The sequence below is a fragment of the Bos indicus genome, chromosome 10 (assembly GCF_029378745.1).
Source record: "Bos indicus isolate NIAB-ARS_2022 breed Sahiwal x Tharparkar chromosome 10, NIAB-ARS_B.indTharparkar_mat_pri_1.0, whole genome shotgun sequence".
NCBI classification, from domain to species: domain Eukaryota; kingdom Metazoa; phylum Chordata; class Mammalia; order Artiodactyla; family Bovidae; genus Bos; species Bos indicus.
The window spans coordinates 46,703,807-46,775,895 of NC_091769.1; the positions used below are offsets into that span (position 1 = coordinate 46,703,807).

Here is a 72,089-nt window from a genome sequence, read left to right on the forward strand (position 1 = left end):
CCCATTGCTTCCTCCTCCCAGATCCTGGCAACCACTAATACATTTTCTATCTCCTTGGATTTGCCTGTCTGGACATTTTATATAAATGGAATTATATAAAACATGGCCTATTATGTCAGGCTTTCATTAACGTAAATACATATCATGGCCATTCATGCATGTACTTCATTCCCTTTTTAACTGAATAATAATATGTAGAATATACATTTTGTTTACCCATTAATCAGTAATGGACATTTATGTTTTTTTCACTTTTTGGCTATGAATAATGCTGCTATGAATTTATGTGTACAAATTTTTGTGTAGCGATATTTTAAATTCTCTCAGACGTATATACCTAGAAGTAGAATTGCTAGATCAGATGGTAATTGTTTAGCTTTTTGAGGAATTGCCTGTTTTCCAAAGTGCCTGCACCATTTTATTCCTACTAGCAACAAAGCACAAAGGTTCCAGTTTCTCTACATCCTTGTCTGTTTTTGTTTGTTTTTTAATTATAGCCATCTCAGTGTTTGTGAAGAGTTACCTCATTAGGGTTTTAATGTGCATTTCCTTTATGACTAATGATGTTGACTATATTTAAATGTCCTTATTGGCTATTTGTATATCTTCTTTGGAAAAATGTCTATTCAGATCCTTTGTCCATTGTTAACTGGGCTGCCTTTTTATTTTTGAGTTGTAAGAGTTCTTACATATTTTAGATACAAATCCCTTATATATGTGGTTTGCAAATACTTTCTCCCATTCTGTAGCTTGTCTCTTCATCTTTTGTCCTTAGAAACACAAACATTTTTAATTTATATGAAGTCTAATTTATCTAAATTTTTTTGTTCTTGTGCTTTTGGTGCTATATCTAAGAAATTATTCCCTATTCCTAGGTCACAGAGATTCATGCCTGTTTTCTTCTAAGAGATTTATAGTCTTCATTCTTACATTTAGGTTTGATCTGCTTTGAATGAATTCTGCATATGGGAAAGGGAAGCAGGGATCCAACTTCATTCTCTAATTCTTTTTAATGACTGCACAACAGTCCATGGTGTGGAAGTACCATAATTTATTCATCATTATCCTATTGGTGGGCAATTTGTTTCTAGTTTTTTCCCACTATAATCAATGCCATAAATATATTTAAGTATTCCTTAATAATAGAGCTTTTATTTCTGTGGGTTAGATTTACAGGAGTAAGACTGCTGGTTAGAAAGATAAATATATTTTTAATCAAGTGATGCCAGACTTCTTTCTATCAGCGATATATGACAGTATTTTCCCCCTTCTCCATCTTCCATAAATAAATGGAACCCCCCCCTTTTTTTTTTTTTGCCACTTTGGTGATTGTAAGGTTATTTATCATTGTTACTCTAATTTGTGGGCTTCCCTGGTAGCTCAGAGATGGTAGAGAATATGCTTGCAATGCAGGAGAGCTGGGTTCAATCCCTGGGTTGAGAAGATTGCCTGGAGAAGGGAATGGCAACCCACTCCAGTATTCTTGCTTGGAGAATTCCATGGACAAAGGAGCCTGGAAGTCTACAGTCTATGGGTTGCAAAAAGTCAGACACGACTGAGTGACTAACATACTCTATAATTTGGATATCTAGATGAGTTTAGAAGTGGAAAGAAGCCAGAATAAGCTACTATCTTCCTAGGGTTCATTTTCTCTCTCTCTCTTTTTTTTTTAACAACAATAACAAATTCTTCATATTAGAATTTTGGTTTAAAATAGTAGGAATATAGTTTCCTACTGATGCTATAACAAACTACAACAAACTTGGTGGCTTAAAAAAAAAAAAAACACATGAATTTATTATCCTACAGTTTTGGAGATGAGAAGTCCACAGTGGATCTCTTGAACCTAAGATCAAGGTGTATGTTTCTTCTGGAGGCTCTAAAGGGAGAATGTTTCCTGGTCTTTTCCAGTTTCTAGAGGCTACCTGTATTTCTTGGTTCCTGGCCCCAGATTACTCCATCCTTTACTTCTATCATCACATCTCTGACTCTAACCTCCCACCTTCCTCTTATAAAGACCTTTGTGATTACACTGCATTCACTTGGATAATCCAGGATAATCTACCTATTTCAAGATCCTTGATGTAATTACACCTGCAAAATTTCTTTTGCTATGTAAGGTAACATTCACATATTCTGGAGATAAGGATGTGGACATTTTAGGGGGCCATTATTCTACCTGTCATAGAATACAAAGTTGAAGAATTCTATCCAGATTTGAAAATTGAGATTCTGTCTATAGTAATAATAATAAAAACTCCCTGCAAAAAAAAAGTCCAGCACCAGATGACTTCACTGAGGAATTCTACCAAACATAAAAAGAACTTAAACCAATCCTTCTCAAACTCTTCCAAAGGATTTAAGAGGAGGGAACATTCCTAAAATCATTCTGTGAAGCCACTACCACGCTGATACCAAAATCAGAATAAAGACAATACCAAAAAAGAAGAACATAGGTCAATAATGTTGATTAATATAGATACAAAAATTCTCAACAAAATATTAGTAAATCGAATCTAACAACACATAAAAAAGATCATAAACCATGACCAAGTTGGATTCATCCTAGGGTCACAAAGATGGTTCAACATACACAACCAATATGATAAACCATATCAACAAAGAAAAGACAAAAACTATATCTCAATAGATGCAGAAAAAGCATCTGATAAGATTCAAAATCCACTTATGATTAAAAACTTACTAAAGTAGGTAAAGAGGGAACATATCGCAACATAATAAAAGCTATTTATGATGAACCCACAGCCAACATAATACTCAATGGTGAAACACTGAAAGTCCTCCCACTAAAGTCTGGAATAAGATAAGGATGCCCACTCTTACCACTTCTATTAACATAATATTGGAAGTCCAAGCCATAGCAATCAGACAAAAAAAATAAAATGTATCAAGTTGGAAGAGATATAATATGCAGATGACATAATACTATATATAGAAAACCCTAGAGATGCCACACAAAAACTATTAGAACTGATAAATGAGGCCATCAAGGTATACCAAGATACAAGATTAATATACAGAAGTCTATTGCATTTCTTTACATGAACAGTGAAATATTAGGGAAAGCTTAAAAAAAATCACCTTTAAAAATGTAGGAATAATCGTGACCAAGGAGATGAAAGACGTATATGCTGAGAACTATATAACAAATTGATAAATAAAACTGAAAATGATTTAAAGAAATGGAAAGAAACCCTATACTTTTGAATTGGAAGAACTAGTATTGTTAAAATGGCAGATTTAATGCAATCCCTATAAAATAACCAATGACATTTTACACAGAACTAGAAGAAAAAATCCTAAAATTTATATGGAACCATAAAAGAGAATTGCCAAAGCAATCCCTGAGGGAAAGAACAAAGTTGAAGGTATACTGCTCCCATCCTTTAGATAATACTACAAAACTACAATAATCAAAGCAGCATGGTATTGGGACCAAAATAGACATGCATCAATGTAACAGAATAAGGCACTCAGAAATAAACCCACACCAATGGCCAATTAATCTTTGACAAAAGGGGCAAAAATATATGATGGAGAAACGACAGTTTCTTCAGCAAGTGGTGTTGTGAAAGCTGGACAACTGCATGTGAATCAATGAAGCTGGAACACACAAAAATAAACTCAAAATAGCCTAAAGACTAGGAATTCCCCTGTGGCCCAGTGGTTAAGACTCTCTTTAGAGTCTCTCTCTTGATAAGAGAACAACATAGGAAAAATTCTCGACTTGAATTTTTCTTAGGGAAGCAGGTTGGTTTTGATTATTCTACAGGAACATAATATTGGAGCTGCCACTGCCATCTGCACCCAGAGCTCAGGAGACACCAGTTTCAGCCCTGCTCACTGTTTTGTGGTTGTGTTCTTCAGTCCATGAGTATCTTTCTCATTTTCTCATTTCACATTTTATATATAATGCTATGTATATAAGAGAGGTGGTGTTTAAAAGTATGACTCTACTGTGCCATTTTTGTCTTTAATTTGCATAATAACAGAAGTTGTGAATATTCTTTATTTGAAGCCAGATTTACTATTTAAAATCCCAATATATTTTTATTCAATTTATATGACAATTTTTTTTTTTACTAAATATTTCACCTATAAAGTTGGATGCTACCGAATGTCCTTTTATTGGGCCTGTAAATTTTTAGAGTTTTCTTTTTTAACGGGAAGACAAGATAATTTTAGAACAGCCTTTTGAGTTAGATAAGCCTGGATTTGATATGAGTTCTAATGGTTAATGGTTATGTGACTTTGGGCAAAATGACTATAATACTTTCTACTTAATGGGGTTGTTTTGAAGATAAAATGAGTTAATAAAGTTCTTAGCACAATGCCTGACACATAGTGAGTGCTCTGCTAATAGTATTCTTTTAAATAAAAAAGGATCCTGTCGATTCAAAATCAAGAACTTTCAAGTTCTATTTTTTTCTTTCAAATTATTTACCCACCTCATTACCACACTTGAGCACAGTTGTGCTAACTACTGCTGCAAACCAAGCCACCCCAAAATTTAGTGGCTTAAAATGATGATGACATTCTTTTTCATGATTCTGTGGGTTGATCTTACCTGGGCTCATCATGTGGCTGCCTTCATCTGGAGGCTCAACCGGACTGGAAGGTCCAAGATGACTTCAGTCACATGTCTGGTGCTGGCTGTCAGCTGAGTATGTAGTAAGCTAGTCTGGTTTTCTTACATGGCAGTCTTGGAGGCGGTGTTCTCAGAGGGTAAAGATGGAAGGTTTGAAGACCTCTTGAAGCCTGAACTCTGGAACTTATGCAACATCATTTCCACAATATTCCACAGGTCAAAGAGAGTCACAAGGCCAGCCCAGGTTCAAGGGAGTGGAGAAACAGACACCACTTTTGGCTGAGAAGAGAGGCAAAATCACATTGCAAAGGAGCATGCAAAATGGAATGGGAGGAATTTGTGGCTATTAAAAATTTTACTACATTTTGGGAGACCTCCAATATTTATCAAGACTATTCATTCTCCAACTCCATGAACATGTACGTCCACAATCAATTTTTAAAGAAATGCTTTATTCATTTCCCCTATTCTGGATGGGCACAAATATAGGTAGGAAATTTAGAGGAAATCCAGGTGGCCAATGAATGTGTGAAAATAGGTTTAACTTCACTAACAATAGGTAAATGCAAGTAAAAATAATCAGATATCATTTTCTATCCATTGTTCAGTCAAAAATTAAAAGTCAGTGGTGGTATACAAACAACAGAATTAGGTTCAGCTACATAAAATTGTCTATGTTCAAGCATCTTTTGATTTGGAAAAATAACAATTTCATATGGTTCAACTCAAAGAAAAGGATGTTCCTTACAGCTCTGTATATACTAGTAAAAAAAAAAAAATCAGTTAAAAAATGGAGAGTATAATGTGATTATGTTGCTGTTACTTAGTCGCTAAATTGTGTCCAACTCTGCGACCCTAATGGATTGTAGCCCACCAGGCTCCTCTGTCCATGGGATTTCCCAGGCAAGAATACTAGAGTGGGTTGCCATTTCCTTCTCCAAGGGATCTTCCTGAACCATGGATTAAACCTGTGTCTCTTACATCTCCGGCATTGGCAGGCAGATTCTTTACTGCTGAGCCACCAGAGAAGCCCATATAATGTGATATAGTCATACAATATCATATTTTATAGCAGTAAACTGGATTTATATTTATCAACTTGAGCAGATCACAAAAATCAATGTTAAAAAGGGAATGTAGAACATGTTTTATTTACATTTATACAAATAGCACCATAGTATACATAGTATACACACAGTGTATATGTATATACTTGGCTGTGAAAGCATTAAACAAGGGAGTGGATGAATATACACCAACTCCTGACAGCTGGTCCCTGTAGGGCAAAAGTAGTGGGGCTTTGGGTGATGGTTCTAGGGGTCTTCAGTTTTATCTATTAAGTTTTACTCATTATTATTTTAAAATGAAGAAAATTTGACTAAATATTAGCATTTTAAATTCTGGGTACTGGGATTACATGGGTATTTGCAATGTGAAGCTTTTATGCTTTCTAGTATTTTTTTAAAAATAAAAGATCAAGGGAACTCCCTGGTGGTCCAGTGGTTAGGACTCTGCTCTCACTGCCAACGGCCCAGGTTCAATCTCTGGTTGGGGAACTGAGATCCAAAAGCCTCATGGCACAGCCAAAGCAAAACAAAATATCAAGTAGCTATTCCAGTATCTCCTAAGAATAGAACTGAGACTATTTGAACCTGAATCAATAGCAAATAACAATATAATTCTTTATGCCTATGGTTGTGATAATGTATCTGTAAAACCCTAAAGGTTACAAGTAACTTCTTTCTTAATAAAATACAATAATAAACTCTAACCCATCTAAATGAAGATTTACATTTTTTCTATAAAAACTACAAAAACATATTTCCAGAACCTCAACTATCAAATCTGCAGCAGAATTTTGAAATTTTTTATTCTACCACAGGAAGGTAAAGCAAATCATTTGTAGCCAATAACCACCTTGACAAGTTGTAAATTTCAGAAAAACAAAAACAAAAATGCAAGCAACTTGTGTCAAATTCTCCTGAGTTCTTTTCCCTAAAGGATCAGCCACACCGCAATTACCATTTTGGGAAATGCGGAAATTTATCAAAGCATTTCTAACACTTCTATTTAGCACTTATCAAAGCATTAAGTAAGAAAATAAGTTGTTATGGTCAATACGAATTCTTAATGTGGGGTCAGTGAACCCCTGACGTTTGTATATTGATTCACTTTGAGAAAATCCCCAGCTTTCTCATGGCTTCAATAAGAATCCTAAAAAGTGAAAAAAACTAGTCTAAAGCAAGTACCCTGTTCATAGTACACATTAACCAACTTCACAGATCTCTTCACACTTTGTGGCTGTAACCCCTTGGACAGTTCAGTCACATCGCACTTCTCCCCAACACTCAGACAATGCGCTTTTCTCCTCTGCTAGTGTAAATGTCACCTCCTGGTAGGTCCAAGCGTTTTGCTCTATGGTATGTGTTAAGGTTCAAAGCTCACATTGGTATCACATGATCAAACTGAAAACATGATTAAAAAAATTTTTGTTTTTGTCTATAGTGCACAGCATGTGTGATCTTAGTTCCCAGACAAGGGATTGAAACCACACACCCTGCATTGAAAAGTGGATTCTTAACTACTGGACCACCAAGGAAGTCCAAAAACATGATATTTTTATCAGAAATATTTTTTTAATTGCTGTTAATTTTATTTCCCTTTTGTCACAATAATTAATGTTTAAAATTTAAAGAATAACATTAAAGGAAGGCATTTTCTATTTATCAAAGAAGTATGGGTTGAAAAATTTGACAAATATGAATAGAAGACCTAGAAGTCAGAAGCCAGAAAGAAACAAGGAGATAAAATGGATCTGTTGTAGGGAGTTGCTCTCTGTATTCTGACCTCTCAGAAATATCCATCTAATTACCTCTATGGATCAAAGCGGAGTGAAGAAACAGGCTGAGAGCTCAGAACTATAGAACAGGCCTCTTTTATTTGAGAATAAAAAAACTTCCATTGCTTTTTGAATTTCCCCAAATTCAGTGTAGTCTCCAATACTGATCATCTATGACTATTACAACAAAATTTCCCAGTATGTCAACACTATAATAAGCCATCCATGGAGCCAGTCTCCCAAGATGGCTCCCAATGAGCCTTACCTTCTGGTATTTATTCAGCTTTTGTGTAGCTCTCTCCTACACTGAATCAGGGTTGGTCTGTGTGATCGGGAGAAATTGGCATAAGTAGTACTGTTACTGTATGGTCTTCAAGGCTAGATTATAAAAAACACTGTGGCTTTTACCTTCTCTCTTTAATCACTCAATCTGAGGGAAGCCATAGGACAGTCAAGCAGACCTATGGAGAAGTCCACGTAGTGAGACGCTGAGACCTCTTCCCAAAAGCCAGCAAGTGACAGAAGCTTCTTGCTGATAGCCACATGGCTAAACTATCTTGGAATTAGATCCTCTAGCCTCATTCTCAGAGAAGGCAATGGCACCCCGCTCCAGTACTCTTGCCTGTAAAATCCCATGGACAGAGGAGCCTGGTAGGCTGCAGTCCATGGGGTCGGTAAGAGTCGGACACGACTGAGCGACTTCCTTTTCTCTTTTCACTTTCATGCATTGGAGAAGGAAATGGCAACTCACTCCAGTGTTCTTGCCTGGAGAATCCCAGGGACAGAGGAGCCTGGTAGGAGGCCGTCTATGGGGTCGCACAGAGTCAGACACAACTGAAGCGACTTAGCAGCAGCCTCATTTTAGCCTTCAGGTGACTGAAAGTCCTGCTGACATCTTGTCTGCAGCCACAGGAGAGACCCCGAGCCAGAACTGCTCAGCTAAAATGCTCCCAAACTTATAAAACAGAGAATTTTGGAGATATACTAGTTTGTTATGCAGCAATAGATAATTAATGCACATTATAGTTAAAGAAGCCAGACACAGAAGGCCACATATTATAATTCCACTTATATGAAATACCCATAATAGGCAAATCCAAAGAGACAGAGACTAGATCGGTGGTTGTCAGGGCCTGGGAGTAGAGAGGAATGCACCGCAAATGTTAATGGGTTTAAGATTCCTTTTTGGGGTGAAGATATTCTGGAATTGAATGGGCACACAATCTTGTGAATATACTAAAAACACTAAATTGTACACTTTAAAAGTTGACTTTTAAGGTATATGAATTGTGAATTATATCTGAAATACTCATTTTTTACATTGTAGATTTTTTACCTGGAAGCAGAGTGCAGCTGTAACAAAAGCCCAAAATGGGGGAGTAAATTTAGAACAGTGAATAGAAGCTGAAAGGATTTTGAAAAGAGTGTCAGTGAATGCCTGAGGAGCCTTGAAGAAACTGTTTAGAAGTATGATGGCCTTTGAGGAGGCTGCAGGTGTGGACTTAAAGGAGAGTAAGAAAATGTTACTGTTAATTGGAAGAAAGAGGACTACTGCTGTGAAGTGGCAGGAAGTTTAGCAATATTATTGCCTGCAAGACCACAGAAAGTAGAAAATGTGCCTAATGAACTAGGTAATCTAGCTGAGATTTCCAGACCCAGTACTGACTCTTGGCTTCTTCTTGTTGCTCACACTACAAAGCTGGAGAGAGACAAGCTAAAGGAAGGGCTACTAAACAAAAAAATGCATCAATAACTGACGGTTTAGAAATTTCCCAGACTCTCCAAATGACAAAAGATGCTAAAATTAAGAAAGGGCTTCAAGGCAAAGATAAAATTTAGGGCACTTCCAGAAAACAAAACAAAAAACAGTCTAAAGATGAAATTGAGGGTATGATATATAAAATCCTTTATGACCGTGGAAAGAAACAAGATGGTATCTTGAGAGCTGTTTTAACAACAGGTCTTAATAAAAGCTGAACAGTGTTTTCCCCAATTGTCTTAGCAGAATCCCAAGTTTGAGAGGGGTCTAGTTTGAAGAGATTTGGGGGCACAGCTTCTGTTTATTAGCATGATCCCCAGTGAGATTTTTAAGGGACTCACAGAGTTTTAAAAAATTACATTAACAGGAAAACTGTTAAGTTAGACTGAAAGGAGAATATAAAAGAGGCCTTTGGACCCTCAAACTTGTACAAGTAGGAAAGCAGGTTGTAGGACTTCCCTGGTGGTCCAGTAGTTAAGAATCTCTGCTTCCTCTGAGGGAGCATGGGTTGGATCCCTGGTCAGGAGCTAAGATTCCACATGTGACTTGGTGTGGCCAAAAATGAAAGCAGGCTGAGAAAGCCACTTGGATGCAAACACATGTTGCCTTTCATGAAAAGAGTAATTCAGAGGGCAGAGCCAAGAGTTTAGAGAACACAGCCAAGAGCCAAGAACTATTCTTAGGCCTTGAGCACTAATCAAGCAGCTACCAACCTGTGTCTGGCTGGGGAGCAAATAATATCTTTAGTTCACAAATCTTAAAATCTGTGAGTGAATGAGCATTTGCGAAACATTTCCTCTAGGACCAGAAAAGCCTTTAGATAACTACAACATATTGTCTGCACCCTCATTAGAGACTCTGGTGTCAGATCCATCCAGTCAAGCTACTCCTGAATTCTTGACCTTCAGAAACCATGGGATAATAAATGTATGTTGTTTTAAGCTGCAATAGAGAACTAATATACCATTTCTCACAGTCTTGTTTCTGCCGTCATTTTTTTTTTCTTTTTAAAACATATTTATTTATTGGTTGTGGCAGGTCTTGGTTGTGGCATGCAGGATCTTAAGTTGCAGCATGTGGGATCTATTTCCCTGACCAGGGAGTGAACCTGGATCTCCTGCATTGGGAGCATGGAATCTTAGCCACTGGACCACAAGGGAAGTACCATCTGCTGTCATATTAAAAGAACAATATTTTGAGTCTGCTGTTGAATGAAATTTCCTCTATATTACACATTCAGAAAGTACACTTTTATCAGAATATTTTATTTCAAGAGTTAACACTTTTTTCAAAAAGTAAAAATATAGTTACTTCCCTGAGTATAAAGAACTCATCCTCCAATAAAAGACAATTACAAAAGTAAGCAATTAGAGGTACATAATTCTCTGCATTCAGTTATACTCTATTACAAATTTATTCTTTAAAATTGCATGTATTTTGGGACTTCAATGTTTCAAAACAAAACAAAAACCAACAAACAAAAACAAAACCATAACAGCTTGTTTTGCACCTGTGATGTTAAGGTATGTCTGATCTGTCTTTATCAAATTCCAGAGCAATCTTTAAAGCAGTGCTGTTGAGGCCAACAGACTGCATGTTACATATGATAGAAACAACTATTCCTCTTGGGGGGACCTTGTTATTTAGCGCTTCTGCATCCAGTTCTTCAGGAAGGACCAGCAGGACACTACTGGCACCCACTGCGCCTCCAGTGTGTGAGGCATAATGCCGCTGCTTCCTGCAAGAACCGTATGTCTGCTTCTTTTCCACCACGCCCCAGGCCATTGCATATTTACCCTCTTTATCCCAAGACATCTCTGTGTTAGGGACTGGTGTCCAAATCATCAGCATTGTTTCCGGTTTAAGATATCCAGGTAAAAGATTTTCATTTGCGTTCTTAAACAGCCCGACTTGGTAACCATATAGCATCGCATTCCCAAATTTCAGAAGGTCACCCACTGTAGACAGAAATCCACCACCAGCCCATTTATAGGAGTTATCCACGTAAGGTGTGTTGACAAGGCGTTTCTTTTTATTGTAAACATAAAATCTAAAATGAAATAAGAATAGTCATTAAAAATGTGATAGTCTAGTATTGACTCCATACATGAAGATGAATAGAAAAATGTATACATGAGACAGACTGTATTTCATTGTAGTGAATATATTTTCTCAGAAAGTAACCACTACTTTTCAGTATGATTCAAATAAAATGAAACACAAGCTACTGAGTAAAGTATAGAAAGCTGATTGTTTTTTCTATTGCAAGCCTTGCCCATGCTGAGTGTATGAAACTTCTAATACTGTTAAAAGATGTACTGATTAGTACACATGATATATATTTGCCCTGTGCATATGCAGAAACACCTAATGTTTGGTAGATATTTTCAGTTCCTGGGTTCAGTGAACCATGTTACATGTAAATTTTATAACTAAAAACATATCATTGGGATGTTCAGGAATAAGGTTAATATTTATCAGAAGACTACATCTCCTGATTAAAAATAACATAGAAATACTATGTATAATGATGGGACGGGGTACTTTCTTGGTGTAGTGGAACAGCTGCTGCTAAGTCACTTCAGTAGTATCCGACTCTGTGCGACCCCATAGACATCCGGCAGCCCACCAGGCTCCCCCGTCCCTGGGATTCTCCAGGCAAGAACACTGGAGTGGGTTGCCATTTCCTTCTCCAGGGCATGAAAGTGAAAAGTGAAAGTGAAGTCGCTCAGTCGTGTTCGACTCTCAGCGACCCCATGGACTGCAGCCTTCCAGGTTCCTCCATCCATGGGATTTTCCAGGCAAGAGTACTGGAGTCGGGTGCCATTGCCTCAGCAGGAGTTAGCAAATCTCAGCCTGAATCCCAACTCTCACCCTTAATAACTATGTTTATTTTATTTGATTAATAAACATGTATATACTTCTTACTATGTTCCAGGTATTGTTCTAAGAACTATATACATATGAACTAATTTATTCCTGTAACAATGTTAGGAGATAGATACTACTACAATTCCTAAGGCACAGAGAACATATATAACTTGTCCAAAGCCACACAGTTTATAAGTGGCAGAATTGGATTAAAATCTAGGCAATCTGTTGCCTCTCTGCTTCCATCTTAATTTGTAAAATGGGGACAAAAACATCTACTTTGCAGAGTTAGAAATAAATGTATAAAGCACTCTGCATATTTCTAATAGGTACTTAATAAAGGTTTACTCGCTTAAGTATTCAACAGTTATTGATGGAACATGTACTACATGCCAGGTACTGTTTGGATGCTGGGATAAAGTGTAAAACAAAAGAGACTGACCTCATGAAGTTTCCATTCTAATATGAGGAGACTGTACCATACATTAGGTACATAAAATGAAATCACAAAATAAATAATAAAGGACACAACTCTTGAGGCTTCTGCCTTTCAAGATTCATAATAAAATGGTACTCTTGGGTTTTCAGTTTGCTGACAGTCTCACCTGTAATGACTCTCATCTTCATCTATCCTTGGCTATTCATAAGCACAGTTAGACCTGAATCTTACCATCACTTTTTTATCTGTTTTAACACTAGGGTCTCAAACTCAGAAATTTCTTCCTATGACTATGACTTCCAATCCTTCCAGCTCTCCAAAAATGAACCTGCTCTCTGTCCTCAATGGAACCTTCATCCATGCCCATTGAGTCTTCTCAATTTTCCCAGGTCTTTTAGTTTCTAGTGGTTTCCTCTGATTTTCTCTTCTGCTGTTGCTGCTGCTATTCTAGGCTGAACTATATCATCAGTCGTTTCACCTATTTTGGTTGTGGTCTTTAGTGAGACCACATCTTTTGGTTCCTTACTGTTCTGAACTTATACTATACCAATCCATTAATTCTGAATAAACCTAGGTATCCCGTATATACCAAGAAAGGCTGCAGGAATTCATATAACAAAGCTGACTGCTATAAATTCATACTCTTGCTAAGGGTCTTTGCTGTTGTTCTCAAATCCTTTTATTCTTCTCCTGGGTACTCCCTGATATGTTGTTGCTGTTGTAGTCACTAAGTTGTGTCCGACTCTTTGCAACCCCATGGGCTATAGGCTACCAGGCTCCTCTGTCCATGAAATTTCCCAGGCAAGAATATTGGAGTGGGTTGCCATTTCCTTCTCCAGGGCATCTTCCCAACCCAGGGATCGAACTTATGTCTCTTGCATTGGCAGGCAGATTCTTTACCACTGAGCCAGCAGGGACGCCCCACTCCCTGGTGTACTCTTCACAGTTGTGATTCCTGATCTCACCCTCAGCCCCCTATCCTACTTTAGGCTTAGTCAGCAGATAACTATATTCTTTGTTTTACTGAGAAGATTGAGACCATCCAAAGTGAGCTAGAAACTCCCATCTTCATCTTAAAATGCATTTACATCATCATGCAATCTATACAAAAAATTTCCTATTGTTTTCAAGAGTAATTCTACTACCTGCATCTTCGACCACCTCCTATCACCTCTACAACCTTGTTTCACCAGTTATACTTCCTAGACTGTAGTACCTCCTTGCAGTTTGCCCTGCAAGCAGAAGCCACAGATTGTGCCTCCTCCTTTTCTAGCCATAAAAAACCCTCCAATGGTTATGAATGTAATGAGAATAAAACCCAAATTTCTCACAATGGTCTATGATACAGTCAATGGCCTTCAGTACAGGCAGGACTAACTCCCCAAGGGAAATTGTGAGAGGCATTTTTTTTTAGCTGTCACAATTATTGGAGGGCTATTACTGAGACTTAAGGGGTAGGGGCCTAAGGGTCCTAAATGTCCTGTAGTGTATAGGAAAGCCCCACACCATGGTGCATTCTCCTATATCTATATCCTGTGAGGTCAACCATCCTACCAGATGTTCATGTAAGCAAAAATAAAATCTGTTTGTAACTAGTTGAGCCTAGAACCTCCTCCATTTTATATGTAAATACAAACTACTTTTTGGCACATTTTTACTCTAAGATGAATTCTTGAGTGCAGCCTTAGTGAAAATTGAAGACCACACTGTATTTTGCTTAAAACTTTAGCCAGAGTTTTAAGGACATGGGTTGAAGCACCAAATGCAATAAACCTGTACTGGTCTGCATTTACTTGTCACATTTAAAATAATTTTACATATTAAGTTGCAGTTAACTTTGTCACATCTTCACATGTTGTGGTAAGTAAATTTTATCATATTGAGACATCTATTATATACCATATTTTTCTATTATATAATATTCCTTTTATTTCTTTTTTTTTACATTTTAGTTAAGAGTATTGAATATAGGTTATATGATTTCCTATTTTCATTTCACATAACAAGGGAAGTGTTAAAACATATTGTTAAAGTAAGGAGCAGTGCGTCTAATGGCACTGATCCTCACTGTCCAATATAATTTAGCCCTTGCTCACCTCTGGGACCTCATCAATTACAACCTCTGTCTTCCTTCATAGCTTTCCTTATTATTCATATTTCAATTCAACTGACATGGCCTAAAACCAATATATTTTAAATAGACCTTCCCTTAACAACCTCTTCCTGTATATCCCACTGCTCTGTTCTATTTTCTTCACGTCAATATAGGAGATTCTTCGTTTACACTCCCATAGAATGTAAGTTTCATAAGGGCAGAAATCTTATCTACCTGGTTCATTGGTATTTCCCCCATCTAGAACAGTACTGGACACCCACTGAGTACTGTGAAATATGTTGAACATGTGAAAGCATCATTTGTTGGCCAAGCATGTAATGGAGACTCCTTGCAAGGCATGGACAGAAAAGAAAAACCATACACTGTGGCTGCTCTCAAGGGCAAACAGTCTTGTTGGACAGTTCTTAAATTTTAGAACACCATATGAATTGCCTGGAGATTTTGTTAAAATGCAGATTCTGCTTCAGCAGGTCTGGGGGGGCCTCAAATCTTGCACTTCTAACAAGCTCCCAAGTGATGCCAACATTGCTTTGAGTAACAGGTTATGGGATGACTAGAAAGATGGATGTGAGGAATCCTGAGCACTAGTGAGAGCAAGACTTGTTGAAATGGTTCCTCACTCTGCTGGGGAGCAAAAGAGTTCAGTCTGACTGAAGCAGAGAGTGCTTCACAAGGTGATGACAGAGGAGTAGACATGGGACAGGGTACACGTCATAAGGCTTTCCTTGCCGTGATAGGAATTTTGACGCCTTCACCTTTAGTTCACAAAATGCTCTAGTTTTCTATATGCTAAGGGAAAACACACACACACACACTTTTTTTTTTTTTCTTATCCTCGTTACAGCTTCCAGTTTCCAGTCTTTTCACTCTCGGTTCAGTTCAGTCACTCAGTCGTGCCCGATTCTTTGCGACCCCATGAATCGCAGCATGCCAGGCCTCCCTGTCCATCACCAACTCCTGGAGTTCACCATGTCCATCGAGTTGGTGATGCCATCCAGCCATCTCATCCTCTGTTGTCCCCTTCTCCTCCTGCCCCAATCCCTCCCAGCATCAGGGTCTTTTCCAATGAGTCAACTCTTCACATGAGGTGGCCTAAGTATTGGAGTTTCAGCTTCAACATCAGTCCTTCCAATGAATATTCAGGACTGATCTTTAGGATGGACTGGTTGGATCTCCTTGCAGTCCAAGGGACTCTCAAGAGTCTTCTCCAACACCACAGTTCAAAAGCATCAATTCTTCAGCGCTCAGCTTTCTTTATAGTCCAACTCTCACATCCATACATGACTACTGGAAAAATCATAGCCTTGACTAGATGGACCTTTGTTGGCAAAGTAATGTCTCTGCTTTTGAATATGCTGTCTAGGTTGTTTATGACTTTCCTTCCAAGGAGTAAGCGTCTTTTAATTTCATGGCTGCAATCAACATCTGCAGTAATTTTGGAGCCCAGAAAAATAAAGTCTGACACTGTTTCCCCATCTATTTCCCATGAAGTGATGGGACCGGAGGCCATGATCTTAGTTTTCTGAATGTTGAGCTTTAAAGCCAACTTTTTCACTCTCCGCTTTCACTTTCATCAAGAGGCTTTTTAGTTCCTCTTCACTTTCTGCCATAAGGGTGGTGTCATCTGCATATCTGAGGTTATTGATATTTCTCCTGGTAATCTTGATTCCAGCTTGTGCTTCTTCCAGCCCAGCATTTCTCATGCATAGATGTTAAATAAACAGGGTGACAATATACAGCCTTGACGTACTCCTTTTCCTATTTGGAACCAGTCTGTTGTTTCCTGTCCAGTTCTAACTGTTGCTTCCTGACTTGCATACAGGTTTCTCAAGAGGCAGGTCAGGTGTTCTGGTATTCCCATCTCTTTCAGAATTTTCCACAGTTTATTGTGATCCACACAGTCAAAGGCTTTGGCATAGTCGATAAAGCAGAAATTGATGTTTTTCTGGAACTCCATTGCTTTTTCGATGATCCAGCAGATCTTGGCAATTTGATCTCTGGCTCCTCTGCCTTTTCAAAACCAGCTTGAATATCTGGAAGTTCATGGTTCATGTATTGCTGAAGCCTGGCTTGGAGAATTTTGAGCATTACTTTCCTAACGTGTGAGAGGAGTGCAATTGTGCGGTAGTTTGAGCATTCTTTGGCATTGCCTTTCTTTGGGATTGGAATGAAAACTGACCTTTTCCAGTCCTGTGGCCACTGCTGAGTTTTCCAAATTTGCTGGCATATTGAGTGCAGCACTTTCACAGCATCATCTTTCAGTATTTGCAATAGCTCAACTGGAATTCCATCACCTCCACTAGCTTTGTTGGTAGTGATGCTTTCCTAAGGCCCACTTGACTTCACATTCCAGGATGTCTGGCACTCTCATATATTGCCAAACTACACAAAACAGTCCACACCTGCTGTTTTCATGCACTCACCCTCTCCATTCATTCAGTTCCTTAGAAGGCTTCTGTTCCTTCATCTCTACTAAACAGCTCTCTTGCGTGTTATCAAGGATCTTCTAATTCCCCTCATTCTAGCTTCCCCTGTAGCTCTGTGACCCAACACATCACTGACACTCCCCACAGGCCACTTTGCTCTGTTCTCTCTCTTCTAGCTCTCAGTCCCGTGATTCCCCAGATCCCTCCCATCACCAGGGGTTCCAGGGTCCCAGGTCTTCTTTTCTATAGGAATTAACTACAAAACTGCAGCTGTACCACAATCCCTGTTCCAAATTTACCACCGGTTTTTCTATTAGCATTAATGAATCTCAAATTTGTTTCTCAATGTTGTTTACCAGATTGAGTAGTGGGCCTCACCCTTTCCTTCAAAATTCATAACACTGAAGGATAGTGGGCACATAATTTGCAAAATGACTCCTCTTTCTTCTGTCATGATTCTTATATGTCTCCCAAAAGTCCAAGTCATAATATTGAGTGAAGCAAGAGTGACCACAGGTATATGCTCTGAAGATTAAAAAAGTCTACAGAGGATCTAAATATGCTCCCCTATGAGCCAATGATTTGATACATTGTCTTCTCATTTTGCAAAATGAACGTGTCCAGAAGTGATCTCGTCTGAACTTTCTCATATTTCTCCTCTCCATTAAGATCTTTCTTGCCTCTCTTGCCCTCAACTCTCTCACATTCAGTAATGACAAATCTCATCATCCAACCTTAGCTTTCTGTCTAATCTTTCTCCCTTCCTTTCATTTCTATAGCCACTCTTGTATTTAAGGTCCTCGTTACTTTTTGCCTGAATGCTGATTACACTTGTATTTCCAGTCAATCAAATTTCAAAAAAATCTCACATGATAGAATAATTAAAAATAGGTTTCTCAATGAAAAATATATTTGTTAGAGTGATCGCCAAGCTTGTAAACTAGGAGAGACCTACAAACCTATTTTGGTTAATAATCAGCTTTGCATTATACAACTTTTAATGAAGTGTTTCAAAGCACTTACATCAAGGCTGGAAATTAGGATGACTCCTCTTTTAAAATAAATTCTAAGCTTTAATCTTTTGATTCCTTTTTACAGAGGACAAATTAATGACTTCTCATGAAAATATTCTTGATCAGCTGAATAACTTCACTATTTCAAATTCTTAAAGGATTTCTGCACTAAAAGAATGGAATTATGGACACAAGTTCTTCAATTACTGGAATATCTTTGTAACTGAATAATTGATGGAATGATGCCAGATGACAAAACAGTCATCCTGAAGAATCTCTATAGTTTCTGCACAACATTATAGTACTATAGAAATCTACATCTAGAAGCTTATAAATGCAAAATAATTTTAAATCCTTTTTAAATGCCTTTACAAATAATTATGCATCACTTTGTATTTTATTGCTTTAAGAAGTTAAAAAACCTATAGAATTTAACATGCATATTATACAAACCAATCTCACTCTAACATTTAGCATTAACATGGGCTGAACCTACTACCAGATAGGCTAAAGGCATAAAAGAAAGCTTCACAAGGAACAATGCTTAATCTTAGAAGATACTTGAAAAAATAAAAATAATTAATAATAAAGACAATAAGAGAAGGAAAAGACCATACTTATACTGTCAAACTACAGCAAACACTTCAGAAAACATTTTATTTGATTTTGGTCTTATCCAATTATGAAAGAGATCTTTGTTGCAAGTATTACGCCAAACACAGAGAAAATATGAATGGTATCTAATAATAAGCTAATGCATTGACTAAGGATTCCCCCATCAACAGTGTCCTTCAGTGGCAAGAACATTCACTCCATTCCCCTGTGGGTTTTTGCTTAAAGGGTTATTTAGTTTACTTGCTTATACAGAGTACACTTGAAATACAGAATAAATGTATCTATTTGCATATACAGAATCAATGTTCCTATTCTTCAAGAAACCCCAGTTTTATTCAGGACAACAATGCACCCAGCTAAAAACGGATTTCTCTGCATTCCTTACAGCTGAATGTGGCCTGACACTAAAATTCTGGCCAAAGAAAAGTAGGTAGTATTTCGGGGTGGGATTCTGGGAAAATATCTCAAACAGGTGACAGATACTGTGAGACACTATTTTAAAGACACACACACATTCACACAGAGAAGTGATAGAGATGATAAATATTTACTTCTGGGACACAGTAACTCTAAAAAGCCTAGGTCAAGATAATACAAACATATGTATGATTATACCAAGGGGTCAGTAGACTAGATAACAAAGCTGCAAATTTTTGCTCAAAATTTTATTTCTTGTAAAATTGTACCATAAAACAAATAGAAACATATGCAATTACTAAGTTTTACTTTAAGGTTTTTTGTTTTTTTTTTTAAAACATACATCTTTGAGAAGATTTCTTTTACTCCCTGCACTTCCACTCGAACCTGATGCCTCTAAGCCCTTTTGAAATAACTGTTACAAAAATAAGAATCAGAGTTGAGCTTTTAGAGGCCCCAGTAGAAATTCTATCAAGTAAAATAAAAACAAAGAAAATGGACAGAACATTTTCCTCTGTAACAACATTTCCTTCTTCTTTTAGTGTCCTACTTTATTTCTGTAGCCCATTTAATCTACCTAAACAGAATCACTTACTCCTTTAGCACCACTGGGCACAAGCAAAATCTAAAGAAAAACCCAGAGCTGATGGAAACCTTTAATGGTAGAAACAGAAACCCACTGCCTTTTCTCAAAGAATGGGCGATAAGATGAAACTAACTCACTGTCACATGCCATGTTTTGGTATTTGTGCATTACTTACTAAGAAAACAACAAACAACAGCTGACTTGCAGTCTGCACATTCATGGAGACTTAATTTTCAGTTGAGAAAAGAGGCTCAGTGATTCCCCCTTTTATAGAAGAGCAGGTATTTGTTATCAAATGCCTAGATTTAACTCAAAATAAGGTTATGCATCTATTCCAACACTACTAGAGAATCTTTTCTAGATTCAACTGACAACTTCAGGTGTTATTTTTTCCTATGTTTCCAGTAGAATATAATGTGGACCTAGACATAATAAGCATTGTCTGAAAACTAAGGTCATTTCCATCATTAAACTGTCTACAAATAACAAATGCTGGAGAGGGTATGGAGAAAAGGGAACCCTCCTACACTGTTGGTGGGAATGTAAGTTAGTGTAGCCGCTATGGAGAAGAGTAAGGAGGTTCCTCAAAAGATTAAAAATAGAATTGCCATATGATCCAGTAATACCACTCTTTGGCATATACTTGGACTAAACCGTAATTCAAAAAGATACATGCACCTCTATGTTCACAGAAGCACTGTTTGCAATAGCCAAGACATGGAAACAATCTATATGTCCAGTGACGAATAAATAAATATGTGGTGTGTATACACACACACACACATACACACACACATGATGTATACTCAGCCACAAAAAAAGAAATAATGTCATTTGTAGCAACATGGATGTAACTAGAGATTATCATACTAAGTAAGTCAGGAAGAGAAAGACAAATACCATATGATATCACTCATATATGGAATCTAAAATACTGCACACATGAACCTACCTACAAATCAGAAACAGACTCACAGACATAGAGAATGGGCCGTGGTTGCCAAAGGGGAGGTGAGGAGGCAGAGGGATGAACTGGGAGCCTGGGGTTAGCTGATGCAAACTGTTACATTTAGAACGGATAAACAACAAGGTCCTACTAATACAGCACAGAGAAATATATCCAACCTCCTGGGATACACCATAATAGAAAATAATATTAAATAAAGAATGTGTATATGTGTATAACTGAGCCTCTTTGCTATACAGCAGAAATTAGCACAACATTGTAAATCAACTACACTTCAATTAAAAAAAAAAAAAAGAACAAAACAACAACAAAAAAAACCCTACAGGTCACTTAAACTTATAATTCACTGCTTGCTGCTAACCTAATTTCTTTTAGGTTCAAAAAATCTATTTCAGGCTGATTTGCAATGCATATTTGATCCTTTTAAATAAGCTGATAATTTTAAAATGGTAATTTAACTAAATACAACAGAAAACTGAACAAAGCTAGTATGGGGAGATAAACCTACAAACCTCTACCATTTCATCCAGTCAAGTATCATTAAGTCATTTGTAAAGTGTGTCCTCTAATGGAAACTTAAAAGGTAAAAGTAACAGTTGATTTGTTAAATGTGTTGTTACCTTTCTAACCAACCAAATAATAAGAGTAAAATGGAAAACACTATAACTGTAAAACTCGAATTAGTCTTTAGTCACAAGATTTTCTTTCACTGCCTTTTTTATACATTACTACTAAAAATTATGACAAAATTTTAGCTTGATTATTTCAATAAAATGATTTTCAAAGTTTTACAGGGGAGAAAACTGGTATATACCACTTCAAATTATCACCACCAGTAAAGGAATACAATGAATTCATGTGACTTCTGAGAGACCTGACGATTAAATGTAACGTGCGATCCTAGATTAGATCCTGCACCAGAAAGAAAAATGTTTTTCCTTGTGTTATAAAGGACATTATTGGGGCAACTGATAAAATCTGAATACTGTGTGTAGATTTGATACAAGCATTATGTTGATGTTAATTTCCTGAATGCCCTTAGTTTTAGAAAATACATATTTAAGTATTTATGGGTACCACTTAAGTATAAGGGGTAGCATATTACCAACTGATTTCCAAATGGCTGAGAAAAAAATAACAGAGACAGACAGATAAAGCAAATGTAGTAAAATAACTAACGTGGGGAATCTGGTTGAAGAGTATATGAAAATTCTTTGTACCAGTTTGTGTAACTTTTCTATAAGTGTAAGATAATTTCTAAATTTAAAAAATAATTAAAAATAATAAAAGGTAAATAAAAGATTAACTAAAATATAAGGGATGATGGAAGATCAAATTATAGATAGCCATGATGGGTAAAATTTTAGTTTAATTATTCATGTGCTTAAATTATTATTGCTAACTTTTATCTAAGGAACTTGGACTACTTCATATATATATATATATATATATATACACAAATATATATGAAAAATAAAATACATTTTATTTTACTTACATTTTAGGTGGAAAAAGAGACATGAAGAAAAGCTCCCAAAATGTGGCAGGTTGATTATGGAATGGAGACAAGCAAAGCGTGACTTTAAATTGATAACATAGTATGAAGATGCAATATAGCTAGACATACCAGAAGGTAATCATTTACCTTGCTCTATTGTAAATCACTGGCTCATTTTCCTCCTGCACAGTTGTCAGCATATCCAAGTCATGGAATATTTTCTGCATATAGTCCAAATATTTATATCCTGAAGCTCTTTCTACTATGGCTGCCAGTAGGGTATAGCCAAAAGTTGAATACAAAAACTGACTACCTTGAGACATCATTGCAAAGGGGGAAAAAAAAAAAAGTGCTTCATTATTATTCAAAAACATGCAAAATATTTTTCTACTGAAAACTGGCATATTTTTAAAACTAGAATATTTTACTAACCATTTAGGTGAAGATCATGAATGATATATTAACAAATTTAGTCAACTTTGCAATGGCCCTGCTTATTTCATGTCTCAAACACAAGCATGTTAATAAAATGATCGATATATTTATTAGTTTTTTTGTTTGTTTTTTGTTTTCTTCGCCATGCCCCAGTTGGGATTTGAACCCCTTGCCCCTTGCCATGGAAGGTTGGAGTCCTAACCACTGGATGTCTAGGGAATTTCCACAAACCACTTTTAAAATGAAAATGGAATACAAGGACATAAACCTACAATAAATTTAAAGATAAAGTGGTTTTGGCAGGCATCATACCAAAAAATACACAAAAAATTATTTTTATAGAGCAGCTTTTTGGGAAATAAAATTAAGCTGGGGTATGCTAATTTCTTTAAGAAATGAATGTATAAAACAAATTGAACAATTTAATTAAATACTAACAAAATACAAAAAATCAGCAATGCTTCATCATGCAAACTTTGGTCCAAATTTTATTTGGAGGGCTATTCCAACACCTTATTTTTTCCATGAATATCCTGATACTGAGAATCCATTAAATGTCTAGGTAGCCTCCAGTGAAGTTAAAGCAAACAACTAACTGCTTGAATGCTAGGCTTTGTTAAGAACTATAGACAACAAAGGCAAGCATGTAACAAAACCATACCATCATCAACCACATTGAATGCACTCAGGATGGTATTATTTTGGAGTTTCTGAAAATTAATCATTCAATAATGATGATTTTGTAAAAAGAAGAAATTAACACTCACCAGGTTTGAAGAACAAAGGGTCATTTTTAAATAATCTTAGAGATTCAATTGAATTTTCAAATTTTTCTTTCAAATATAATTCACCTTGTTCAAAATCATTCTTTTTCTTGCAAGGTTTTGAATTTCGGCCTTTGGTTTCATTATCTTGCTCTACCTTAGCTTTCACAAAGTCATTCTTTTCGTTACTTTTGCCTCCTTTTTCTTTTAACTCTTTTTCTTGGTCAGATTCCATCATCTCTTTCATCATCTTTAAGGCTTTATAAGCTTTCTCTTCTTTCACCTTTTTCATGTCCTTTTCATAATGACGAATTCCACTTAAATGGGAAATCAATAATCTTGTTGTGACAGACACCTAACAGTAAAAACATGAAAATTCAACTACGGTATTAAACTGCATAATAAAAAGTCAGTAGCCTTGTAATAATGTTCCAGCAATATTTTCCATTTTAAACTGCTGCTATCATGTACGCATCTTTAGCCTCAAATTTTAGAAAAATATCCAATCAGTTATTACCAGGAGAAAATAAAACTTTAATCCATTAACAAAATTTAAAAACAAATCAAAGAATCTTATGAAAGCTTTTAAAACACTTAGACGTCATTAGAAAAAGGAACTATGAGCTTCATTACCTTTTCACCTTCATATTCTTTTTCTGGGAATTCAGGAACATAATGTTGTACTGGAATATCAAGATCCAGTTTCCCTGCTTCCCACAGTTTGGCAATAGCAACCATAGTGAGGCTTTTGCTGATACTGGCAATTCTCATAACTGTCTCTGGCTTGCATGGTACACGGTTCTCAACGTCAGCATAACCTAAACCTTTGGGAGAAAAAAGCAAAAAGTCATAATAGGTCTCATGGTCAAAGGAGTCTTCAAAAACTGAAATAATACTATCTTAAAACATTCCATGTGCTTATCAAAAGAAAAAGCTATTCCGCTTGCATAACTAATCAAAACTGAACATATAAGGGATGAGTCTTAGCAATACTGACAACTGTAGGCCTAACAATTTAACCTTATAACAAGACTGAAATTGTACCTTGTGCAAAACAGTAATGTTATGATTCAGTTACTAATGCTTAGCTTATCTAAACAATTTGTTTATTCCATATTTTAAATAAATTACATTCTTTAAGGAAAACATCATTGTTCTTCAGATTATATTTATTCTTGATTTTTTAGTGAGTTTATACAAAATCCCTAAAAATGATTAATAAAACAAATGTGAAAAGATGCCCCAGAAAACCAATCAAGCTAATCATCAATTAAATTCAGCTGCAGGTCAGAAGAAAACTAATGTACTCATGGGGTCACAAAGAGTCAGACACGACTGAACATCAACTAGTTTAAATAAAGCTCCTTCTAACCTCTGAGCCACCAGGGAAGCCCAGAAAAGATTTTACGTTTCGTTTCATCTTCTGTAGGATAAAAGTGTGGCAATCTAAGATATATAAAGAACTTAGATCTGAAAAGAATGAAAAGGTATAATTATTTTCACCTGTAAATGTAGATTATGCAGAAAAATACCTGCATAAAAACAAAGCCCTCACCTACAGAGCTGACATTTATATAATTTTTATTATAATATCTTTCATAAATGTTGATTGGGCTATGCTTAAACTTGGATAAAGAATCACTTTTTCTTTAAATTCAAAACCTTACTGCTCCTATCAACTTCTAAAAGTACTCCTTCCTTTAAATGATGTCTGAAACAACACTTCCTAAAAGCTGGGTTTCTAAAAACCTGCTGTGATGAGTTGGACCAATTTGTGCACAATGGAAAAGTAAATCAAATTACAAAATTCTTTGATAAAAGTATCACAGAATGACTAGGAATCTATCTTCCCAAGTCGCTAGCTTTTTTCTGAAAATATAGCTGACACCTCTGTATAGTCAAAAACAAAAACAAATAAAGTAGATTGTAAACTCATTGAAGAAAAAGAATCATGTATATCCCCAGTTCTTAGTACTGTGCATTTTACACAACAGAGGACTCAATAAATCGACTGAATAAAAAAAGAAAACCACTACAGTCTGATGTTTTATTTAATCATAAGGGTTATCTACAAACGTGCAGTTAACAGACTGTTTTATACACAACTTTGAAAGCAATATCACTGATGAACATAGATGCAAAAATCCTTAAAAAAATTCTAGCAATCAGAATCCAACAACACATTAAAAAGATCATACACCATGACCAAGTGGGCTTTATCCCAGGGATGCAAGGATTCTTCAATATCCGCAAATCTATCAATGTTATACACCACATTAACAAATTGAAAAACAAAAACTATATGATTATCTCAATAGATGCAGAGAAAGCCTTTGACAAAATTCAACATCCATTTATGATAAAAACTCTCCAGAAAGCAGGAATAGAAGGAACATACCTCAACATAATAAAAGCTATATATGACAAACCCACAGCAAACATTATCCTCAATGTTGAAAAATTGAAAGCATTTCCTCTAAAGTCAGGAACAAGACAAGGGTGCCCACTTTCACCATTACTATTCAACATGGTTTTGGAAGTTTTGGCCACAGCAATCAGAGCAGAAAAAGAAATAAAAGGAATCCAAATTGGAAAAGAAGTAAAACTCTCACTGTTTACAGATGACATGATCCTTTACATAGAAAACCCTAAAGACTCCACCAGAAAATTACTAGGACTAATCAATGATTATAGTAAAGTTGCAGGATATAAAATCAACACACAGAAATCCCTTGCATTCCTATACACTAATAATGAGAAAACTGAAAGAGAAATTAAGGAAACAATTCCATTCACCATTGCAACGGAAAGAATAAAATACTTAGGAATATATCTACCTAAAGAAACTAAAGACCTATATATAGAAAACTATAAAACACTGGTGAAAGAAATCAAAGAGGACACTAATAGATGGAGAAATATACCATGTTCATGGATTGGAAGAATCAATATAGTGAAAATGAGTATACTACCCAAAGCAATTTATAGATTCAATGCAATCCCTATCAAGCTACCAACAGTATTCTTCACAGAGTTAGAACAAATAATTTCACAATTTGTATGGAAATACAAAAAAACCTCGAACAGCCAAAGCTATCTTGAGAAAGAAGAATGGAACTGGAGGAATCAACCTGCCTGACTTCAGGCTTTATTACAAAGCCACAGTTATCAAGACAGTATGGTACTGGCACAAAGACAGAAATATTGATCAATGGAACAAAATAGAAAGCCCAGAGATAAATCCACACACATATGGACACCTTATCTTTGACAAAGGAGGCAAGAATATACAATGGATTAAAGACAATCTCTTTAACAAGTGGTGCTGGGAAAACTGGTCAACCACTTGTAAAAGAATGAAACTAGAACACTTTCTAACACCATACACAAAAATAAACTCAAAATGGATTAAAGATCTCAACGTAAGACCAGAAACTATAAAACTCCTAGAGGAGAACATAGGCAAAACGCTCTCCGACGTACATCACAGCAGAATCCTCTATGACCCACCTCCCAGAATATTGGAAATAAAAGCAAAAATAAACAAATGGGACCTAATTAAACTTAAAAGCTTCTGCACAACTAAGGAAACTATTAGCAAGGTGAAAAGGCAGCCTTCAGAATGGGAGAAAATAATAGCAAATGAAGCAACTGACAAACAACTAATCTCAAAAATATACAAGCAACTCCTACAGCTCAACTCCAGAAAAATAAATGACCCAATCAAAAAATGGGCCAAAGAACTAAATAGACATTTCTCCAAAGAAGACATACAGATGGCTAACAAACACACACACACACAAAAAGAAAGCAATAAATTCAGTCTTTTAAGAAAGTGGGGGTAGAAACAAGCCATCTTTAAGACTCCAATTTATTCATCAGAGTCATATTTTAAACCTTGCTATTCTATTCCAACACAGAATAAAGTCCAATTCTTTATTCTGTTAGACACTTTTCTCTAAAGTATGTATTCCACTTCATGGGCAAGATTTTATTCACCGACTGGCAGAAAACAAGCCAATAAATAAAGCTCTTCTGAGCCTACCTTCTGACCAGACTTCTTTTCCATCTACAGAGACTCCAACTACGATGCCCGGTGCGCCCACCTCATCCTAAAAGCCAAGGGGAAAACACAGTTCAAGAGCACAGCTCAAAGACAGGCCGAAATCCGCCGCAGGTCCGCCAGCGCCTTACTCGAGGGCTTCTCTCGGCCCCGCCCCACCACGCCCCCTCAGCCCGGGCCCCGCCCACCTCGGCTCCGGCCGGCCGGGCGCTAACGGGGAGGGGGTGTGCCTGCCGGGCACCCTGAGGGGGAAGGGGCGGTCCCCGAGGCGGACCTTGACCTCCGCCCCGACTGGGGCAACCTCCCAACAGCTTCTGACCACGGCCGGGAGAACGGGAAACGGGAAGTCTTTCTCGCCACCAGCCGGCATCCCGCCGCCCGGGATGGGGTCCGCTCGCCCCGAAGGATAACCACCAAGGGGCCTCATTATTCCAGGGTTACGCCGGGGGTGGGGCTCCGCGTTCCCGGCTGTCTACGCCCCCGATCGCTCCACCTTGATCCTGTGCAGGAGGTCGCGGCTACTGTCGATGGCTCTGGCGAAGTGCCTGGCGTGCGGCGGCGCAGGGGTCTGCGGAGACCACGGGGCGATGGGCTGTTCCTGTGCCTGCAGCGGCTCGGCCTGAGGCAGCGCCTCAGGGTCGGGGGCCGCGGCAGGTGGCGCGGGGGATGCGCCCCTCAGCCCGCCGGCCAGCTTAACCCCAAGTGCCAGCCCCAGCCCCAGTCCGAGGCCCCCGACCCACCCGGGGCCGAGTGGCGGCAGCCCGGCGCGCTGATGAGCCGCACGCCGCCCACAGCCCCAGGCGCAGCCCCCGGTGGTCGCTGCTCTGGCCATCACGGCTGACAGAAGCCGGTACATGGTGTCTCTGGTGAGCCGGCGGCTTCAGAGATCCCACAGGCCGGGCTGGCGGCTGAGGCTCAAGGAAGGGATGGGAGGGAGGGGAAGGGAGGGGGGCGGTGACTGCGCTCAGACCTTAGCAGTCAAGGCACGATGGGCAGAGCGCCGAGAGCATCGAGTCCTTCCTCTTTTCCTTTTTTAACTTTGTCCTGTGTCTTTCTCGATGTTTCTTCATCTTTCTCCGTCCCCTCCAGTTTCCCCACGTCTGCCTCCTCTTAGATCCGGTGTCGCCTCCTTAGAGAAGCGTTCTTAGGCCCCGTCCCTAGGAGCTCTCTCCACACCTGGAGCCCCAATGCGCACATCTCTTCAGTTCTGTTCAGTCGCTCAGTCACCGCCAGGCCTCCCTGTCCATCACCAACTCCCTGAGTTCACCCAAATTCATGTCCATCTAGTCGGTGATTCCATCCAGCCATCTCATCCTCTGTCATCCCCTTCTCCTCCTGCCCCCAATCCCTCCCAGCATCAGAGTCTTTTCCAATGAGTCAACTCTTTGCATGAGGTAGCAAAGTACTGGAGTTTCAGCTTTAGCATCATTCCTTCCCAAGAACACCCAGGGCTGATCTCCTTTAGAATGGACTGGTTGGATCTCCTTGCAGTCCAAGGGACTCTCAAGAGTCTTCTCCAACACCACAGTTCAAAAGCATCAATTCTTCGGCGCTCAGCTTTCTTCACAGTCCAACTCTCACATCCATACAGGACTACTGGAAAAACCATAGCCTTGACTAGATGGACCTTTGTTGGCAAAGTAATGTCTCTGCTTTTGAATATGCTATCTAGGTTGGTCATAACTTTCAGTAACACTTAACACTTTGTTTTACTCAACTAATCTGATTTCTTACCAGGCCAACTTACTTTAGATCTTCAGCTCCTGCAACAGCACTGGGCACACAGCAGCAGCTCAGTAGGCAGCTCCTTTCCCCAGGACTCTTTTCCTCTTTTGTCATGTCTATTCTTTATGTCTCATTTCAGCTTCTTCCATTTCTCTGAGGCTCTTTAAAATCTCTTACTTCTGAAAGTCTAGCTTCACACCACATCAAGCATATAACAATATTGTTGTATCTAGGCCTCCACTCCAGTACTCTTGCCTGGAAAATCCCATGGATGGAGGAGCCTGGTGGGCTGCAGTCCGTGGGGTCGCTACGAGTTGGACATGACTGAGCGACTTCACTTTCACTCATTGGAGAAGGAAATGGCAACCCACTCCAGTGTTCTTGCCTGGAGAATCCCAGGTACGGGGGAGCCTGGTGGGCTGCTGTCTACAGGGTCACACAGAGTCGGACACGACTGAAGTGACTTAAAAGCAGCAGCGGGCCTAATATTAAAAAATATATATGCTGTTAAAAATTCTGTGAATAAAATTTGCACTTAAAACTTTTAATCCAAAAGTATCATGTAATTTGTAGTTAGCTATGATCTCTGACAGCTATAGATGATCAGAGGTTCTTGTGAAATAAGAAACCTAACCTCAGGTTACCATAATATGTAAAAGGTGTATAATCCTAACTGAACAGTTAATGAGATGTTAATTTTGAAGATAATTAAGCATTCATTACTTCAGGATATATAATTATCTTTCATATATTACATATTATATATAGTATATTTAAAATATTGTATTTTTAAGATAAAAATATTTAATATTATGTATTAAATCAAATTATTTAAATAATAAATATATTTATATATTTCCCAAGGATTTCTGAACGCTTGTAAACCTTAGCACTGGGGCAGCCTACACAATGTATCAAATGAGCCCGTCTTTCCTTACACGTGGAATTTGTAGAGAGAATTCACAGACTTGACAAGCTATTGTTAAGAGAAAAAGTTGTGAACATCTTGAAAAAGTGAAAGTGTTAGTCGCTCAGTCATGTCTGACTCTGTGACCCCATGAACTGCAGCCTGGTAGGCTCCTTTGTCCATGGAATTCTCCAGTTAAGAATACTGGAGTGGGTTGCCATTTCCTTCTCCATGGAGCTTCCTGACCCAGGGATCAAACCTGGGTCTCCTGCATTGCAGGCAGATTCTTCACCATTTGAGCCACCAGGGAAGCCCAAACATCTAGAACTATTATTTAATTTTAAGGAAAAGGCAATAATGGTAACCACATCTAGTCAGAAGATCCTGGAGCTAAATAATTATACAGTGATGGGCTGTTTATAAAGCCTACAACCCTGAAGAGACCAGGTTATCCTAGGACCCAAAGGTTTTTGCAGTGAAATTCACTGAGGACCCTGGAGCACCACCTGCTGTTAGAGTGGACAGGGTGTACTCTGGCACCATGGTATTGGAGGTTCCTGTTATAGGGGACTCCACTACTCCAAGCACATCTCAGTGAGAGAGAAAAGTATAAAGAATGTAAAAGACAGACAATAGTGGTTACAATAAATTCTCATTTTATCATTCTTTTAAAAACTATACTATATATGTTATGCACTCTTCACCTCTCCTTGAATCAGAAGCACAGAGCCATATAGAGAGCAAAAGCCAAGATCCTCATGGACTTCTACCGTTTTAGAAGTAGGGAGAGGCCACTCAAAGTATGGCTTCTGTGAAGGTAATGAAGAATAGATGTTCTCCATGGAAATCAAGGGCATGGGGTCCTTAAGAGTCGGACACGACTGAGTGACTTCACTTTCACTTTTTACTTTTATGCATTGGAGAAGGAAATGGCAACCCACTCCAGTATTCTTCCCTGGAGAATCCCAGGGACAGAGGAGCCTGTTGGGCTGCCGTCTATGGGGTTGCACAGAGTTGGACACGACTGACACGACTTAGCAGCAGCAGCAGCAGAAGGCAACTTAATCAAGCAGCTGGCAGACATGGTGGCAGGATTTTTACTATCACTGTGAGCCAGGAGCCTAGAGCTCCAATAGTTCAGCTGTCTCTGGATTGGGAGCAGAAAAAACCAAATAGAAGGAAAGTAAACCAGGAGACGGAAAAGGAGTGGGATGACAGGAAAAGGAGAGGACGGCAAAAGAAGAAGGAAATTTTTCCACTAAAAGTAAACCTGCAAACCAAATTTCTGAAACACATAAGGAAAATATTTTTAAGAAAGACTGGCACCAAAATCAGTGATTAAGGAGTGAAATCAGCTCAGGCAAATGAAAGCATTAAAATAATCTACAGGAAAAGAGAAAAAAGGGGAGACCTCTTTGGTGGTCCAGTGGATAAGAATTTGCCTTCCAATGCAGGAGACACAGGTTTGATCCCTAGTCAGGGAACTAAGGAGAAGGCAATGGCAACCCACTCCAGTACTCTTGCCTGGGAAATCCCATGGATGAAGGAGCCTGGTAGGCTGCAGTGCAGGGGGTTGTGAAGAGTCGGACACGACTGAGCGACTTCATTTTCACTTTCATGCACTGGAGAAGGAAATGGCAACCCACTCCAGTGTTCTTGCCTGGAGAATCCCAGGGACAGGAGCCTGGTGGGCTACCGTCTATGGGGTCGCACAGAGTTGGACACGACTGACGTGACTTAGCAGCAGCAGCAGCAGGGAACTAAGATCCCACGTGCTGTGGGGCAACTAACCCACTGACCGCAACTACTGAGCCCACATGCTGAAACTAGAGGGAAGCCCGATGCTACAAGGGAAGCTCCTGCATGCTGCAACTAAGACCTGACACAGCCAAGTAAAGATACTTAAATTGAAAGAAAGAAAAGAAGCCATTCACTGGTTAAACATGGATTAGTAGAAAACAAAAGTTCTTTTCAAAGAATTCTCAGAGAAATGAATTATAATATTCACAAACAAACAAGGAATTATGAAATAAGAAGTGAAACAAGAACATAAGATGAAAAAGAACTTATCAGAAATCATAAAAATAAAAAATCATGAGAGCTTCAGAAAGAGTATCTCTTCCTGAGCTGGAGGTACACATTTGGTGAGCTGTCTCTATCCGAGGTCAATTTTTGTTTTTCCTCTAGTGTTTATTTTTGCAGGCTAATTGTCTCCAGATGCTATTCTTCCTATCTCAAGGTTTCCAGGCCTCAAACTGGCTCTAAGAACTGGATATAGTACTCAAGAATCTACCAGTAAAGTGAGACCATCAGTTCCCATTCTCTGGACATTCTTACCAGTTGTCTCACAGCATTTGTTCATTATGAATTTGTTGTCAGCAATCAAGTCTTTATATAATCCAGGTAGTCAAACCCAGCTTCTCTTCCATAATCAGGTACTTGCAAGATTGACTTAATATGTATCTTTATTGACCTTTATTTTATTGGTTTTGACTTTGTAGTTCTGGGTATTATTTTTCATCTAAATTATGGCAAAATAAACCTTTTGGCTCTCATGTTATCTGCAAACATGGTATAGGCAAACTTTCTAATTCAAAAATACTGAAAAAGGCTCGACCTTAGAATCCACTAGTACACCAATGGAAACTTCTCTCCAGGGGATCAGAGGTCCACTAGCCAGTACTCTTTTGATGTGGCTGTTCAAACAAATGGGAGCTCATCATTGCTATTCTGTGACCCACTATTGTGTGGTATCCTGAAGATAATGCTTCTGTTTCCTCCTCTTTTTTCCCCTCTTCTGAATGTTTCTCATTGTACTCTTGACCTCAGGTTCACTAAAAGCTTTTTTGCAAGCCCTATTTTACTCATGCAACACATATTTATGGGTATCTGCTCTTTGCCAAAGTTGATACTGAGATTACAATGGTGATGAGAAGAGACACAGTCTCAGCCCTCCTGAAACTCACAGGCTGGAGGGTAAGGCAGTCATCAGTCATATAAACACAAAAATAAAGGTAAAATCCCAGCTACATTAAGTGCTGTGTAGGAGAAATGCAGTGTGTTGAAAGTTTATAAGGGTGAAATTTCATCTAGTCTGGGAGATGTGGCTTTCCTGATTAAGTGAAATTAGATCTAAAACGTTAAAGTTAAATAGAAATTAACTTGGTTGAATACGGGCAGAAAGAAAGAGGAAGTGTTCCATGCACAGGAATCAGTAAGTGCGAAGGCCCTGTGGTGGGAGAGAGGACGTTTCATGAAAGGAAGTAAAAGACAACCATGGAAACTGGCATGGAGAACCAAGGAAAGTGAGGTGAGGGATGAGGCTGCAGAATGACCACTCAGGATCTTCTCTCTCTCCCCCTGTCACTTCCTTCGAAAAAGGAATACTCTTCTAGAGCAGCTTCTAGTCCTGCTCTAGCACATACTCTAATAAGTAGTATTATGAGATACTATTTATTTTCTTGGTTTAACATTTCATCATTCATATTCTGTGCTTTGGTCATAAGTTTTGTTATTAATCAACTTCCTGTTTCATCTTCCAATCCCAAGAATTACTGAGTTACTTCCTCCTTCACACTGATACTTTGTTTTTCACATTTGTTCCTGATACTATCTGGTTTAAAATTTTTGTTTCAGTGGCTTTTTCTTTTACCCCTTAAATTTTCTATAAGGATACACTTTGTTTTTTTTTTAAGTGTTTTAAAAAAAATTTATTTATTTATCTATGGCTGTGCTGGGTCTTCGTTGCTGTATGTGGGCCCCCTTCAGTTGCGGCGAGCGGGGCTACTCTCCAGTTGCAGTGTGCAGGCTTCTCATTGCAGTGGTTTCTCTGGTTGCGGAGCATGGGCTCTAAGTGCGTGGGCTCAGTAGTTGTGTCAAATGGGCTCAGTAGTTGTGGTGCACAGACTTAGTTGTCCCTCGGTATGTGGCAATCTTCCCAGACCAGGGATCGAACCTGAGTCCCCTGCATTGGCAGGCAGATTGTTTACCAGTAAGCTACCAGGGACGCCCTGAGCATATATCCACTTTGGATGGATATATGCTCCATCTTGGGAGTATCTATTAGCTATTAATCATGCTTATAATTCATGACCCAGCAACACCATTTTTAGGTTATATATTCTAGAGCAGTGACTTCCCAAGTATGGCCCTATAATTATTAGCATTGCCTGAGAACTTGTTAGAAATGCAAACGCTCAAGTCCCACTCAGATCAGTTTAAAATCCCACCAGCTGATACTGATACAAGCTAAAGTTTGAAAAAAAAAACCTACTCTAAAGAAATATCTGCACACATTGTATCAGATAACTTTCACTGTTAGAGCAAGTATTTATTTAGCTCACAGGTCTCCAGGTTGGCAACGTGCACTGGACTCAGCTAGGCAGGTTCTGATTTCCTCTGGCTCAGTCCGGTGCTGAGATAGCTGGGGGCTGGCTGGTGTAGGATGCTCTAGGCTGACACAGCTCAACTCTGTTCCATGTGGTCTCTCTTTCACCAACATGCTGGTCTGGGTTTGTGCATTCACCTGGTGCTTGGACAAAGCTCCAAGAGATAGAAAGCAGAAGCATTCAAGACCTCTTGAGGTCTAGGCTTACAATTGGCACACTGACATGCCTTCCACTGGCTGAATTAAGTCCAAGGTCATCCTAGTTTCAAGTGGAGGAGAAAAGGACTTTATCTTTTAGGAAGAGCTGCAAAATCACATTGCAAAGTGTGTGGATACAAGGAAGGTGGAGATTGTGACTTTTTTTTTTTTTTTGCCATTTTCTACATGTGTGCATATAGAAACAACATAAGGCTGTTTATTACAGCATTTTTTATGATAACAAAACAATGAAAACAATCTAAGTATCCTTCAGTAAGGAGGTGGGCAAATTGTGGCACATACATACCAAAGCATCCTATGTATTCACTGAAAGGAATGAGCTAGGTCCCTTTCTAGGTCAACAAGAAAAAATAAAAAAACTTTTTTCTTTTTTAATGAAAAAAGGAAACTGAAGAGCAATTTGTAAGACTAATACCATTCATATATTTTTTTTAAACCTATACAATATTACATATTTCTGGTGGGGTACACATGTTTGTGGAAATATTAGCAAGGTATATACATCTAACTTATACCAGTAACTATTCTTGGAGAGTGAAAAAGGAGGCAGTAATTCAAAGTGGTAGTCAGAGAGGATATTAGTTTTATCTGTTAGGTTCTCATGTAAAAAATACATTTATATGTATTCTGTGAAATTAAAAAACTTAAATTTCACTAGAAGCTCATTTCTGGATGAGTCTCTTCTTGACAATGTTCTTTCAGGTCGTTATGAAGATTCTGTTATTCACTCAATCACATTTAGTGAAGCCTGGAAGGCAATGGCACCCCACTCCAGTACTCTTGTCTGGAAAATCCCATGGACGGAGGAGCCTGGAAGGCTGCAGTGCAGGGGGTCACTAAGGATCAGACATGACTGAGCGACTTCACTTTCACTTTTCACTTTCATGCATTGGAGAAGGAAATGGCAACCCACTCCAGTGTTCTTGCCTGGAGAATCCCAGGGACAGGGGAGCCTGGTGGGCTGCCGTCTATGGGGTGGCACAGAGTCGGACACGACTGAAGCGACTTAGCAGCAGCAGCTGTGTTCTATGCACTGTACTAGTTGCTAAGAGTGCTCAATCCTTTACCAAGTTCCCATCATTTTAGTCTCTAAGTCCTACAGTTTCTGACCCATATCTTCAAAGTCTCTAGCAAGAAATTCCAGGCTGTTTTTTCTTACTGCATCATGGAGTTCCTTGTTTACCAGAGAAAAGGGCAGTGGTTGGTGGGACTTAACCAATTTGGATCCCAGAATATGCACACCTCCCAGTGGACCTCCTCATGATCCAACAGGTGGATGCAGGGCCCACATACTGTGTCAGCATTGTCATTCATGTTCATCCCATCCCTATACTCTCTCACAAAACCTGTTCTCAGAGAGCTTGCTTCAGAAACTTACTGAGCAGAAGACAGAAGTCCATGTGCCTGTGTACTTGTTACAAGTGATGGGATGACAGGTAAATCCTTACCCAAGGTAGGCCAGATCAGATTTTTTGTACCAGAACTGTGTAACTGTGGTACAGAAATTCTGGTCAGTCTTTCTTGAGTAGTTGGGCTGGCAGATTCAGGAGGACCAGATAGCTACCTTTTCCCTCATGTACTGAGAAATAGAGAAAACTTGTCTGCAAAGAGGAGTTTCTTTGTTAGTTAGACAATTGAGAATAGGAGCTGCTTTAATTTGATGGCTCAGCTTCCAGCTTACCATGACTCTCAGTGTTTGGGGGGATGTCTACAGGAATTCCTTTAAAATTTCCAATAATCTCCCCAATTCTTTCTTTGATTTTCCTTTTTCCCCAAAATTAGTCTGATGGGTTTCTGTTAACTTTTAATCAAAGAATCCTTTACTACAGCACCAACCATCACAAAGCATGTCTCCTACATGAGGTGGCAACCTATTCCTTCATGCCAGGACCTGCAAATCTATCTTTGGAATCAAGATACATACCATTCTTCTGAATGTCTGGAACAACACCCTGTATGGAGAAAGTCTTATACAAGGGAATTGCTTTGACGGTTTAGAATTTCATATTAGCTTCCTCTGTTTTGATATTTTTCTACTTCTAAATAATATATTGGCCAAAGATGAGCCTCAAAAAAAATTAAAAAAAATACATTCAAGTGAACAAAAGTGAAATACAATATATCAAAATTTTTGGAACAGAGATAAAGTTGTGCTGACTGGGAAATTTACAGAACTACTCCCTATAAATCAGGAGCTGCTATACTTAAAGAGTCAATGTATCAAATCAATAATCTAAGTGCCTACCTAGAAAAAGAAGAGCAAAAGAAGCCCAAATCATCAGAAGAAAGGGAATAATAAAGAATATATATCAATGAGATTGAAAATTAAAAATGAGAGAGAGAAAATAAATTTAAAAAGGCCTGGCTCTTTGAAAACATCAACAAAGTTGACACAATTTACCCAAAGCATAATTTGAATAAAGATCCCTGGAGAAGGGAATGGCTACCCACTCCAGTATTCTTGCCTGGGAAATCCCATGGAAGAGCAGCCTGATGGGCTACAAAGAGTCAGACGCACCTGAATGACTAACGAACTACTGTTAGGATAATAGTTATAGTGTAGTATTTTATAATTTTATAAGGTAGTATTTAACTTATAATTTAAATACTCTACCAAGCAAAATCTCCAAGCCCAGATAGTTTCACTGGAGAGTTCTACTGAGTGTTTAAATAAGAATTAGCCCTAATTCTATAGAATCCTTTTCAGAAAATAGAAGAGAAGGGAATTCATTTTATATAGTAGTACAACCTTGACCAACCTAGACAGCATATTAAAAAGCAGAGACATTACATTGCCAACAAAGGTCCATCTAGTCAAAGCTCTGGTTTTTCCAGTAGTCCTGTATGGATGTGAGAGTTGGACTATAAAGAAAGCTGAGCACAGAAGAATTTATGTTTCTGAACTGTGGCGTTGGAGAAGACTCTTGAGAGTCCCTTGGACTGCAAGGAGATCCAACCAGTCCATCCTAAAGGAAATCAGTCCTGAATATTCACTGGAAGGACTGATGTTGAAGCTGAAACTCCAATACTTCGGCCACCTGATGTGAAGAGCCGACTCGTTGGAAAAGACCCTGATGCTGCGAAAGATTGAAGGTGGGAGGAGAAGGGGACGACAAAGGACGAGATGGTTGGATGGCATCACCGACTCAATGGACATGGGTTTGAGTAAGCTCTGGGAGTTGGTGATGGATACAGAAGCCTGGCATGCTGCAGTTCATGGGGTCGCAAAGAGTCAGACACAACTGAGTGAACTGAACAACCTTGATATCAAAACTAGACAAAAGTACTACGGAAATTATAGCACAATATCCCTTAGGAAAATGGATACAAAAACTTCTAAAACATATCAAATAAAATTCAGCAATATGTAAAAGGACATATACTCCATGACCAAATGAGATTTATTCCAAGGATACAAGGTTATTTAAAAAAACTAAACATGCAACTATCATATGACCTAGTATTTGCAATTTTGAGCATTTAGCTCAGAGAAATAGGACTTATATTCAGACAAAAGCCTGTACATGAATATTTATACCACCTATATTCATAATAGTCCAAATGTCCTTCAAACGGGTGACTAGTTAAAAATATATATACAAACAAAAAAACCTTGGGTACATCCATACCATGGATTACTACTCAGCCAAAAAAGGAACAAACTATTGATACACACAACAATCTGGATGACTCTCCAGAGAATTTTGCAGAGTGATAACAGCAATTCCCTAAGGCACAGGTCTGTATGATTCCATTTATATAACATCCTTGAAATGACGAAAGTAGAGAAATGGAGAACGGATTAGAGTTTGCCAAAGGTTAAGGAGGGGGTAGAAGTGAGAGGGAAGTAGATGTTGCTTTAAAAAGGCAACATGAGAGATCCTTGCAGTGAAGGAGCTTTTCTATTTTTTCAATGCATCCATTGTCAGTATCCTGGTTGTGATTAATGTAGTACAGTTTTGCAAGACTGTTACCAAGCGGAAATTGAGAAAGAAGTACATAAGACCTTTCTGTCTTATTTTTCAGAATTGCATGTGCATCTACAGTTATCTCAAAAGAAAAAAATACAAAATTTTTTCTAAAACAGTAAAAGGTGTGTTAGGAACCAGGATGAATATTTTGAAACTCAATCATATCTATCCCCCATGTGAAATGCTTTAAACCTCCCTTTACCAACAGGAGAAAGTCCAGACTCCTGTGGTTAGGCATGTGGATAACTATGGAGAAAAACTTTTTTTTCCTTGGGGGGAAAAATTCCACAAGAGTACCACATTTTCTCCCCAGCCAAGATGGTGGCCAGACCTCTGGGTCCTGAAGGTCTGGGCTTTCCTTACACCACCAGGAGGTAGTTAACAACTATAACTGGTCCTTTGAGAGGTCTCAAACCAACGCAGTATAAACAGAGAAGGGTTTGTCTTTACTAGCTATCTAATTTGCTCAGCCAAATCCTTTCCTACTGGGTATCAGGGAACTTTAATGACATCTTTTCTTGGTCCAAAACCTTCTAAGCCTTACCTAGCTATAAAAGTAGTGTGTTTCCTAGGGAATATTCAGTTGCATTAGATACTTTTTCCTCTGCCAAGTCCATTTTAATGCCCTCTCTCCTGGAGTTGGACAGGGTACCTCTTGCACGGAGGCCCTGGCAGGGCGTGATAGCAGTTGTGCAGTTTGTTGTTTTTTAACCAAGTTGTCTGCTTGCTTTCTTTCATCTCCGGGTTCCTTTCCTTCTAGTCCTTCAGACCCACACCCAGTGTCAGGAGCAGGTGTGGGGAAAGGGAGTAGACTGGAGAATGCTGGTTGGTACAGGTTCCCAGTTGCTGGGCCATGCAGCTGGCAGAGCCTTGGAGAACCGGCTCTAGAGGGTATGGCTGCCTGTGTACCTTGAGCAGGAACCACCGAAGACTGGCTTTGCAAAGCTCAGCAAGGCCAGGAGAAGCTAAGTGGCTCATGGAAATAAAGTTAAATGGCATAATCAAAATTTTAATTAGGGTTAACTCCATAGCTGGCCCACTTCCTTGCCTAGTCTTCCTGGGAATCTGTGCAAAGTAATTCAGGCAAGGGAGTGTGCATTCATATGAAAATTTGCACAGGAAGGTCATAACCTCCTACAGCTTCCAACCCCCGGTCCAGCACTCTGTGTACTGTCTTTTCAGCCTGTTTCTTTATCTCTATCTTCAAATGGAGACAAAATAGCCAGTGACATTACTGTAGGATTTCAAAGCTGGTAGGCACAGTAGATGTTACCTAGTGTGGTTTTTGTGGGATAGGGCATTTGGAAACGCACCTAATTACTTTTGCATAATGTGGTGGTGGGGATGATTTTTAAAGTCCTCAATCTGTGGGACAGTTGTACTGACAAAGATTCTCTCTTTGACCAAACTCTAGCCAGCCTCCTCTGAGCCCTCTTCTTTATTTATTTACTATTTTTAAAAGCAGCTGTGTGCCTTCTTTTTTATTTATTTGACTACCCTGGGTCTCAGTTGCAACACGTGGGATCTTTGAATTTTGTTTTGGCATATGGGATCTTTAGTGGATCTTTAGCTGGCTTAAAACTCCACATTCAAAAAATGAAGATCATGGCATCTGGTCCCATCACCTCACGGCAAATAAATGGGGAAACAATGAAAATAGTGACAGACTTTATTTTTTTGGGCTCCAAAATCACTGCAGATGGTGACTGCAGTCAAGAAATTAAAAGACACTTGCTCCTTGAAAGAAAAGCTATGACAAACCTAGACTGCCTATTACAAAGCAGAGATATTACTTTGCCAACAAAAGTCCATCTAGTCAAAGCTATAGTTTTTCCAGTAGTTATGTATGGATGTGAGAGTTGGACCATAAAGAAAGCTGAGCGCTGAAGAACTGATGCTTTTGAACTGCAGTGTTGGAGAAGACTCTTGAAGAGTCCCTTGAACTGCAAAGAGATCCAACCAGTCCATCTTAAAGGAAATCAATCCTGAATATTCATTGGAAGGACTGATGCTGAAGCTCCTTTGGCCACCTGATGTGAACTGACTCATTAGAAAAGACCCTGATGCTGGGAAAGATTGAAGGCAGAAGAAGGGGAAGACAGGATGAGACGGTTGAATGGTATCACTGACTTGATGGACATCAGTTTGAGTAAGCTCCGGGAGTTGGTGATGGACAGGGAAGCCTGGAGTGCTGCAGTTCGTGGGGATTCAAAGAGTCAGATATGACTGAGCAACTGAACTATCTTTAGCTGTGGCACATGAACTCTTTCTTAGCTTCGGCATGCGGGATCTGGTTCCAACACCAGGGATTGAACCCAGCCTCCTGCATAGGGAATGTGGAGTCTTAGCTACTGGACCACCAGAGAAATCCCTGAGTCCTTTTCTTGATGCAAGGCCTCAATTTTGACTATGAAGTCTTGAACTAATACTAACAGTTTCCAACAGTTCAAGGGCAACTTAAAGTATCTGCCTGATAAAAACCCAAGGCTGCCAGAATCATTTACTGTTTGCTTCAGCAACACCCGATGATAGGGCCCCTGTCTCTTTGTGGGAGGGTAGGGGCCTAACTTTCAATTAATAATTAATAAGCTTCAGTCAATAAGCCAGTTAGCAAATCTAGATGGCTTTCAAGTGGACTAACGCCTTTGTCCAGTTTTTCATAGTTTTTCCTTGCTCACTGCCTCCTTCCTTCTCCTCCATTCCCTCTGCACAAACAGAACTGGTGCTCAGCTTTCCTTCTACTGTCAGTTTCTGAATAAATCTGTTTTCACAAATTTAACTAATGTCCAGCTGTGTTTATCTATGACAGTTCACAAAAAAATTGTTCTGCCCAAAATACCACCCTTGAGAAACAGGAATCTTTTTTCTAAAACAAGGTCTCATAAGTGTTTTCACTTTGTGAAAATTTGTACACTTATGAACTGTGTACTTCTCTGTCTATATCTTATACTTCTTATATTATAGATCAATGGAACAGAATAGAAAGCCCAGAAATAAACCCATGTGCCTATGGTCAATTAATCTACGATGAAGGAGGAAAGAATACACAACAGAGACATAGTGCTGGGTAAACCGGACAGCTAATGTAAAAGAATGAAACTAGAACATTCTCTAACACCATAGAGAAAAATAAACTTAAAATGGATTAAAGACCTAAATGTATAACTGGACACTATAAAACTCTTAGAGGAGGGAAGAAGACTTCCCCAGTGGCTAAGATTCGGTGCTTCCAATGAAAGGGCCCCAGGTTTGATCCTGGTCAGGGAACTAGATTCCACATGCTGCAACTAAGTCTGCATGCTGTAGTGAAGACTGAAGATTTCAGGTGCACCTGGCACAGAGCTGTGGCACGTATATATAATGGAATATTACTCAGCCATAAGGAGGAACGCATCTGACTCAGTTCTGATGAGGTAGATGAACTTAGAGCCTATCATACAGAGTTAGGTAAGTCAGAAAGAGAAAAACAAATATCATATATTAATGTATACATGTAGAATCTAGAAAGATGGTACTGATGAACCAATTTGCAGGGCAGCAATGGAGATGCAGACATACAGAACAGACTTGTGAACATGGGTTATCAGGAGGAAGCAGACGGTGGGACGAATGGAGAGAGCAGCATGGAAACATACACACTGCCATATGTGAAACAGATAGCCAAGGGAAAGTCGCTGTGTGACTCCGGGAACTCAAACCGGGGCTCTGTGACAACCTAGAAGGGTGGGATAGCGTGGGAGGTGAGAGGGAGGTTCAAGAGGGAGGGGACATATGTGTACCTATGGCTGAATCATGTTGCTATATGTCAGAAACCAACACAATATTGTAAAGCAATTATCCTTCAATTAAAAATAAATAAATAAATAAAAAGACCTGGAGTAGCCAAATAAATAAATATTAGAAAAAAAAAAAAAAAAAAACAACCTCAGAGAAAGAACATGGGCGGAAGACTCTGACATAAATTGCAGCAATATCTTTTTGGATCCATCTCCTATAGTAATGAAAATAAAAACAAAAATAAGCAAATGGAATCTAGTTAAACTTAACAACTTTTGCACAGCAAAGGAAACTATACACAAAACAAAAAACACAATCCACAGAATGGGAGAAAATATTTACAAGTGATGTGACCAACAAGGAATGAATCTCCAAAATATACAAATAGCTCATCAAGTTCAGTATCAAAAACAAAGCAAAAAGACATACAGATGGCCAAAAAGCACATGCAAAGATGCTCAATATCTCTAATTATTAGAGAAATATAAACCAAAACTATAATGCTGTATTACCTCACACTAGTCAGAATGGCCATCATCAAAAAGTCTACAAGCAATAAATGCTAGAGAGGGGTGTGGGGAAAAAGGAACCCTCCTACACTGTTGGTGGGAATATAAACTGGTACACCCACTATGGAGAACAGGATGGAGGTTCTTTAAAAAACTAAAAATAGAGCTGTCATATGATCCAACAATGCCACTCCACTCCTGGGAATGTATCTGGAGAAAACCATAATTTGAAAAGATACCTGCACCTCAGTGTTCACTGCAGCAATATTTACAATAGCCAAGACATAGAAAGCAGCCTAAATGTCCATCAACAGATAAATGAATAAAAAAAATGTATATGTGTACAATAGAATTGTACTCAGACATGACAAAGAATGAAACAATGCCATTTTCAATGACAGGGATGGACCTAGAAATTATACTAAGTACAATAAGCCAGAAACAGAAAGTGCCATATCATATCACTTATATGTGGAATTTAAAAAAATGATTGAAATTAACTTCAATTAACTTTTTTTAAAAATGGACTTACTTACAAAACAGAAACAGACTCACAGACTTAAAAATAAACTTATGGTTACCAAAGAGGAAAGGTGGGGAGGGGAGAAATAAATTAGGATATTGGGATTAACATATACACACTATTATATAAAAATGGATAACCAATAAGGACCTACTGTATAGCACAGAGAACTCTATATTCTGTAATAACCTATATGGGAAAAGAACTTGAAAAAGGATACTGAGTATATGTATATGTCTAACTGAATCACTTTTCTGTACACCTGAAACTAACACAGCATTGTAAATCAATTATATTCCAATAAATAAAAAATAAAAATGTTTAAACGAATAAAGACTGCAGAAATAGACCCACATAATTATAGTCAACTGCACTTTGACAAGGAAAAGGCAGCACAATGGAGTAGAGATAGTCTTTTCAATAAATGGTGCTGTAACAACTGAACATTTACATACATATGTACATACTTAGGCCTTACACTCTTTACAAATATTAACTCAAAATTATCTAAATGCAAAACTATAAACCTATAGAAGAAAACATAGGAGAAAACCTAGATGACCTTGGGTATGGCAATGCCTTTTTAGGAACAACACCAATGATATGATTAAATATGAAAGAGTTTATTGATATGCTGGACTTCCTAAAAATTAAAAGCTGTTCGGTGAAAGACAGCATCAAGATAATGAGGAGACCAACCACAGACTGGGAGAAAATACTTGTATAAGAAATATCTGATAAAGGACTACTATTCAAAATATAATAGAATCGAATCTGCCTGCAATGTGGGAGACCTGGGTTCAATCCCTAGGTTGGGAAGATCCCCTGGAGAAGGCAACAGCTGCCCACCCCAGTATTCCGGCCTGGAGAATTCCATGGACTGTATAGTCCATGGGGTCGCAAAGAGTCAGACACAAATGAGCAACTTTCACTTCCACTTTTCATTCAAAATATATATGGGTGTTTGTTTTTTTTTTCAGGTCCACAAAATAAAGAATGAGCTAACAGACTGCTTTAGGCATCTGTTTTAGTCTCACAGCTCTAAACAATTTCCAGTTGCAGATGTTCAAATATCCAGAATCCACGGAGAACAGAACAGACGACATAACTCATCCAGCCTCTGCTGCTCCGAGGGCCTTCTGCAATTCACAGCATTTGATTACACGTGGGCAGTCAGCTTGGCTGTGTTCATGGGCTGCCTTCAATTCACTGCAGTTCATAAAACCTTTCACAGAGAGTCATTACAGGGCCAGACATCTACGCTGGGGACGTACAAGCATGAACAAGTGCCAGGGCCTTCAGGAGCTCTTTGTTAGCAGAGAGGACAGGTGGAGAGTCTCTGCACACAGTCGACAGGCTCTGTCCTGCACAAGGGAGTCTGTGGAGGGGTGAGGGAGTAGATGCAGCCTGTGCGCCTGTGTCTGGCTCTGAAGGAAGGGTGACTCTTTCTAATATGCACAAATGAGCAAGGTGTGCTCCCTGCAGCTCTGGACTGAGGTGCAGCCTTAGAGCTCATTAATATAAAAAGAAAAGTGGGACTTCCCTGGTGGTCCACTGCTTAGGAATCTGCCTTGCAATGCAGGAGATGTGGGTCTGATCCCTGGTCGAGGAACTAAGATTCCACATGCAGAGAAGCAGCTAAGCCTGCACACAGCGACCACTAAGCCCCTGTGCTCCGGGGCTCATGTGCTGCTACAACTAGATAATCCACGCACCACAACAAAAGATACCCAACTAAGACCCGACACAGCCAAATAAATACATAAATATTAAAAATATATGTAAAATAAGAAAAGTGCTGTCCTAGAGGCAGATATCAATAGCTGTGAGGCAGGAGGAGGGAGCAGGAGAGTCTTCTGGGGGAAGAAGTTAAAGGGAGTGACAGAGATTGAGGGACATTTCACGAGGGCTTTGGAAGAGGAACAGGAATTTGCTCCTTTAGTGAAAGAAAAGCAAACAAGGCAGGGGAAATAGAGTGAGCAAAGATTCAGAGGTTTGACTTTACAAAATCTGTTTCTAGAACAGGGAGCAGTTCAACCTGGCTGATGGAGGTAAGGTCAGAGGGTAGCCACAGCCAGATGGTGCCGGCCTTCTAAGCCACACTGAGCACACTGGGCTGCTGCCCCCAGGCGAGTGGTTCTCAGATTCTGGTGTGGTCTGAAACACATGGAAAGCCTGTTTACAAGTGTGGTTTCTTTGGCTGGAGCCCCAAGGACGAGTTCTGATTCAGGGGGTTTGGGAAAGGGCTCAAGAATGAACATTTAAAATGATTTTCCTATAGGATCTGGGTATAGTGGTCAGCTGGTAAAGAATCTGCCTGCAATGTAGGAGACCTGGGTTCAATCCCTGGGTTAGGAAGACCCGCTGGAGAAGAGAAAGGCTACCCACTCCAGTATTCTGGCCTGGAGAATTCCATGGACTGCATAGTCCACGGGGTCGCAAAGACTTGGACAGGACTGAGCGGCTTTCACTTTCACATGGTGGTCAGAGAAGAAGCAGCGCTGAGACAGAAGGGTGTTCAGAGGAGTTAGGCAGCACAGGGCCTGCGGGCTCACTGGGGCAGAGCTTGCCAGCTACCAAGTGGAAAGAGGTACAGCTGCGGGAATCCACTTTGCCTGTACGTGCTCTTAGAAGCTATCTCAGAGGCCAACTCTCAATTAATTCCCCCTACCCCCAAATGCAAAGGTCTGGCAACAGCTTAAAATGTGAAGGAAGCAGACACTGGGGACAAAGATTTCAGGACTAGCTGTACCACCTGTGGGTTGGGTCACTCCCAGCTAATAATTACTTCCCTTCTGAGTCTCTGTCTGTACACCAGCAGGACCTCAGGGCCCCTCTCAGCCACATGATATACGACGTTTCAGTCCCTCCTAGAGAGAGGTTCTTTGTATAAGGGGATGCTGAATAAGGCCAGGAAAAAAAAAAAAGACTCTAACAGTGGAAGCTGGAACAGACTCAGAGTTGTTTTAGGGAAGGAAAATTCTTTTTTTGCCCAAAACCTTCTCAAGCCGCCCTGAGTGCCTCCCAGCACCCAGCCCAGTGCCTTACACCCTGCAGGCATCTGATACATATCACGTAATGATGCACGGCATCAGGGTGTCAGTGTTGGCTTTTCAGGGCTGAGCACATCTGAAATGCCTCCTCTGTACTTTATTCAGGCAATGATCAGCCTACATTTCATATGGTGACCCTACTAGTATCCAGACTTATTAAATTAGGGTTCTCAATTATCTGGATATTTGAAAATATTCTCAGGTAACGATAACAGTAACCGTGGGAGGCTGTAACCTTTAGGTGATGGAATGGGGGAAAGAAGTAAAGGTTTTAGAGGTGATGAAAAGTTTTTCTTGGGCTTAAAAAACCTTTAATATATGCAGATTTGGGCTTTGAAACTTGCCAAATGGAGGTAGTTTTGTAGAATATTTGAAAGTATAATAGAAAGCCTATGCCAGACAAAGCAGCCTTTGGTTTGCTGGGGAAATGGTATTTCTTCCCAGCACAAATCAAAAGACAAGTATACATTTCCTCCACTGGTATTTTCTGGGACCGTCTCCCAGACAAACCACCACTGCTGGAATCCTTGTCTCAGGTAGCATTTCTGGGGAAACTCCAACTAGACATCAAGTCACAGGGAGGGTGACACTGAGGGCATTGATCTGTAGTTGGGGTGCTAGCAAAAGACAGGGCTATCACTGGGTTTGCAAAGCTGCAGAGAAAGTAGCTGGAGGGACCTACATTAAAAACGCTGAGGACAGCAAAGACTCATGGTAGAGCTGGCACATGTGGGAAGAGAGGGGTAACCTTGAATGGGTGCCTACTCTGGTGCTGACCCTGTGTTTGGTGTTGGACACACATCACCTCTCTCAATCCATACAACCCCAGTATAAATCAGGAAGATGTCATCTCAGGCCTGGAGGAGGGATTTAAACTCGGGCCTCTCTGGTGCCATAGGCTGTGCTTTGTTCCCAGAGCTCACCTAACAGCCCACACAAATGAGTAATTATCCGTGGCCAGCATGGTCTTTACAAAGAAGAGACAGGGGTGCCTTAGGCCAGGTGAGGTAAGGCATCCCAGGGTGGAAGGAAGGACCTTTAGGGAAGTTGAGGTCAGCCATACCGGTTCTCAGCAGATTCAGAAATTTGGTCTATGCCTCTAGCAGGGGTCTGGCCCAGGAGAACTGAAGGAAAACAGTTAAACTCTCCAGAGACTTATGCATGATCGAGGAACTAATCTGTTGGAGAGAGATTCATATCACCGTGTATTAGTTTCCTACTCCTGCTGTAACAAATTGCCACAAGCTTAGTGGCTTCAAGCAACACACACTGGGACCTAGAGATTATCAGACTAAGTGAAGTAAGCCAGAAAAAGAAAGAAGACTATAATATGACATAGCTTATATATGGAATCTAAAAAAGAATAAGATACAAATGAACTTACATACAAAACAGAAATAGAGCCACAGACACAGAAAACAAACTTATGGCAACCAAAGGGGAAAAGAGGCTGGGAGGAGGGATAAATTAGAAGGCTGAGATTAACAAATACATACCACACTATTACATACCAAATAGATAACCAAGGGGACTTTCCTGGTGGTTCAGTGGTTAAGAAACCACCATGCAATGCCGGGCACTGAGTTCGATCCCCTGGTTGGGGAACTAAGCTCCCACATGCCTCAGAGCAACTAAGCCCACATTCCAAAACTAGAGAGTCCGTGTGTCACAACAAAAGAGCCCACAACTTAATGATGCAACGAAGACCCGAGTGCCACAGTTAAGACCCAATACAGACAAATAAATACTTAAAAAAAATTTTAAAAATAGGTAACCAACAAGGACCTACTGTATAGCATCAGTCAGTCAGTTGAGTTCAGTCGCTCAGTCATGTCCGACTCTTTGCGACCCCATGAATCGCAGTGCGCCAGGCCTCCCTGTCCATCACCATCTCCGCATAGGGAACTATAATCGTTATTTTGTAATAACCTATAAGAGGAAAGAATATGAAAAGATGTATATGTAGAGCTAACTCACTTTGTTGTATACCTGAAACTAACAACATTGTGAATCAACTATGTTTCAATACAATAATAACAACAACAAAACCCCCTACAGATGTATTATCTTGCAGTTCTGGAAATAAAAATCTGAAATTTGTTTCACTGGTCTAAAATCAAGGTGTGGGCATGCCTGCGTTTCTTCTGGAAGCTCTAGAAGAGAATATTTGAGTTCTCCAGCTTCTAGAGATGCCCTTTGTTCATTCTTTGGCCCTTTCATCTATCTTCAAAGCCATCAGCACTGCCATCTCCCCATCTCTCTCTGATCCTGCTCCTGCCTCCCCCTCGGGATTATGTCTGGTTTATCTAGATAATGCAGCACAATGTCCCCACCTCAAAATCCTTACTAATCACATCTGCAAAATCCCTTTTACCACATAAGGTAACACAGAGACAGGTTCCAGGGATTAAGATGTGAATATCTTTGGGGGTCAACCAATGATATTCAATCAATCCACCAATCCTTTGGTCATTACTCAACTAACCGCAGTGGGTCTGTTTTTGTCTCCACTGTAGCAGGAAGGCTCCGTATAGTCTATGATCAGGGACTGCTTGGGGAACCTGAGACTAGAGCCTTGCGGTGTGGATGATCTGCATGGTCAGAGTTATCAGTCAAGCATGAGCCAGCTGAGCAACAATCCTCCATCCAACAAACAGGGAGTGGGAACCTCTGCTACTCAGGCCTTTCTCCTTGTTGATGCCGTGCATTTTCATCACACAGACCACATGCCACTGGTCAGTTGCTACTCTCTACTTATAGATCTGGGTGGATCCCAACTCCCCAACATGGCACGTTAACAAATCATTTCTTCTGGTGGTTTGATGGGACCTGACCTGTCTCATCCTCGGTCCCCATTAATTGTGCCTATTAACGTGGTCTGACAGACCATGTTACAAACCAGTCTCCAGAGACTGTGTTTAACCCAGGTCAGCCCAGGACCTCAGTGCTCCCTGCTCTCTCTCTCCCTCTCTCTTATGCATGCGTGCTAAGTTGCTTCATTTGTGTCCTACTCTTTTTGACGCCATGGACTGTAGCTCATCAGGTTCCTCTGTCCATGGGATTCTCCAGGCAAGACTACTGGAGTAGGTTGCCATGCCCTCCTCCAGGGGATCTTACCAACCCAGAGACTGAACCCACGTCTCTTATGTCTCCTGCATTGGCAGGCGGGTTCTTTACCACTAGCACCACCTGACTTTTGATCATATACTCCAGGCAGTCCTCTGTGGTTTTGACAAGCTGTTAGGAATTTTCTCTCTCCTGGATTCTGTGCACAGATAATCTCATCTATTATGTGTTTCAGGTTTAAAAAAAAAAAAATTATTTATTTATTTATTTGGCTATGCCAGGTCTTAGTTGCTGCAACAAAGGATCTTCGAACTTCACTGTAGCATATGAACTCTTAGTTGTGGCATCTGGGATCTAGGTCCTTGACCAGGGACTGAACCTGGGCCCCCTGCATTGGCAGTGTGGAGTCTTAGCCACTGGAAGTCCCTCATTCACTATGTGTCCATTTTTATGAGTAACCTTGTCTCGAAGTTTTGAGAATAATTTACCTTACCTTCAAAAGTACTGACCTTTTAAAACAACAACTCTGACTCAGAGCTGTCTGTTTCCCACTCAGTGTCTACCTCTGAAATGCACCCAAAGAATGTCCCATGGGAATCTGTTTATTTGCCAGGCACTGGGGTAAGGGCCCAGGGATATAACAGTGAGCAGCTGTGCTCCTGGTCTCACAAAGCCTAGAGACCAATAGGGAGATGAATCTTTATCAAATAATCACACTCATGAATGTGTAATTAAAAATGGAGGTAATTACTCCTTTAAAAAATGGAGGTAATTACTCTTAAGAAAAGAAACATGGTTAGTGAAAATTTAAAGAGACCGGCCCTAAATACGGGGTGTCATGGGAAACTTCCCTATGAAGTGCCATTTGAACTGTGATCATTGGGTGAGTGGAGGAGAAAGTGGGGGAAGCCGTGAGGTTAATGTGGCTGCAGGCAGAGAGGGCTGGATAGAAAAAGGGTCAAGATGGGGTGGCAGAGGCAGGGAGAGACCAGGGAAGGGTTCTGGGTTTTAGCCTAAGAGCAAAAGGTTTTTAGCAAGGGGAGGGTGTTGACACACTCAGATTTGGGTTAGAGCATGGCCAACAGATTTTGTTGGGGAGGGGAGTGCAGAACTGGAGCAGAGAGGGTAGTAAGGAGGCTCTCACAGTAATAGAGGAGACATGAAGGTGACTTGGTCAGCGTGATGGCAATGGAGAACAGAAGTGGCTGGTTCATAGGATTCCCTGGTGGTCCAGTGGCTAAGACTCTGCGCTCCCAATGCAGGGGGTCTGGGTTCAATCCCTGGTCAGGGAACTAGATCCCACAGGCTGCAGTTAAGAGTTCACATGCCAAAACTAAAAAGAAAAGATCCCACATGCCATAACTGAGATCTCATGCAGTCAAATAAATAATAAAATAAAATAAAATTAAAAAAAAGAAGAAATGGCTGGTTCCTTGTGGTAATTTGGAGGCAAAACCCATTCAGTTCAGTTTAGTTCAGTTCAGTTGCTCAGTCGTGTCCGACTCTTTGTGACCCCATGAATTGCAGCACGCCAGGCCTCCCTGTCCATCACCAACTCCCGGAGTTCACCCAGACACACGTCCATCGAGTCAGTGATGCCATCCAGCCATCTCATCCTCTGTCGTCCCCTTCTCCTCCTGCCTTCAATCCCTCCCAGCATCAGAGTCTTTCCCAATGAGTCAACTCTTCGCATGAGGTGGCCAAAGTACTGGAGTTTCAGCTTCAGCATCATTCCCTCCAAAGAAATCCCAGGGCTGATCTCCTTCAGAATGGACTGGTTGGATCTCCTTGCTGTCCAAGGAACTCTCAAGAATCTTCTCCAACACCACAGTTCAAAAGCATCAATTCTTCGGTGCTCAGCCTTCTTCACAGTCCAACTCTCATATCCATACATGACCACAGGAAAAACCATAGCCTTGACTAGATGGACTTTTGTTGGCAAAGTAATGTCTCTGCTTTTGAATATGCTATCTAGGTTGCTCGTAACTTTCCTTGCAAGGAGTAAGCTTCTTTTAATCTCATGGCTGCAGTCACCATCTGCAGTGATTTTGGAGCCCAAAAAACCCATTAGGGCATGTTTAACATGCAGGGCAAAAGAATGAAAGGCTTCAAAGACAAAACAAGTTTAATGGCTAACATAAATTCCTATTAACTGAATGTGTGTTTACATTCAATTGCAATCAAACACTTGAATGAAATGCTTGCTCTTGTGTATATTCTGACAGGCCTAATGAGAACAGACGCATTCAGTGTAAGAGAGCTGCCCATCCTTATGAACCTGAGACATGACCACGGTGGTGGCATGACCATGGTGGTGGCTTCTGGAAGAAAATGACATACCCAAGATCAGGTCCTTGCGTGGACAATATGGTTGCTGATTTTACCATCAGAATCTCTCTCACAGTCTTCATAGTAGAGGGAAGGGCTGTCTCTAAAACCAAACCACTAGCAGAGTGGGCTGACCTTAGAAGGAGAGGCTTACAATTAATGGGAGAATTCTGGGAATCCAACCCCAAGAATGCTGGCCTCTTTCCCCATTTGTGACTGCCTTTTGAACTTGAGGATTTGGCAGTCATTCAAACCAAATAACTCTGGGGTGCAAAAGCAACAGAGTCCAGAGCAATCTCTGGCTCATTGTTTCAGATTAGATGTCTTTATTGGGCAGGTCTCTGAATCCTTGCCCTTTTCACTTACAACAGATTCTCTGGTCTAATGAGAATCTGCACGGATATATTTTTCTTGATATGCTTTTCTATAACACGGAATTTGGTTGCTTCACTGGGAGAGAAATTCTAAGACTTTAAACTTGAGTCTCTGGTCCTAAGTATCTTGCTGGCATCACCTGGATGTTTCTCATTAAAATCACTTGTTAAAGTGAGTGGGCCCTTATGGAACATCCTGGAAGATTCTGTTCACCCAAGGGTCAGAGATCTGAGACCTCCGAGCTCAGCAGAGGAGCAGTGGGGAGAGAAGTGGGTATCCTGGAATGAACACTGAAGGCCCCCAAATGGGAAGTAGGGTCAGTGAGCTCCAAACTTGGCCATTACATTCAATTATACATTACGAAAGGGGAAGGGATAATGAGAACAAATTTGCACTTAATAATTATTGCATCCAGGACTTCCCTGGTGGTCCAGTGGTTAAGAATCTGCCTGCCAATACATGGGACGTGGGTTCAATTCCTGGTCCAGGATGATTCCATATGCCTTGGGGAACTAAACTGTTGTACCACTACTGAGCCCACACTCTGGAGCCCATGATCCACAACAAAAAAAAACCACTGTGATAAGCCCAGCACCGCAACTAGATAAAGTCCACATGCGGGAAGAAAAACCCAGCACAGCCAAAAATAAATTAAAAAACCCAACCAAAACAAACCAAAACTATCGCATCCAGTCCAATGCACATGTAAGGCTCTGAAATCTCACAGTTGAGATCCATGCACATCTGAACCCTGACCTTCATCAAACCACTACTTCATTATTAATATCTGTGATTCTCAACCTGCACTCTGAATCATGGGGGTGGAGGTATGGGAGTTGGGGGTTTTAGTAAACAAACATATGCCTTTGTTATGCTGTCAATCATTTCCACATGACAGGTGAGTCACCCAACTCACTCCATTTGTACCTTACCTGATCCTATAAGGCAAGCTATGGCCACTGCAGTTCTGTTCTGTTATCTGTCTACCTGTCCAGCGCATTTGCCCCTGAAACAAGGCATTCACCTGTGTTTCCTGTTTGAGTCCAGCTCGTATTCCCTATCTTAGCATTTGAACCTTGTGTGGTTTAAGAACATGGATACTCACCTCTCTGACACTCTCCTTTCTGGTCTCTGCTAATTCCTGCCTTCAGGAAAATGACTTGGCTCTGACCTGCTTAGTTAGTGCCTACACCCCCCATTAGGGACTGTGGGCAGCTGCTAAGATCTTCATAAGCAATCTGTGAAGCAGGAGAAATTGGAGAAATTAACGCTCAGATATGGTAAGTGCTCCGTATAAGACCACCCAGCTGTGGACTTTACTGCTTTTTGATTCTATAATACAAAGAATTCATTGTTCTAATTTTAGTTGTTAAAACATAAAAAATTATTACCCACTTACTTAGAGAGTGAGGATTAAATTGATACAGATAAAGAGGAGCTATCCCACGTTGAGGTCAGGAAGGGCAGCGGTGAGGAGATACCCCTCATCCAAGGTAAGGAGTGGCAGTGGTTGCACCTTGCTGGAGCAGCTGTGAAGAGATACCTCATGCCCAAGGTAAGAGAAACCCAAGTAAGATGGATGATAGGTGTTGCAAGAGGGCATCAGAGGGCAGACACACTGAAACCAAACTCACAGAAAACTAGTCAATCCAATCACACTAGGACCACAGCCTTGTCTAACTCAATGAAACTAAGCCATGCCCGTGGGGCAACCCAAGGCAGGCGGGTAATGGTGGAGAGGTCTGACAGAATATGGTCCACTGGAGAAGGGAATGGCAAACCACTTCAGTATTCTTGCCTTGAGAACCCCATGAACAGTATGAAAAGCAAAATGATAGGATACTGAAAGAGGAACTCCCCAGGACAGTAGGTGCCCAATATGCTACTGGAGATCAATGGAGAAATAACTCCAGAAAGAATGAAGGGATGGAGCCAAAACAAAAAAAATACCCAGCTGTGGATGTGACTGGTGACAGCAGCAAGGTCTGATGCTGTAAAGAGCAACATTGCATAGGAACCTGGAATGTCAGGTCCATCAGTTCAGTTCAGTTCAGTCGCTCAGTCGTGTCCGACTCTTTGCGACCCCATGAACTGCAGCACGCCAGGCCTCCCTGTCCATCACCAACTCCCGGAGTTCACTCAGACTCACATCCATCGAGTCAGTGACCATTCCAGCCATCTCATCCTCTATCATCCCCTTATTCTCCTGCTCCCAATCCCTCCCAGCATCAGAGTCTTTCCCAATGAGTCAACTCTTTGCATGAGGTGGCCAAAGTACTGGAGTTTCAGCTTTAGCATCATTCCTTCCAAAGAAATCCCAGGGCTGATCTCCTTCAGAATGGACTGGTTGGATCTCCTTGCAGTCCAAGGGACTCTCAAGAGTCTTCTCCAACACCACAGTTCAAAAGCATCAATTCTTCGGTGCTCAGCCTTCTTCACAGTCCAACTCTCACATCCATACATGACCACAGGAAAAACCATAGCCTTGACTAGATGGACTTTTGTTGGCAAAGTAATGTCTCTGCTTTTGAATATGCTATCTAGGTTGGTCATAACTTTTCTTGCAAGGAGTAAGCGTCTTTTAATTTCATGGCTGCAGGTCCATGAATCAAGGCAAATTGGAAGTGGTCAAACAAGAGATGGCAAGAGTGAATGTCGATATTCTAGGAATCAGCGAACTAAAATGGACTGGAATGGGTGAATTTAACTCAGATGACCATTATATTTACTACTGCAGGCAGGAATCCCTTAGAAGAAATGGAGTAGCCATCATGGTCAACAAAAGAGTCCAAAATGCAGTACTTGGATGCAATCTCAAAAATAACAGAATGATCTCTGTTCATTTCCAAGGCAAACCATTCAATATCACAGTAATCCAAGTCTATGCCCCAATCAGTAAAGCTGAAGAAGCTGAAGTTGAATGGTTCTATGAAGACCTACAAGACCTTTTAGAACTAACACCCAAAAAAGATGTCCTTTTCATTATAGGGGACTGGAATGCAAAAGTAGGAAGTCAAGAAACACCTGGAGTAACAGGCAAATTTGGCCTTGGAATACGGAATGAAGCACGGCAAAGACTAATAGAGTTTTGCCAGGAAAATGCACTGGTCATAGAAAACACCCTCTTCCAACAACACAAGAGAAGACTCTACACATGGACATCACCAGATGGTCAACACCGAAATTAGATTGATTATATTCTTTGCAGCCAAAGATGGAGAAGCTCTGTACAGTCAGCAAAAACAAGACCAGGAGCTGATTGTGGCTCAGACCATGAACTCCTTATTACCAAATTCAGACTGAAATTGAAGAAAGTAGGGAAAACCACTAGACCATTCAGGTATGACCTAAATCAAATCCCTTATGATTATACAGTGGAAGTGAGAAATAGATTTAAGGGCCTAGATCTGATAGATAGAGTGCCTGATGAACTATGGAATGAGGTTCGTGACATTGTACAGGAGATAGGGATCAAGACCATCCCCATGGAAAAGAAATGCAGAAAAGCAAAATGGCTGTCTGGGGAGGCCTTACAAATAGCTGTGAAAAGAAGAGAAGCAAAAAGCAAAGGAGAAAAGGAAAGATATAAGTATCTGAATGCAGAGTTCCAAAGAATAGCAAGAAGAGATAAGAAAGCCTTCTTCAGCGATCAATGCAAAGAAATAGAGGAAAACAACAGAATGGGAAAGACTAGAGATCTCTCCGAGAAAATTAGAGATACCAAGGGAACACTTCATGCAAAGATGGGCTCGATAAAGGACAGAAATGGTATGGACCTAACAGAAGCAGAAGATATTAAGAAGAAGTGGCAAGGATACACAGAAGAACTATACAAAAAAGATCTTCATGACCCAGATAATCACGATGGTGTGATCACTGACCTAGAGCCAGACATCCTGGAATGTGAAGTCAAGTGGGCCTTAGAAAGCATCATTATGAACAAAGCTAGTGGAGGTGATGGAATTCCAGTTGAGCTATTTCAAATCCTGAAAGATGATGCTGTGAAAGTGCTGCACTCAATATGCCAGCAAATTTGGAAAACTCAGCAGTGGCCACAGGACTGGAAAAGGTCAGTTTTCATTCCAATGCCAAAGAAAGGCAATGCCAAAGAATGCTCAAACTACTGCACAATTGCACTCATCTCACACGCTAGTAAAGTCATGCTCAAAATTCTCCAGGCCAGGCTTCAGCAATACATGAACCGTGAACTTCCATATGTTCAAGCTGGTTTTAGAAAAGGCAGAGGAACCAGAGATCAAATTGCCAACATTCGCTGGATCATGGAAAAAGCAAGAGAGTTCCTGAAAAACATCTATTTCTGCTTTATTGACTATGCCAAAGCCTTTGACTGTGTGGATCACAATATACTGTGGAAAATTCTGAAAGAGATGGGAATACCAGGCTACCTGACCTGCCTCTTGAGAAACCTGTATGCAAGTCAGGAAGCAACAGTTAGAACTGGACATGGAACAACAGACTGGTTCCAAATAGGAAATGGAATACATCAAGGCTGTATATTGTCACCCTGCTTATTTAACTTATATGCAGAGTACATCATGAGAAACGCTGGGCTGGAAGAAACACAAGCTGGAATCAAGATTGCCGGGAGAAATATCAATAACCTCAGATATGCAGACGACACCACCCTTATGGCAGAAAGTGAAGAGGAACTAAAAAGCCTCTTGATGAAAGTGAAAGAGGAGAGTGAAAAAGTTGGCTTAAAGCTCAACATTCAGAAAATGAAGATCATGGCCTCCGGTCCCATCACTTCATGGGAGATAGATGGGGAAACAGTGGAAACAGTGTCAGACTTTATTTTGGGGGCTCCAAAATCACTGCAGATGGTTGACTGCAGCCATGAAATTAAAAGACGCTTACTCCTTGCAAGAAAAGTTATGACCAACCTAGATAGCATATTGAAAAGCAGAGACATTACTTTGCCGACAAAGGTCCGTCTAGTCAAGGCTATGGTTTTTCCAGTGGTCATGGATGGATGTGAGAGTTGGACTGTGAAGAAAGCCAAGTGCCAAAGAATTGATGCCTTTGAACTGTGGTGTTGGAGAAGACTCTTGAGAGTCCCTTGGACTGCAAGGAGATCCAACCAGTCCATTCTGAAGGAGATCAGCCCTGGGATTTCTTTGGAGGGAATGATGCTAAAGCAGAAACTCCAGTACTTTGGCCACCTCATGCAAAGAGTTGACTCATTGGGAAAGACTCTGATGCTGGGAGGGATTGGGGGCAGGAGGAGAAGGGGACGACAGAGGATGAGGTGGTTGGATGGCATCACTGACTCAATGGACGTGTGTCTGAGTGAACTCCGGGAGTTGGTGATGGACAGGGAGGCCTGGCGTGCTGCAATTCATGGGGTCACAAAGAGTCGGACACGACTGAGCGACTGAACTGAACTGAACATAAACAAGGCTTGGGTCACTGGGAGATACTGACTAAATTGTGTGCATATTACTCCCAAGTGTTGCTTTTTGTATCTAGTCAACTCTGGTTGTCATGACAAAATATTGTAGATTGAGTGACTTAAACAATAGATATTTATTTACTCACAGTTTTGGAGGTTGCAAGTCTGAGATCATGGTGCCAGCAAGGTCGGGTTCAGGTGAGACTTTCTTTCTGGTTAGAGCACACAGCGGACCTCATATGTCTCTTAAAAGGATACTAAACTTATGGTATCAGGGCCCTGGACCCTTATGATCTGAGGTAACCTTAATTATCTCCTAATGGGTTCTACCTCCAAGTATTAGCGATTAGAGCTTCACTTTAGGAATCTGGGACTTCCCTCGTGGCTCAGAAGGTAAAGAATCTGCCTGCAATGCAGGGTTCGATTCCTGGGTTGGGAAGATCCTTTGTAGAAGGGAATGGCTACCCACTCCAGTATTCTTGCCCCGGAAATCCCATGGACAGAGGAGCCTGGCCTGCTACAGTCATGAGGTTGCAAAGAGTCAGACATGACTGAGCAACTAACACACTTTTAGGAATTTAGGGGAACACAAGTTAGTCTTGAGAGTCCCTTGGACAGCAAGGAGACCAAACCAGTCAATCCTAAAGGAAATCAGTCCTGAATATTCATTGGAAGGACTGATGCTGAAGCTCCAATACTTTAGCCACCTGATAGGAAGAGCTGACTCACTGGAAAAGACCCTGATGCTGTGAAAGATTGAAGGCAGGAGGAAAAGGGGAAGGAAGACAGAGGATGAGATTGTTGGATGGCATCACAGACTCGATGGACATGAGTTTGAGCAAGCTCCAGGAGTTGATGATGGACAGGGAAGCCTGGCATGATGCAGTCCATGGGGTCGCAAAGAGTCGGACACAGCTGAGCCACTGAAGTAAGCGTATAACATGTGTCTAGAGAAATCACTAAATCTTGAACCAAAGGTCATCTTTGTTTGCGCACTCCTTCCCAACAGCTTTCTCTGCAGTTTCCTTTCCAGAGGCACAGAGGAGGGAGGGGAACCTCACTCCCCTCAGGCTCCAGGGAAGTTTATCCAAACAGACTTTAATTGTTCCAGGGTTTCTCCTGCCCTTGGATTGGTTATTCACACAAAAGCCTCAAGGATTCCCAGGGAAAGTGCCTCAAATTCTAAGACTCAGGCTTCTACCCTGGATTCAACACTGTGTTCACTGGGCCAATCTTCCCATCTTAAGGGAAACACTAAAGTACAGGGCTGCTTTTCATCCCCTGGGGAAGGAAATGACAACCCACTCCAGTATTCTTGCCTGGAAATCCCATGGACAGATTGGGCTAAAGTACACGGAGTCTCAAAGTCAGACATAACTTGAGACTAGACCAGAGAGCCATTTTACACAGGAAGTAAAGAGGATATTGGAAAACAACCCCAAGTGTAGGCCTGAAGAACTCATCTCAGTGACAGCCATGGCCTCCAGCAGCATCCTCCACGGTGAGAGGTCAGAGGGTTAGCTTCCCTCAGGAGAGGTCAGAATGTCTAGTTTTGTCCTAAGAGGCTTCTCTTATTAAGTTGTTAGAAGTTGTTAGAAGCTGGGCTCACTGAGAAAAATCTTAAGAGGCCCTTACTAAAATACTTTCAAGAAGCTTAAAGTGTAGCCATGTCAGCAGGGCTCTCCTGTGAAAGGAGAGTTAGGACATTTTAGATGGTCAGGGACCCGAAGCACTTTCTACAATGAGCTGGGCAGTTTTTCAGAGCTCTGTACCAGCAGAATGGGGTGAAGGGGTGAGAACTCATGATAAGGAAGCCCTGTAGTTCGTCCTCTTCAAGGTGTCCACTTTGGCTTCAGCCAGCAGTGTGCGCTCACTCACTTCAGTCGTGTCTGACTCTTTGCAACCCTATGGACTGTAGCCCACCAGGCTCCTCTGTCCATGGGATGCCATGCCCTCCTCCAGGGGATCTTCTTGGCACAGGGATTGAACCCTAATCTCTGAAGTCTCCTGCATTGGCAGGCGGATTCTTTACCACTAGTGCCACCTGGTCAGCCGGCAGACCAGAGGTTAATTCCCGCCTCTCTTGCTTATCTCTCTGTTACCAAGCTATCTCATTTGAGCTCATTTTCCTCAGCACAACCCTGAGAGGGAGTGTGGGGTCCAGCTGCTGACCCCGCAAAAGCCAATTACATGGCAAGGTTGGTGGAAAGGAAAATTTGCTTTATTTTGGAAAAGTGAGAGATTAAATAATTTAAGATCTATCGCTAGAGAAGGGTAGAACTTTGGAACCAGAGCCAGGCCCAAGAACAAACTTAAACAGATAGTTCTTGAAAGTGGAGAGAGGAGAATGAAAGAGCAAAATGCTTTCTTAACCTAATTTGGCAAAAACAGTTGCATACTTTTACCTCCCAAGTGAATCTCTGTATTATCCTGTGGAACTGCTGGACGTACTCTTTTATTTATTATTATTTTTTCCACTCAGCTTGAGAGTTCCCTGACCAGGGATTGAACCCAGGCCCCCGGCAGTGAAAGTGTGGAGTTCTAACCACTAGACTGCCAGGGAATTCCCAATTTCTTTTGTTTTTAATAATTAATTAATTAGGCTGGGCTTCCCTGGTATCTCACATGGTAAATAATCTGCCTACAATGCAGGAGACCTGGGTTCAATTCCTGGGTGAGGAAGATTCCCTGGAGAAGGTAATGGCAACCCACTCCAATATTCTTGTCTGGAAAATCCCATAGACTCCTCCCATAGAGGAGTCTGGCTAGCTGTAGTCTGTGGGATCGCAAAGAGTCGGACACGACTGACTGACTAACACATTCAGGTTTTAGCTGTGGCATGACAGATCTTTAGTTGCAGCATGTGAACTCTTAGTTGTGGCATGGGATCTAGTTCCCTGACTAGGGATTGAACCCGGGCCCGCTGATGTGGAAATGTGGAGTCCTAAGCGCTGGGCAGTGGCTGCATGGTGCTGGAATGGCATGCAGCTGAGAGAAGATACCCCATGTCCAAGGTCAGGAGCAAAGGCTGTGAGAAGATACCCCACGTCCAAAGTAAGGAGCAGCCGTGAAGAGATACCCCATGTCCAAGGTAAGAGAAACCCCAATAAGACAGCAGGTGCTGAGAGAGGGCATCAGAGGGCAGACACACTGAAACCACAATCACAGAAAACTAGCCAATCTGATCACACAGACCACAGCCTTGTCTAACTCAGTGAAACTAAGCCATGCTGTGTAGGGCCACCCAAGACAAACGGGTCATGGTGGAGAGGTCTGACAAAATGTGGTCCACTGGAGAAGGGAATGGCAAACCACTTCAGTATTCTTGCCTTGAGAACCCCATGAACAGTATGAAAAGGCAAAAAGATAGGACACTAAAAGGGGAACTCCCCAGGTTGGTAGGTGCCCAATATGCTACTGGAGATCAGTGGAGAAATAACTCCAGAAAGAACGAAGAGATGGAGCCAAAGCAAAAACAACAGCCAGCTGTGGATGGGACTGGTGATAGAAGCAAGGTCTGATGTGGTAAAGACCAATTCTGCAGAGGAACCTGGAATGTTAGGTTCATGAATTAAGCCAAATTGGAAGTGGTCAAACAGGAGATGGCAATAGCGAACATCAACATTCTAAGATGTTGCAAACTAAAATGGACTGGAATGGGTGAATTTAACTCAGATGACCATTATATCTACTACTGCAGGCAGGAATCCCTTAGAAGAAATGGAGTAGCCATGATGGTCAACAAAAGAGTCTGAAATGCAGTACTTGGGTGCAATCTCAAAAACGACAGAATGATCTCTGTTCGTTTCCAAGGCAAACCATTCAATATCACAGTAATCCAAGTCTATGCCCCAATCAGTAACGCTGAAGAAGCTTAAGTTGAATGGTTCTATGAAGACCTACAAGACCTTTTAGAACTAACACCCAAAAAAGATGTCCTTTTCATTATAGGGGACTGGAATGCAGAAGTAGGAAGTCAAGAAACACCTGGAGTAACAGGCAAATTTGGCCTTGGAATATGGAATGAAGCAGGGCAAAGGCTAATAGAGTTCTGCCAAGAGAAGGCACTGGTCATAGCAAACACCCTCTTCCAACAACACAAGAGAAGACTCTACACGTGGACATCACCAGATGGCCGACATCGAAATCAGATTGATTATATTCTTTGTAGCCAAAGATGGAGAAGCTCTATACAGTCAGCAAAAACAAGACCGGGAACTGACTGTGGCTCAGATCATGAACTCCTTCTTGCCAAATTCAGACTGAAATTGAAGAAAGTAGGAAAAACCACTAGACCATTCAGGTGTGACCTAAATCAAATCCCTTATGACTACACAGTGGAAGTGAGAAATAGATTTAAGGGCCTAGATCTGATAGAGTCCCTGATGAACAACTATGGATGGAGGTTCGTGACATTGTACAGGAGACAGGAATCAAGACCATCCCCCAAAAAAGAAAATGCAAAAAGGCAAAATGGTTGTCTGAGGAGGCCTTACAAATAGCTTAGAGAAGAAGAGAAGCGAAAAGCAAAGGAGGAAAGGAAAGATATACCCATTTGAATGCAGAGTTCCAAAGAATAGCAAGGAGAGATAAGAAAGCCTTCCTCAGAGATCAGTGCAAAGAAATAGAGGAAAACAACAGAATGGGATAGACTAGAAATCTCTTCAAGAAAGTAGAGATACCAAGGGAACATTTCATGCAAAGATGGGCTTGATAAAGGACAGAAATGGTATGGACCTAACAGAAACAGATGATATTAAGAAGAGGTGGCAAGAATACACAGAAGAACTGTACAAAAAAGATCTTCACAACCAAGATAATCATGAAGGTGTGATCACTCACCTAGAGCCAGACATCCTGGAATGCAAAGTCAAGTGGGCCTTAGGAAGCATCACTACAAACAAAGCTAGTGGAGGTGATGGAATTCCAGTTGAGCCATTTCAAATCCTAAAAGATGATACTGTGAAAGTGCTGCACTCAATATGGCAGCAAATTTGGAAAACTCATCAGTGGCCACAGGACTGGAAAAGGTCAGTTTTCATTCCAATCCCAAAGAGAGGCAATGCCAAAGAATGTTCAGGTTCAGTTCAGTTCAGTCGCTCAGTCGTGTCCGACTCTTTGTGACCCCATGAATCGCAGCACGCCAGGCCTCCCTGTCCATCACCAATTCCCAGAGTTCACCCAGACTCACGTCCATCAAGTCAGTGATGCCATCCAGCCATCTCATCCTCTGTCGTCCCCTTCTCCTCCTGCCCTCAATCCCTCCCAGCATCAGTCGTTTCCAATGAGTCAACTCCGCATGAGGTGGCCAAAGTATTGGAGTTTCAGCTTTAGCATCAGTCCTTACAAAGAACACCCAGGACTGATCTCCTATAAAATGGATTGGTTGGATCTCCTTGCAGTCCAAGGGACTCTCAAGAGTCTTCTCCAATACCACAATTCAAAAGCATCAATTCTTCGGCGCTCAGCCTTCTTCACAGTCCAACTCTCACATCCATACATGACCACTGGAAAAACCATATCCTTGACTAGACGGACCTTTGTTGGCAAAGTAATGTCTCTGCTTTTGAATATGCTGTCTAGGTTGGTCATAACTTTCCTTCCAAGGAGTAAGCGTCTTTTAATTTCATGGCTACAAGCACCATCTGCAGTGATTTTGGAGCCCCAAAAAATAAAGTCTGACACTGTTTCCACTGTTTCCCCATCTATCTCCCATGAAGTGATGGGACCAGATGCCATGATCTTAGTTTTCTTTTTTTTTTTACCTTAGTTTTCTGAATGTTGAGCTTTAAGCCAACTTTTTCACTCTCCTCTTTCACTTTCATCAAGAGGCTTTTTAGTTCCTCTTCACTTTCTGCCGTAAGGGTGGTGTCATCTGCATATCTGAGGTTATTGATATTTCTCCCAGCAATCTTGAATCCAGCTTGTGCTTCTTCCAGCCCAGCGTTTCTCATGATGTACTCTGCATATAAGTTAAATAAGCAGGGTGACGATATACAGCCTTGATGTACTCCTTTTCCTATTTGGAACAAGTCTGTTGTTCAAACTACCGCACAATTGCGCTCATCTCACATGCTAGTAAAGTAATGCTCAAAATTCTCCAAGCCAGGCTTCAGCAATACATGAACCATGAACTTCCAGATGTTCAAGCTGGATTTAGAAAAGGCAGAGGAACCAGAGATCAAATTGCCAACATTCGCTGGATCATCGAAAAAGCAAGAGAGTTCCAGAAAAACATCTATTTCTGTTTTATTGAATATGCCAAAGCCTTTGACTGTGTGGATCACAATAAACTGTGGAAAATTCTGAAAGAGATGGGAATACCAGACCATCTGACCTGCCTCTTGAGAAACCTATATGCAGGTCAGGCAGCAACAGTTAGAACTGGACATGGAACAACAGACTGGTTCCAAATAGGAAAAGGAGTATGTCAAGGCTGTATGTTGTCACCCTGCTTATTTAACTTATATGCAGAGTACATCACAGGAAATTCTGGGCTGGAGGAAGCACAAGCTGGAATCAAGATTGCTGGGAGAAATATCAATAATCTCAGATATGCAGATGACACCACCCTTATGGCAGAAAGTGAAGAGGAACTAAAAAGCCTCTTGAGGAACGTAAAAGAGGAGAGTGAAAAAGTTGGCTTAAAGCTCAACATTCAGAAAACTAGGATCATGGCATCCGGTCCCACTGCTTCATGGCAAATAGATGGGGAAACAGTGTCAGACTTTATTTTGGGGGGCTCCAAAATCACTGCAGATGGTGACTGCAGACATGGAATTAAAAGACGCTTACTCCTTGGAAGGAAAGTTATGACTAACCTAGATAGCATATTCAAAAGCAGAGACATTACTTTGCCAACAAAGGTCCGTCTAGTCAAGGATATGGTTTTTCCAGTAGTCATGTGTGGATGTAAGAGTTGGACTATAAAGAAAGCTGAGCGCAGAAGAATTGATGCTTTTGAACTGTGGTGTTGGAGAAGACTCTTGAGAGTCCTTTGGACTGCAAGGAGATCCAACCAGTCCATCCTAAAGGAGATCAGTCCTGGGTATTCACTGGAAGGACTGATGTTGAAGCTGAAACTCCAATACTTTGACCACCTGATGTGAAGAGCTGACTCATTTGAAAAGACCCTGATCCTGGGAAAGATTGAGGGCAGGAGGAGAAGGGGACGACAGAGGATGAGATAGTTGGATGACATCACCAACTCAGTGGACATGAGTTTGGGTAAACTCCGTGAGTTGGTGATGGTCAGGGAGGCCTGGCGTGCTGCAGTCCAGGGGGTCGCAAAGTCGGACATGACTGAGCTACTGAACTGAACTGAACCACTGGATTGCTAGGGAATTCCCTATCTCCATTCTTTGTTCCTCTAGTCCTGACAATTCAAATAGCATTACTTGGTCCCAGTCCTATTCAAACACAGTGCCCACGCAGACACTGAAAATGTGTTAGGGTATTCAGAGGCTGGACATATGACCCAGAATGTGCAACCATTAATCTTATCTCACACAGGCATCAAGTGAAAAGACAGAAGGTGGAAGTCCTCATTCAGGGACCAGAGGGTGGGTCAGCAGGGCCAGAGCTCCATGCGAATGAACCACAGAGCCACTGGGAAACCTGTTGTTTTTACCACCTATTGTATGGGTTACTGAGCAGCTTCTTAAGAGCTGTATTTAAATACCATCTTAAGAGTTATTCTTCTTATTTCTATGTTGCGGGTCTCAGTTGGAAGTGTTTTCTTTTCAGTCTCCTTCATCACTGAGGGTCAAAGATCAAAGTCCAGGTCCACCCTTTGTTCTTCTTCCCAGAGTCTCCACCAGGCTGTCTTCATAACCCTCGTCTCCCTCCCAAAGATGCCTCCTTGCTCTGGGTGCACAGGTCCTAGGTCATCTCCCTTCAGCTGTCCCACGCTCTGCCTTAACCACCTTGCCATCAGGCTCTCCAACAGGGCATTACATGCTTTTCCCAGGTACTCAAAACACTTGTGTCTCACAGGAGAAATCCAGGCAGCAGAGTATTAATATCTTCATCTAGTACTCTGTCCACACCAAGAAGGTGAGAGAAATAATTGGTACCCAAACTTCCTTTTAGAAGAGGAGAGTAGCCAGCCCTGCCCCTGGAATGCACATCACAGCCAGGCCTGTAGTGTGTAGTGGAGTGGACAGACCTGAAATCGTTGACAGATATTGGCTGGAAATCACCCATCAAGAATTTCAGTTTTGCTATTAAACCAGCTATACAAATTCCAGATATTCTGAGAAGAAATATTAGATTGGCAACATGAACATTAATTGGTATCCAACTGCGAGCATCTAGACCCAGTTGGAAGAAATGTTCAGGCAAACAGAATCTGGTGTGATGTTTTTAGCTGCTGAGAGGGAGCCAGGCCTCTTAGGTTTGCTGTTTGTGTCGGTTCCCAGGGGAATGTGAGTGGAAAAAGCCCCCTCCAGTTTTCTCAGTTTTTCATTGCCCGTTTGCTAGATGCCTTGCCTGAAAGAAATGGTGTGAATCTTGTGAACCAGAACCTTGGAAATGACTCTGACAGTCTCAGATGGGAGAGACAGTTTCAACGATGAAAACTTTTTCTCTTAAAAAAAAAAAGAATCTCATACCCTTTTCAGTATTTCGTATTCTGGTGCAGATACTCAATAAAATGCACGTGAAATGACTTGAGGCATAATTTCGATAAATTCAAAATCAGTCGTAAAATAATAAAGGGAAGTGCTTTATTAAGTAAAAAAATAATTGATTGTTAAAAATATTAACATAAGCAGAGGTTGATTTTAGGCATCCGGGGATGTTTAATTGTTCCACATCCTGGCTTGTCCTTTACATATATAACTTTTTTTTTTCTGATAAGAAGGTAGATTTTAGAGGGAAAAAACTTATTTCATTTTAAAAACAGTCGCATGAAGCTCATCTTTGTTTTGCAGGTGAAGACATAGACTCAAAGGAACAAGGTCTTGTCCCCAGGTTGCACGCCTCACAAAAATCTCTGCATCCTCTTACTGGAGCCCTTCTACTTCTGCTAAGGGCATACACTTCCTGCATTTGAAACTGAGCAAAGGTGGAAATTCTCTTACCCAGGCTGTAGAAGGGGTCTGGGGAAGACAGGGTGAAGATCTTGAGACATGGGTGCAGGAAGGCAGAGGACAAGCCCCTGGATGAAGAACGTGTGAACAGCAGGTGGCAGCAGTGTCCTGGGAGTCTGGGTTTGTCCCCGGCAGTTCTTAGAAAGCAAGGTCAATAAGCACCACTTAAGGTGCAGATCCTAATACCTGCCCCGAGACATCTGACCTGCCTCGCACCCCTCATCTGCCTCCAGCTGAGCCAAGGGGACTGTCTTGATGTCTAGTAGAGAAAGGGTACTGCCCTTTCTCTGCGGTGTCTCCCTGAGGAACTCACAGGGGAGACTGGGAAAGATGACCTGCAAGACATTTACAGAGGAGAGGCTCTCACTGAGATCATTAATGTCACGTACAATGCTGTGAGCTTCGTTACCCTCTCTGTTCCTTGATCTGCTTTTCTGTACAATGGGCTAACAATGGCCACCTGCCTTGCAGAATCACTGAGATGACTGAAGGAACTGAGATGATACATACGTAGTCTTAGAACAGCATAGTGAAAGCAACACACACTCCTTGTTAGTACTGTTCTTTGTAGAGAGCTGTATCACTGTAGTGGGCTCTTTCATACGTCAGCATGTCACTCCATCCTTCCTCCATATTTTAAGATGTAGATACCACAGACTGAACAGAGAAGGACTCTGAGGTTAAGCCAGAGGAAGTAACACTAGTATGAACTTTGAAGTCAGATGAGGAAGTCAGATTCCTCTGGGGTGTGAGACCACATGCAAGTTGCTTAATAATGCTTTGGAACCTCCATTTCCTTGTCTGTAGAATGGTGACAATATTGCCTATCTTGTGTGTTTCTTGTGAGCACTAAATAAAACCACACATATGAAGCCCTCTAGTATAGTTCCTCTTCGGAGAAGGCAATGGCACCCTACTCCAGTACTCTTGCCTGGAAAATCCCATGGACAGAGGAGCCTGGTAGGCTGCAGTCCATAGGATCGCTACGAGTTGGATACGACTGAGCAACTTCACCTTCACTTTTCACTTTCATGCATTGGAGGATGAAATGGCAACCCACTCCAGTATTCTTGCCTGGAGAATCCCAGGGACGGGGAGCCTGGTGGGCTGCCGTTTATGGGGTCGCACAGAGTCGGACACAACTGAAGTGACTTAGCAGCAGCAGCAGCAGTATGGTTCCTCTTATGTTCAGTTAAGTTCAGTCGCTCAGTCGTGTCCGACTCTTTTCGATCCCATGAATTGCAGCACGCCAGGCCTCCCTGTCCATCACCAACTCCCGGAGTTCACCCAGACACACGTCCATCGAGTCAGTGATGCCATCCAGCCATCTCATCCTCTGTCGTCCCCTTCTCCTCCTGCCTTCAATTCCTCCCAGCATCAGAGTCTTTCCCAATGAGTCAACTCTTCGCATGAGGTGGCCAAAGTACTGGAGTTTCAGCTTCAGCATCATTCCCTCCAAAGAAACCCCAGGGCTGATCTCCTTCAGAATGGACTGGTTGGATCTCCTTGCAGTCCAAGGGACTCTCAAGAGTCTTCTCCAACACCACAGTTCAAAAGCATCAATTCTTCGGTGCTCAGCCTTCTTCACAGTCCAACTCTCACATCCATACATGACCACTGGAAAAACCATATCCTTGACTAGACGGACCTTTGTTGGCAAAGTAATGTCTCTGCTTTTGAATATGCTGTCTAGGTTGGTCATAACTTTCCTTCCAAGGAGTAAGCGTCTTTTAATTTCATGGCTACAAGCACCATCTGCAGTGATTTTGGAGCCCAAAAAAATAAAGTCTGACACTGTTTCCCCATCTATTTCCCATGAAGTGATGGGACCGGAGGCCATGATGTTCATTTTCTGAATGTTGAGCTTTAAGCCAACTTTTTCACTCTCCTCTTTCACTTTCATCAAGAGGCTTTTTAGTTCCTCTTCACTTTCTGCCATAAGGGTGGTGTCATCTGCATATCTGAGGTTATTGATATTTCTCCCGGCAATCTTGATTCCAGCTTGTGCTTCCTCCAGCCCAGCGTTTCTCATGATGTACTCTGCATATAAGTTAAATAAGCAGGGTGACAATATACAGCCTTGACATACTCCTTTTCCTATTTGGAACCAGTCTGTTGTTCCATGTCCAGTTCTAACTGTTGCTTCCTGACTTGCATACAGGTTTCTCAAGAGGCAGGTCAGGTGGTCTGGTATTCCCATCTCTTTCAGAATTCTCCACAGTTTATTGTGATCCGCACAGTCAAAGGCTTTGGCATAGTCAATAAAGCAGAAATAGATGTTTTTCAGGAACTCTCTTGCTTTTTCCATGATCCAGCGGATGTTGGCAATTTGATCTCTGGTTCCTCTGCCTTTTCTAAAACCAGCTTGAACATAAGGAAGTTCACGGTTCACGTATTGCTGAAGCCTGGCTTGGAGAATTTTGAGCATGACTTTACTAGCGTGTGAGATGAGTGCAATTGTGCAGTAGTTTGAGCATTCTTTGGTATTGCCTTTCTTTGGCACTGGAATGAAAACTGACCTTTTCCAGTCCTGTGGCCACTGCTGAGTTTTCCAAATTTGCTGGCATATTGAGTGCAGCACTTTCACAGCATCATCTTTCAGGATTTGAAATAGCTCAACTGGAATTCCATCACCTCCACTAGCTTTGTTCGTAATGATGCTTTCTAAGGCCCACTTGACTTCACATTCCAGGATGTCTGGCTCTAGGTCAGTGATCACACCATCGTGATTATCTGGGTTGTGAAGATGTTTTTTGTATAGTTCTTTTGTGTATTCTTGCCACCTCTTCTTAATATCTTCTGCTTCTGTTAGGTCCATACCATTTCTGTCCTTTATCGAGCCCATCTTTGCATGAAATGTTCCCTTGGTATCTTTAATTTTCTCGGAGAGATCTCTAGTCTTTCCCATTCTGTTGTTTTCCTCTATTTCTTTGCATTGATTGCTGAGGAAGGCTTTCTTATCTCTTCTTGCTATTCTTTGGAACTCTGCATTCAGATTGCTTATATCTTTCCTTTTCTCCTTTGCTTTTCACTTCTCTTCTTTTCACAGCTATTTGTAAGGCCTCCCCAGACAGACATTTTGCTTTTCTGCATTTCTTTTCCATGGGGATGGTCTTGATCCCTGTCTCCTGTACAATGTCACGAACTTCAGTCCATAGTTCATCAGGCACTCTATCTATCAGATCTAGGCCCTTAAATCTATTTCTCACTTCCACTGTATAATCATAAGGGATTTGATTTAGGTCATACCTGAATGGTCTAGTGGTTTTCCCTACTTTCTTCAATTTCAGTCTGAATTTGGCAATAAGGAGTTCATGGTCTGAGCCACAGTCAGCTCCTAGTCTTGTTTTTGCTGACTGTATAGAGCTTCTCCATCTTTGGCTGCAAAGAATATAATCAATCTGATTTTGGTTGACCATCGTCTTATGTAGTAACACTTAAAATCATTAACAAGGTATCTTAAAACATACAGAAAAGTGTTGAAATAAAATTCACATTTTAAGACGAGAGAAATTGAAAGATAAAATTTTTCTCTGCCCATTGGCCTCGTGCTTCCCCTCTAGGGTACATTGTGCCTCTGCACTATGTGTTAACCAGATCTTCCCAAGGGCAGAAATACCTGTTCAACCATGAAAATCAATTTTTCTCCTTCTGGTGCCAGCCCTGTAACTGCATAGAAGATAACATTCCCTTCTCAATCCTGTAAGGGGTCACAGTAATTCCCACTCACCTTGTACGTGCAGGCGTCTTTGGTGAACTTAATGTACAATGTCAACACATCATCCCTTAAAGCAGAACAGACTGGTCTGACAACCTGGGGGGATACTGGGCCCCAGCTAAAGGAAGTTCTCAGTTTAAACACTTATCTATGATCTTATCAATGTTACTTGTATTTTGCCTATTTTACAAGATTATTATTTCTTGTATTATCAAATATGTGATTGAGCCTCAGGTAAAATGAATGATTAGGTGACTTGAAATGATTGGCCAAAGATATAGTTCAGTAAGATCAAGGATTGGGCTTCCCTGCGGGTTCAGTAGTAAAGAACCCGCCTGCCAATGCAGGAGACACAAATTTGATCCCTGATCTGGCAAGATCCCATGTACCACAGAGCAACTATGCCCGCGGGCCACAACTACTGAGCCTGTGCTAGAGCCCAGGAACCACAACTACTGAGTCCAGGTGGTGCGGCTACTAAAGCCTGCACTCCCCGAAGCCTGTCTACAGCAAGAGAAGCCACCTCAGTGAGAAGTCCATGCACCACAACTGGAGTAGCCCCTGCTCACCACAACTGGAGAAAAGCCCCACAAAGCAACAAAACCCCAGCACAGCCATAAATAAAGTTTTATATATCTATATATATAGATATGTGTGTGTATGTATATGTATACACACACATATATAGATCAAAGATTGTAATAGTGTATCTCTAGGTATGGGAAGAAGCAACAAGAGGGAACCATGTACTGAACAATAACAGACAGATGGTGCAGAGGCTTTGGGCTGCTGTTCACAGGGCCTCGTCCAGTAATAGAACAATAATGAAATACTCACCTGACCTGGGATGTCTAGCACTGTGAGACAAATTGGTCACTACATGCCTCCCAAACTTCAGTTGAAATTAAGACTGAAAGGGAAGGGATTGTAAAGAATGTTGCCCACCATCCAGTTCTCCAAGAATCAAATCATCAGTTGCTGCAGTTTGGTGTATCTGAGAAGGGAATTCAGGAATGAATTCATTCAGGAATGAAGATCTGGAATGACGCACTATGTGCTCTGGGAAATCTGGCAGGCCTTCAGATAGTTAGATATTTTAAGGAAAATTTTCTTATAGCCTGGATTCTTACACCTTTGCATACTTAGAAAAGCACTGCAAACATCATCTAAGGTATCTGTTTCTCGTGACTAGCAACAATCTCCTACTGAGATGTGTGCTTGGTTGCATGTACCTCTTTATCAAAAGCACATCACTGACCTCTCCCCTTACCTCTTCAGAGCAGTTCCCCAGAGTATCCACCGTCTCCTGGGCTATGGTTCTCAGGTCGGCTCAAACAAAACTTTCGGTTTCTTTCTTTGATGATTGATTAATTTTTTTCCTTGACAAATTTATAAGGAAAACAAGTAAAGTTACTCATGATCCTACCACCCAGAAATAACCCTGTTATTATCATGATGTGTTTTTTTCCCCATAGTGTTTGTACATAACATGGCTGAGATCACATCACATACGTACAACTCACTTGACCCTAAGAAAGAGGCAGAGCTGGGCTGACACCCTGGGGCGGCTGGCTCTGGGTCCAGACCTTCCTCTGTAGCCATTTCCCTG

General features: G+C 40.9%; 1 protein-coding gene across 2 annotated transcripts; it reads right to left on the bottom strand.

Annotated features, from left to right (window-relative positions):
- Positions 1–7,528: 7,528 nt before the first annotated feature.
- On the bottom strand, positions 7,529–28,357 carry LACTB (lactamase beta). 2 transcript variants are annotated; one of them, XM_019968721.2, is made up of 6 exons: positions 27,911–28,355; positions 27,400–27,466; positions 23,988–24,178; positions 23,358–23,709; positions 22,303–22,468; positions 7,529–11,257 (listed from the first exon to the last, which is right to left on the bottom strand). In XM_019968721.2, the coding sequence occupies exons 1-6, from the start codon at positions 28,271–28,273 to the stop codon at positions 10,726–10,728; spliced, it is 1,671 nt and encodes a 556-aa protein (XP_019824280.2). In that variant the 5' UTR covers positions 28,274–28,355; the 3' UTR covers positions 7,529–10,725. The 2 variants fall into 2 exon arrangements, 1 of the variants encoding a protein (XP_019824280.2); XR_002181600.2 differs by having other exon boundaries at positions 11,031–11,257; positions 22,303–22,464; positions 27,911–28,357.
- Between the last annotated feature and the right edge of the window lie 43,732 nt (positions 28,358–72,089).

Bases quoted from the DNA above. Each gene is read 5' to 3' on its own strand.
- LACTB (XM_019968721.2), bottom strand. From the start codon at position 28,273: ATGTACCGGCTTCTGTCAGCCGTGATGGCCAGAGCAGCGACCACCGGG. The intron at 27,467-27,910 runs GTGGAGCGATCG...CTTGGCTTTTAG, and splicing joins ACCTCCTGCACAGGATCAAG to GATGAGGTGGGCGCACCGGG. The intron at 22,469-23,357 runs GTGAGTGTTAAT...TGATGTCTCAAG, and splicing joins CCCTTTGTTCTTCAAACCTG to GTAGTCAGTTTTTGTATTCA.